The 60,000-nt window shown below is 45.5% G+C and overlaps 4 protein-coding genes across 5 annotated transcripts in view; 2 read left to right on the top strand and 2 right to left on the bottom strand.

The window, feature by feature from the left end:
- The first annotated feature begins 15,796 nt into the window (after positions 1-15,796).
- On the top strand, positions 15,797-17,905 carry LOC146644467 (uncharacterized). The gene is made up of 5 exons (XM_085395715.1): positions 15,797-15,929; positions 16,179-16,291; positions 16,397-16,573; positions 16,816-17,739; positions 17,848-17,905. The coding sequence occupies exons 1-5, from the start codon at positions 15,921-15,923 to the stop codon at positions 17,903-17,905; spliced, it is 1,281 nt and encodes a 426-aa protein (XP_085251841.1). The 5' UTR covers positions 15,797-15,920.
- Positions 17,906-19,978: 2,073 nt separating this feature from the next.
- Positions 19,979-28,317, bottom strand: stx12 (syntaxin 12). 2 transcript variants are annotated; one of them, XM_085395713.1, is made up of 10 exons: positions 28,177-28,317; positions 27,582-27,711; positions 26,382-26,451; positions 26,101-26,200; positions 23,342-23,479; positions 22,063-22,106; positions 21,762-21,867; positions 21,613-21,685; positions 20,824-20,906; positions 19,979-20,743 (listed from the first exon to the last, which is right to left on the bottom strand). In XM_085395713.1, exons 2-10 carry the CDS (start codon positions 27,676-27,678, stop codon positions 20,651-20,653), a joined length of 804 nt encoding a protein of 267 aa, XP_085251839.1. In that variant the 5' UTR covers positions 27,679-27,711; positions 28,177-28,317; the 3' UTR covers positions 19,979-20,650. The 2 variants fall into 2 exon arrangements, with proteins under 2 accessions (XP_085251839.1, XP_085251840.1); XM_085395714.1 differs by having other exon boundaries at positions 28,149-28,268.
- Positions 28,318-39,295: 10,978 nt separating this feature from the next.
- Positions 39,296-57,763, top strand: LOC146644465 (immunoglobulin superfamily DCC subclass member 3). The gene is made up of 14 exons (XM_085395352.1): positions 39,296-39,631; positions 45,555-45,860; positions 47,805-47,949; positions 48,255-48,385; positions 49,003-49,140; positions 49,237-49,395; positions 51,247-51,412; positions 52,095-52,345; positions 52,425-52,589; positions 52,711-52,899; positions 53,145-53,258; positions 53,676-53,802; positions 53,937-54,045; positions 54,609-57,763. Exons 1-14 carry the CDS (start codon positions 39,583-39,585, stop codon positions 54,669-54,671), a joined length of 2,112 nt encoding a protein of 703 aa, XP_085251478.1. The 5' UTR covers positions 39,296-39,582; the 3' UTR covers positions 54,672-57,763.
- A 1,283-nt stretch (positions 57,764-59,046) lies between these two features.
- Positions 59,047-60,000, bottom strand: part of vps45 (vacuolar protein sorting 45 homolog) — a 17,485-nt gene continuing 16,531 nt past the window's right edge. The window contains exon 15 of the mRNA XM_085395353.1: positions 59,047-59,808. Coding sequence (XP_085251479.1) covers positions 59,721-59,808 — 88 coding nt within the window. The 3' untranslated portion in view covers positions 59,047-59,720. The remainder of the gene's footprint in view (positions 59,809-60,000) is intronic.

Genomic DNA, 60,000 nt, shown 5'->3' with positions numbered 1-60,000 from the left:
GGTGAGCTTCCTTTTGTTTCATCTTGATGCATTCTCAATCATCCAGGGAAACAAATCTCCAAAAGTCACCAACTTGGAGTGTTTCAGTTTGCCATCTTAGGGAGAAATCAACACACATGGGTGTATGTCCTTTGTTGCTGAGATTTATTGATAAAAACAGTACAAAAAATCAACCATTTGTACACATTTTTACAAATAATTATAAAAAGTGAGTGAGTACATTTCAACATTTTCAGCAATCACTCACAATCCTGGCACTGCCATGGTATCTGTAGTCTGCATTTACCTTGGCTTGGCTTCCTGATCAATGCTCCACTACCAAAAGGAAGCCAAGCCCTGCCACCCTTTACAACAAAACAAGGTGTGATCACATTGATGCCACAATGGACGACTGATCAATGCTCCACTACCAAAAGGAAGCCAAGCCCTGCCACCCTTTACAACAAAACAAGGTGTGATCACATTGATGCCACAATGGACGACTGATCAATGCTCCACTACCAAAAGGAAGCCAAGCCCTGCCACCCTTTACAACAAAACAAGGTGTGATCACATTGATGCCACAATGGACGACTGATCAATGCTCCACTACCAAAAGGAAGCCAAGCCCTGCCACCCTTTACAACAAAACAAGGTGTGATCACATTGATGCCACAATGGACGACTGATCAATGCTCCACTACCAAAAGGAAGCCAAGCCCTGCCACCCTTTACAACAAAACAAGGTGTGATCACATTGATGCCACAATGGACGACTGATCAATGCTCCACTACCAAAAGGAAGCCAAGCCCTGCCACCCTTTACAACAAAACAAGGTGTGATCACATTGATGCCACAATGGACGACTGATCAATGCTCCACTACCAAAAGGAAGCCAAGCCCTGCCACCCTTTACAACAAAACAAGGTGTGATCACATTGATGCCACAATGGACGACTGATCAATGCTCCACTACCAAAAGGAAGCCAAGCCCTGCCACCCTTTACAACAAAACAAGGTGTGATCACAGGGCTTGGCTTCCTTTTGGTAGTGGACAATTGATCAGGAAGCCAAGCCAAGGTAAATGCAGACTACAGATACCATGGCAGTGCCAGGATTGTGAGTGATTGCTGAAAATGTTGAAATGTACTCACTCACTTTTTATAATTATTTGTAAAAATGGTTGATTTTTTGTACTGTTTTTATCAATAAATCTCAGCAACAAAGGACATACACCCATGTGTGTTGATTTCTCCCTAAGATGGCAAACTGAAACACTCCAAGTTGGTGACTTTTGGAGATTTGTTTCCCTGGATGATTGAGAATGCATCAAGATGAAACAAAAGGAAGCTCACCGCTTTTAGCAGCTCCCCCACCCCCTCATCCACACACCCCCACTCCCCTCCCTCCAGAATTCCCAGGTAACAACCCAATTTACATATGAATGACTAGCCAATTTAGCTTCCACTTGCCTGAAGCTAAAGCTTAGCTAAAAGCCTACCAGCCATTTGGCTGGTGGCGGGTTTTAAAGGTAGAAAGGTAGAAGCCTGGGCCTTCCTAGTGTTAAACTGCTTCCTCACATCTGCTTCATGAATATGAAGAGTTGTGGTGGGAGGAGGTGGTGTGAAATCCTCTTTTGTGTGGGGTGAGGGGGCGGGTGTTGTAGGTGAACGGTTTGAAGGTGGTGATGGCTCTATGGAGGGGGGAGAGGTGGGGGAATGAGTGTCCAAAGTGTCTCTATTGTTGGGGCCGTTGGAGGTGTGAAGGCTGCCTGATGGCTCGTCAAAACGGCAGTAGAAGTCGTTAAGGGTGTTGGCTAAGAGCAAGTCATCAGTGGAGTGGGGGGTTTTAGGCTTGTAGTTGGTGATATTCCTAAAACCTTTCCACACAGAGGCCGAGTCATTCTCTGAGATCTGCTGCTGCATCTTCTCAGAGTGCTGATGTTTAGCAATGTCCACTTCTTTAGTGAACCTGTACTTGGCCTCTCTGTAGCAGTCCCTGTCTCCGCTTCTGAACGCCTTTCTCTTTTCCAGCCACAGCTTTTTGAGTTTAGGAGTAAACCAGGGTTTGTCATTGTTATAACTCACCCTGGTGCGTGATGGCACAATGCTGTCCTCACAGAAGTGGATATAGGAGGTGACAGTGTCCGTAAACTCGTCCAAGCTGTTAGAAGCAGCCTTCAATGTGTCCCAGTCTGTGGTCTCCAATGAGATTCCTGTAGGAAAATAATTCTAGAGTTAAAATGTTTCAGTCGGTTTAATACTTGTTTCAGTTTAGCTAACGTCCGTATCCCCCTAACGTTCCAGGTCGTAATGTTAACGTTCAAAATGTTTTCTTTAGTTGTCCTCTCCATAAAATATTGTCAGACTGTTTACTTAAATAAACAAAGTAAAGGAAAAATTGAAGAAGCAGGTTTGCACTTCCATCCACACACTCACACATACCAGATACAGAACCTGTAAACAATTTCTGATTGAACATTTGCATTTCCTTGTTGGAAATGTCTCCCCCCTCCCTCGAACAAATTATTTGGAGGGTGTTAATCCACATCAGTGAGGAGGAACTAGTCAACGCGACCTCTCCAAAACCCCGTAAATCAGACAGTGCACACTAACCATATAATGATACTGATTTTTTTCATTATAAAGTAAAGTTTACCCTTGGTAGGACAAAAAAATAATGACTTAGTTAAGGTTTAGCTGTTGATGTATAACCCAAAACGATTTAGATTAAATTTAGAACGAATATACCCTTAAACGCCCAGTTATGTTAACACAAGGAAGGCATTGATATCAATAAACAGTTTGACAACCGGGTGAAATCCCCGTCGGATCTGAGCCGTCGCCGCAGACAGATCCTGTGCAAATGTGATCTTGGCCCCTTCATGTGTAATTTGTTGTTTTCTTGCTTCCCGATATACCAGTTCCTTCTCTTGGAATTTTAAGAAGCGAACAAGCACCGCTCTGCTCTGGTTTGGTTTCCCGGAGCGTGCGATGCACTCGCTCCAGTGTGAATGACTTGTCGGGCGCTAGCCCCAGCCACTTAGGTAGCATGATGTTAATAAAGTCGAAGAGTGGTTGTTCCCCTCTGCTCCCTCTTTTATGCCGAAGATGCGCAGGTTCTTTCGTCGTCCCCGGTTTTCCAAGTCATCTGTTTTGGCTTCGTTTCTGTTTTTTCAAGTGTGCTTTCTACTTCGGCAATGCGGGCTTCGGCCTCCTCAATATGAGCCCCTTGGTTCAATATGTCTTGCTTTACCTCCGACACTTTACCCTCCAGTGCAGTCGCAGCATTTGCCATCCCTGTCAGTCTTGTATCAATGCTGTCCAACTTGGCTCCAAAATCCGTCTGGCTATGCCATGTCAGTCTGTGTCGGACGTTGATGGTGTAGCGCCTGTCTTGCGTCTTCGGGTAAAGATTTCACGCTGTTTCACAGATGAACCTTTTGACACTAGCTGCACAGGGGCTCAGAGGAAAGCACTCCAAGGGATCATTAACACCGCCCAAAAGATCACTGGCTGCCCTCTCCCCACACTGGAAGTTCTACACAACGCCCACTGTTTTAAAAAGGCCCAAAACATCATAAAAGACACCTCACATCCTGGCCACTCCCTGTTCGAACTGTTGCCCTCAGGCAGACGGTACAGGGCAATCAGAGCAAGGACTAATAGACTCAAACACAGCTGTTATCCAACTGCAATAACACATCTGAATACTACAAAAAAATGTCCATCACGCCACTCTTGTGTTAATCTATGCACGGTCTGAAGCATGTGTGTGGGAATGTATGTGAATGTTTTACTGTTATATCTTATTAGTATTTTAAGTATTCTATCTATTTTATTTATTGAATTTTATTGTTTTATTTATATTTTGATATTGCTAGGGATGATGCAATGATCGGGGACCATTCTTAATTTCGTTGTTCTCATGACAATGACAATAAAGTTTCTGATTCTGATTCTGATTCTGCTGTATATTCCAAACCACACTAACAGCGTATACAAGGGTTTTTTATGGAAAGTTTATACACTGTTTTGGGAGCAACCCCACTATGCTTAAGGCTTGGCAGGCAGGATGAGGACCCAGACGCAGGACTCGAACAAAAGGTAGAACTGACAAAGTGAAAACACAAAACCTTAAACTGGAAACTCAGAAACACCTGCTAACCTCATTACAGTGGCTGCCAACTGTATATTTGCTCCAATCCAAAGCAGCCCATCTTGGTTTTGGCTCTAGTGCCTCTGCTGTGATGAGGGTGGGGTTCTACCCCCTGGCTGGGTAATAAATTACATTTCCTCTGTGTGAACAAAGTGGTGCTGAACAAGCTTCTGCTCTCCCTCCCTCACATCTGTGCTACGTGCTGTCTAGCTGAGCATGTGCTCTTTAATTACCTCCCAACTCTTCTGCTCAGTTACCTCTGTGCTCGCACAACAACAGCTACAACCTGGTCAGAGGGGAGCACAGAGGGGTACGGGTAACAAATCTATGAAGCGCCTTGAGGCGACTTTTGTTGTGATTTGGCGCTATATTAATAAAATTGAATTGAATTGAATTGAATTGTGATCCAGAGTCATCTTAATGGCCAGCGCATTCTGGTACACAGTCATACGGGGACAACACTGTGTGATTTACGTATCCAAATTTCAAATGAACAAGGAAAAATGGTCAAAGCCTGATTTGTATGAACTTTACTTATTTTCCTTTTGTGTGACATTTTTAAATTGACAGAGCTCAGTAACAATTTGAAAACATCTTTGTAAACCCTGTCATCTGCGATGTTTCAGACATGGCCGGTGTGTCGCTGGGGAGCCAACTAAGTGCCCTGCTGATGATTTAGGTGCCTCAGGCGAGCGGTTCTCATTTTTAAACAAAGAGTAGTTCTCTGTTGGCAGGGATTGCCCTGACGGCTGCTTGCTCCATTCTTAGATAACCAGACTGTCGTTGTCATTGTCATTACCATCAGACTACAACATATCATCCTCGTCTCAGCAGGCTGACGCGTCGAATATCTGTCGTGACAACTGCCTGAGACTTGCTCCGATTAAACCCTCTGCCATCTTCCCTCCCCTGGATCAGCATGCAGACATGATGATAATCCATCCATAGTCAGAGACCACCTGTTCATCCATTTGTCATCCTCTCCTCTCTGCTGCACTCTGCTGGACACATGGCAGCTTTGAAACACCAACAACAGCATAGCCACTACACCTTATGTAGAAGAGAGACTCTGAAGGGCAAAGCTCTTAAAATTGAACAGCGGGGTTATATTTCATGCATGTATATACATGACAAGATTGTCAGTGCAGATGCATGAAAGTAGAATTTGAATTGTGTAGCTGGCTGAGGTGGAACATGATAGCTGCCTGCCTCCATTTGCCAAGAGTCTGCAAATCACCTGATTTCACTTCAGGAGCAGTTTCACTGCAGATGGAAGCAAATCCTTTTAATCTGAACATGAAGCACAGACGTAGACATGTTTTCAAACAGGCATCTCTGGTAGTGTGGTTATGACAATTCAACGGTGCTGCTCAGCTCAAGTGTGGCAATCACTGCTTTCAGTGAACCCAGAGGCTCAACAGCGCACAGTAACATAAAGACACACAACAGCCCTGCAAAAACAAAACACACTGAGGCGGCAAAGCACACACTGCTCACAGTGACACAGCTTTGGAAGCACCTTTTTAAAAATTTTGCCTGTCCTGTCTGCAGAAATCAGAATTATTGTCTGAAGAATAGTGCAGATATTGGTCCACATGATTGTCATTTATTCGATTATTACATTTTTTAATTTTAAGTTATTACAATCAGACCGGACAGGACGGGAGACGGGAGAGAGAAAGAAGAAGGAAATAGAAGTTGGCAAGAGAGTTAAGAGAAGGAGAGGGAGAGAAAAACAGAGGAGAAGAGGGATAAAGAGAGAAGACCCTGAAAATCTGCTTCAACACCTGCTTAAAAAAACAGCAAAAAGAAAACAAGACAGCAGGGAAACCACGGCAACAACCAACATAAGCACGAGTAACAGCAAATAATAAATATTGATGCCTCTTTCCTACAGGCTTGTTGGTGTGGTGGAGCCTCTACACGTGCATGAACACGTTCTACAGAGAACACTAACACTATGCTTCACCACTGCGCTGCTATAAGAAACTATGGACCCTGCTCACTATCTGAGCCTCAACTAGGTAATACCGGTCCACTGGTCCACTGTGAGCGACCATCTTTGAACAGAGGCGGGGTTTACGACACCAACTCTCTGCCATCTATAATCCAGTTTTGAGATCCTTCCCAGACGCCTTAACGCCCACTCACATCCTGGGCCATCTGACCTCAGGAATTCGCATGACAAGGTGGGGCCAGGTTTCACAATGAACACACCCGAAACTCTGGCTGTTTGGGACCCACACCCAGTTTCACACCTTGGCTCAGGTGATTAGAGGATCATCAGGGGGTCCTTTTGTCCCTCTGTGGGGGGTCACTCCCACTAGGTTTATATCTGGGACTCTCCACCATTTGACCTTAGAACTGAAGAAGCTTCTCGGATGAGAGGTGAAACGTCTTCAAGCAACTTAAAGAAGTCCAGACGCTTTTCTTTGCAAGCTCCTTTGACTACGATGACCTGGATGACTGAGAACCTTCACAGACATAATACCGGTATAATGTTGGGCAACAATAAGAAAATAAAATATTGCAATAGAATATGGGTAAAACGCGCATGTGCAGTGCCTTTGCTTTCATACACACATGCCGAAAAAGCATGGCAGCGACGGATGAGAAGGGTGAAAGCGGATTGAGTGAAACGGATGAACCAGAACTGGTTTGTAAAAATGCTGAAACCTCAGTGATGCGGAACTGGTTTGGTGTTTGTCCGTCAGATACATGACAAAGCACATGTTTTTGTAGGACATGCAAGCGGCCGTCGTTATTGCCGTATTTGTCGGACTAAGATGCTCTTAAATCTGGGAGTAATCTGGGTCCTAAACTCCGTATACTTCAGGTCCCAAAGTCAAACAAACACTGCAGCATCACTGAGAGTTAAAAACTGTCTAAATTCTTTCATCTTTAATAAAATGATCAGCATTGCTGCTTTACCAGGTGTAACTATGAAGTTTAACTTCCAGGCATCCATGAAAACAAAAGTTATTACATTTAACGGAGTTAGAAGTTAGAAGAGAGTTTAGTTTCCACCTAAGCATGACATAGCACGTTCTGACTGAGAGATTTCTGAAACATTCAAACGTACAGCTCTGCTATCACTTCCAACATAAATGAGGACAGGAAACTAAACAGCAGTGACGTTTGTAGGGTTACTGAAGTTGGGCTAGCTGGTATATAATGATGTGCTACGTGCTAAGTAACTAAGTAACTAATTACTTTTGAAAAAGTAATCAGTTACTAATTACTGATTACTACCTGAAAAAAGTAATCCCGTTACTTCACTGATTACTTATTTTCAAAAGTAATTAATTACTTAGTTACTTAGTTACTTTTTAAAAACACGATTTACAACCTGAATAGGTGATAAAGTGATAGATCTTTCAGCCCAATTCTACTTTTTCTGCATAATCCATCATACAAAATGTAATCAAATGGAACTGTCTCTTTTTAAAACTTTTATAGTTTTATTAATTTTAATCTTTTAACTTTATGCATCAAGCAAAAATTTAATTATATGCAACATTCTCTGACTGGAAGAAATTAGTTTAACATTTAAACCTATTTTCTGCACATTCCAGCACATAAAATAAAATATTTTTTGTGTTTACACTCAGTCTTTCAAATAGATGCAAGTAAAACACAGCAGAAAATAAATAAAGTCAAAGACTCAGCGGTCCTGTTGCTCTATTTTCACCTGTAAAGCAGGAGTGGTCAGGCAGAGGTTTACCCTGGTGCAGGTGTGCCGCAGCGGTCAGTGGAAGGATACGGCAGCTTCTCTGTGAGTTTCACATTCCAGCGGCAGCGTATTTGGTGCTTGCTCTGACATTTAGGGGTTTTTTGCTGTAAAAAGAAGTTTTCTTCCCACGCAGTGAGCTGCGGACGATAATGTTTTTGTCACTTTTTACGGAATCAAACTTAAAGTAAGGTCAGTACTTCCACGCTTTAAACACTGCACGCTCATACTCTCTCCTGCACTCGTTATATTATCCATTGTTGATCTTCACACAGCTGTTACCACGAACGTTGCACTCGCTTACGTCACTGTCATGAGACACTCGCAAAAATATCAGTTTTAGTAACGCAGTAACGCAGCGTGCTTACGGGAAAGTAACAGTAATCTAATTACCTTTTTTGTAATAGTAATCCCTTACTTTACTCGTTACTCGAAAAAAGTAATCGGATTACGCGTTACTGCCCATTTCTGCTAACTACACAGCTATGTTAGCATAACAAACACAGTGAAGCTGGAGGATGAACGCTAACTTTTTTCCACTGGATAAAAGTTTTTCTTGATTTGTTTGTTTTGCCTGTCCCGTTTGGCTCTTTTGCCATCAAAATTATTGTCTTAAGGCAAAGAAAGATGCCCAAAGGATTTACTTTACCAAATTGACCATCCCAGCCTTGCCGTAATGGTCCATTTGATTCACCTTTTATTGCTTATTTCATTTATTTTCACTTGCTAAATACGGGACAGACTTGACTGGGGAAAAGAAAGAGGGAAAGAAAAACGGGGAAGAGGAACGGTGATAAAGGGTGTAGTTTGTGGGTGTGATCACCCGTGTGTACACCTGTGAGCATGGACGTGCTTGTTTTTAAAAGGTTCCTTCATGTAATGATCTGCTAGAGGGTGTGGGGGGGCCACAGCCCCGTCCTCCAGGGCGTGAAGCAGGTATGGAGGAGATCAAAACTCCAGACATCCAGAGGCCCCCAGAACACAAGAGACCAAGGAAGACCAACAGAGGGGCAGCCGCGCCACTGTCCCAGAAAGAGCTGAGGAGAGTCCCAGATGAGGGCTCACTCAGCAGCCGCGGAGCAGAAGCCAGGGGGGGGTTGCAGTGACGCGCCCGTGAGCTCCGCCGGCAGCCAGCTGTGCCTGAGTGACCGAGCCCCAGGCCGAGAGGCCGGGGGCACCCCACCCCTGAAGGAGCCCGAGCGAGCCCCAGGCTCCAGGCCCCGATAAGCGGCCACCAAGGAGTGAGCCGGTGTGTACCTGGGTGCCCATCCCCGGACACAAAGAACCACCAACGCACCGATGTCTGAGGGCATCTGCCACTAGCAGGGGAAGTGGTGGTGGGGGGAGATAGGCCTCCAAACCTTGGAGGGCCTGAGATGTCCCCAGAGAGGTGGCGCCTGACACCCAACCTGACATATAGACACAGACATACAGGCACACACAGATACAAACATCCATTCCCACCCTCATGCTCTCATATGCACTTACTCCACACTCAACCAACGTGGAGACAGACATAAAGAGACGCTGTACACACGATCACACTCCCCAAGCGTACTCTACAAACCGGGTCTAGGTATCCTTGCCCCTGGAGGGGGGAACTGCACCCAGACCCAGGTGGTGTTACCCTTTTCCCTGCGGTGGGGAGAAGCAGACCGCCCCGACTCCGCAGCAGCAGGGAGGCCCCACACCCCAGACCCCAATTGGAGGGCCAACTCCTCCTCCTAGCCCCCCCGCTCCAGCAGGTCGCAGAGAATGGGGGTGAGAGAAGACTCCAAACCTCCCTCCACCCGCTCATTGTAGTGTTGATGCATGTGTGTTCTAAGGTGCAATTAAAACCCAGGAGGGCATGGAGCTACCTGCCAGAGAGCAGCAGGTAAGCGCCTAGTCCCTCCTGCTAGCCCTCAATGTCTACGTGTATTTAACATTGAGAGGTGGGCAACGACGCCAGGGGTGGGGTGTACACCCTGATGGTAATTTGTACTCCGTGTATCGTGCCCACCCCCAACATCCTATATGTATGTGTAATGAGAGTGTGAGTAATGTGAATGTCTAAGTTGTGGGATAAAATTGAGGCACAAGAAGCAAGAAGGGGACAGAGGGGGGGTAGCCTCCTCTGCACCCTGGTGACATACCCCTACTCCAAGGCCCTGCATGTGTGGGTAATTGTGGTGGAGCGGGAAGAGGGAGGCAGCTGGAGATGGGGAGGGAAGGAAGGGAGGGGCAAGTGACCCCTCCCTGGGGCCAGCTCCCCCGCTGACCCCAGTAGGCACCCCGATACTCTGCAACCCGCCAGGGAAAGGGGGCCCAGGCCCATCTGGACCAGGGCCCAGTTCAGCAGCGCTGCCCGGCCCCACAGAGACCGGGACAGCCCACCCGACCCCACCACAGAGAAAACTGCACCCACCCCGTCATCCACTCATCTTCCAGACTGCACAAGACAATAGACGCCCAGGCTGAGATCTTCCTCCACCTCTCCTGTATCTCCCCCTCCTGCAGAGTCAGTTCCTGGAGAGAGGAGAACTCCTGCAAGATTTAACAGCCTCCCCCACCAGTTGAAGAGCCCCCCAGGTGGCTCGATGCACTGGCGGCACACTGTGCCGGGGCTGTGCCCCCATACACCCACAACCCTGGTGACACACCAACCAGGACCCAAGGCCCAGCCAGGGCCCCAGCCCAGAGACGGAGCACCCCCGGAACCCCCAGAACCCCACGCCCCTCCCGGACCCACCCAGGGGCAGCCAGGCTACCACGTGAGTAACCCACGTCCGTCAGCACAGACCCTCCCCTAGCCCCGCTGCACGCAGCCACGAGGAAACCGTCACCTGAGAGCCAACAGAGCCCCTAATTGGACATGACCGCTACCCCGGGTTGAGCCCCCCAAGAAAGATGCCTCCGGGGAACCCCCCGACGCCCTAAGCCTGTCCCTACCCCCACACCAATCACAACAGCGAAGTTGGGACCAAACTATGACCCCCCCACCCCCACTAGGTGATGGAGCTGATCAAAGGAGCCCAGAGCTATTGATCTGATGTGGTGGCAGAGGCTGTATCAAGACTAATGTAATCTAATAGATAATTTCTATATTGGTTAGAATTAAGATTATTTTTATTTTTCCAGTTCATGAGGACTGTTTTCTTGGCTATGCATAGGGCAGTGAAGATCATATGGGCTATATTCTTTTCTGAAGTGACATTATTTAAGCTGCCCAACAAACACACTAAGGGGGAAGCTGGAATGTTACATTTCAGATTTCGATAAAAGTTAACGTGAAGGTTCCTCATGGTTAGAGACAAATGCAATCGCATGGCAGGATGCTGTAAACGGACCAAACTTCAGTCAGGAGAACAACTGAGATAATCCATCCACAATACAAGGTTAGTCATTACAGTTTTTTACAGCCACTAGGACACATTTCTCAATACTTAGGTCACTTTTGCAAAACACTTCACACAATCCTCCTAACTGACCGTCAGCTTGGCAAAGCAGTTCATTTCACATTCAAAATGCACTACAACTACCAAAACACTTCATTCAGGTCTCAAATAAACTCATTCTTCCAGAACACTAGCAAAGGTTGACAGCCGACAAACACACTTTGTCACCCACAAAACAATGACCTAAAAAACACTAACAACATGTAGCATTACACAGTGTTTTCTTGTGTAAAACAATTTGTATACACACCATCCACTGATACACATACAATAGTAATGCTAATCTACTCGGTCTTCTCCATTTCTGGCTGGGTCCATGTTTACATCACAAAACAAACCTATTCAGCAGTCGTCTCCTTTTGTAATGAAATTGAAGGAGTAACACCTGTGTAGATGTTCATCTACAATGAGAATCAGCTGTGGCTGGTTAAACTGCATTTTTAGATTTAAAATATGTTTCAATAAAATATTGCTGTTGCATTTTGCTGTCTTTTCAAGTTTTGCATTGTGTTATTGTTTTGGCCATAAGTTTAACAGTTTTGAAAACAGTATGTAAGCACATGCAAAATGTCCTGTACGTACAAAGATTTTTGGCAGTTGTTGTGTCTGAGTGAGAAAATAATTCATGAAATTTGAGAGATGTAGTCATTGAATGCATTTTGTGCCAAAACAATGATAACTGGTCCTCAGTTTAGCCCACATAGACTTCGTTTTGCAAAAGTGACCTAAGTATTGAGAAATGTGTCCTAACGTCTGTAAAAAACTGTAAATATATAAAGCAACATATGGAATTATGTAGCAAAGAAAAAAAAAGATAGATAAGATAAGATCAGATAGATCTTTATTGTCACTGTTACCAGAATAATGAAACACAGTTTGGCATCTCTCCATTTGCAGCTGTAGGTTTTTACACTCAACATTCTCTGGATAGGAGAATGAGATTATAACGTTATATACAGAAACAAAGTGTCTGCAGGTACAGTCTAAGGAGGAGGATCAGTGCAGTATAAGGTGCGACGTCAGTGGTATTACACATTGAGTAAGGGGTAGGAATGCCTGTTGCTACTGTACAACTATATAAATAGAGGTAAGAATGTTGGTTGTATTAAACTATAATGAATACTGTTTATAAATAAGTACAGTGTAAGTGTCCATGAGTGTTAACAGCACAGTTAACCTTCATTCAGGGTGGAGGTAGGGCATGTCTGACAGCCTGTGGGTGGAAGCTTCTACTGAGTCTGTTTGTCTTTGACCTGATGGACCTGTAGCGTTTACCAGAGGGAAGGGGGGGATAAAAGTGAGTGTCCAGGGATTGAGGGGTCCATGATGATAATGCTGGCTTTCCACTGAAGTCTGCCAGTATAAATGTCTCTGAGGGGTGTTAGTGAGGTGCCAATTGCCCGCTCTCACGCCTTCACCACCTGCTGCAGTTTCCTCTTGTCTTCCACAGTGCAGCAGCTGAACCAGGGTGTGCAACAGTAGGTCAGAAGGCTCTCGATGGTGGAGCAGTAGAAGTTTATTAGCAGTCTCTGGGGTTAATTGGGCCTGACGCAGCTTCCTGAGGAAGTACATCGCAAGTATACTCTACATATGTTATTTTTATGTCCTCAAAGAGCCGCCCTTTGCTTTGTTATTACCAGCAGACAGGTAGTGGTGTCTGAAGGGCAGACACAAGGCTGCGAGCAGCCCCGTGCCACTGTCTGGAAGGAAAAAAACAACATAGCATGCAATCATTATTATTGTAGAGTCTTCATCTTACAAGAGAAAGGGGCAACTGTTGTTGGGATATATATATATATGTAATTAAGAATAAAATTAAGTTGAAAAAGAATTGTTATAAAATCATTTAAAACAAGTTATACAGGGGGATACGCAAGATAGCATCTGTGGGCAATTAACCAACCAACCAAAACCACCTGCTGATCAACGCCGGGAAAACGAAGGAGTTGGTGGTGGACTTCCGGAGACGCAGACCCACCACACTGACACCGGTGAACATCCAGGGAGTGGACATTGAGATAGTGGACTCTTATAGGTACCTGGGTGTTCACCTGAATAATAAACTGGACTGCAGCCACAACACTGATGCTCTTTACAGGAAGGGTCAGAGCAGACTCTACCTGCTGAGGCGGCTGAGGTCATTTGGAGTCCAGGGAGCGCTTTTAAAGACCTTCTATGACTCTGTGGTGGCATTTTTTACAGTGTGGTATGTTGGAGCAGCAGTTTATCAGCAGCTGAGAGGAAGAGGTTGGATAAACTCATCAGGAAGGCCAGCTCTGTTCTGGGATGCACCCTGGACCCAGTGCAGGTGGTGGGAGACAGAAGGACTCTGGCCAAAATAACATCTGTGATGGACAGAGTCTCCCAGCCCATGCATGTATGTTGCTGCAGAGCTGCTTCAGTGACAGACTGCTGCATCCTCGATGCATGAAGGAGCGTTTCTGCAGGTCCTTCCTCCCTGCAGCTGTCAGACTGCACAATCTGAACTGCTCCCAACAAACACAGATGTTTACATCAATGCTGTAACTGCAATAAGTTAGTTAATTAACCAATTCGCACTACAACCTGGTTTGCCTCTTACCTGTAATTATTTTTATTTAATTTAATAACTGTACAGTACTCTCTGTTTATAGTAACCATTGTCCTTAATGTAAATATGTAAGAAAAATTGTGTATGTTTCTGTTCCGTGTCCTGTGTACTGTTTGTTTGTATATTTGTCTTTTTGGCTGCTGTTACAACCAAATTTCCCAGGGCAGCTGTGGCTACAACCGTAGCTGCCTCCACCAGTGTGTGAATGTGAGAGCGAATGAATAGTGGCATTGTAAAGCGCTTTGGGTGCCTTGAAAAGCGCTATATAAATCCTATCCATTATTATTATTATTATTATTATTGACCAATCAGCTGAAAGGAAGAAAAATGGGGTCAAAATTCGTACTTGTAACTTGAAACTTGAGTGCAGAGTTTCACATGTATTGTTTGGCTAAGTCCACACACAAATCTTTTTTACACACACAAATCCTGATTTACAAGTACAAACTATTTATGACCACAATTTGAGCCTATAAACATGAGCAGAGACACAAACATGAGAGGGATTGTCAGTGTTAGTTCACTGACAGACTCACAAACTAATGTGCACACTTATGTCTGCACTTTGGTTTTGTTAAATACGAACACAATGACAGCAGAAGTGCTGCCACGTGTGGCCTCACATGAGATGACAGAGCCAGCAGTGGTTCACAGCTCGTTTGAGACCCCTGAGCTGGGGTGAGGGAGAGCAGACAGATGGCAGAGCTCCAGTGCTTTATTTGTACTGCCTCCTAGTGGACGACAAGAAGAACGACTGAACGAACAAATATAGAAAGGATTCATGGACATTATTGTAAAAAGTTGAACACTTAAAAGGAAATTCTGTTACTAAGACTTCATAAAAAATATTTATAATGATCGATTTTATATGTGGAGGACACAGACAGTCATAGTTTTCCATCAGACGGAGGGACTCATCTATTCTCTACAGCAGCGGTCCCTAACCCCCGGGCCACGGCCCGGTACCAAACGACACACAGACCGGTACCGGGCCGTGAGAGTTGAGGCTAATAATTAACTCGGTTTCCCTGGGTCTTTGCCGTGTTGTAGTTGTGTGTCTTATTTTGAAAGAAAGGTTTACACGTTACCATAGCGACCAGAGCGCATTATGGAGGATGTTACTCTCAGTCTTGACTGGCTAATAAAGTTACACCATTACACAGTTAATTCGCGTTTATTGTTATATTCACAAAATACCACCGTTTTTGTCGTATCATTTTATTTTGTTGCATTTATCCGCCACACCGTGAAAATACTGTCTGACGTTAAACCGGCCAGTGGAGCAGCGAAGGTTGGGGACCGCTGCTCTACAGCCGTAATCAATCCCGGCCCTTTCAGTTGTAATGAGGCTTGCTGTTTACGCTTCAGTGCCAGGCAGTCAGCAACAAGGTGATCCTTTAATAACAGTATTCACCATCATGTGGACGTGAGGGGGTCTCACGACCAGACTCAAGCCTCGCACGGCGCAACTCGACATTAACGTCACCTTGTGTTCATTTACGAACATTATTCATCTCTCGGGTAAGGATGCTTAAAATCCTCCAATAGCATTAGCTCACGAGGTGACTCATAATCATCATTAACTGTCTAATTAGTGGCCTGAGCTGTAAAGCAGGGCTGGGAGAGCTGCGTTCACATGTTGGTGCCATACTCTGCGCCCTTCTCTAAACAAACGCTTCTTATAGCAAAGACACTGTCCTTCATTTCAGCTAAACTTCCACTCGAAGACGTTCAAACGATGCCTGGAGCGCAAAAGACCGCAGTACTGCCAGGTGGGCGTGTCTCAGTAGCTATGCCATGAAAACTACACAGAAAAGCCGCACGTGAAGTCAACGCGAAGCATGCGCATGCGCCACGGCCAAAGGCGCTGAACGTTCGAACCGACGTCACGTCAGGTCCCCTGATGGTCAAAAGTACACAACTATCCAGATCTAGTGTGAGGACGGAGAGTGAAAGATTGGAAAAAGTGATCATTTGTGCAAAGCTGTCGCCAAAACGTGAATTCACGGACGAGATTGTGGAAACATGAACGTGGTAGGACTCTGAAAAATTGATCAGACCACCTCTCATCAATATTTTAGACATTTTGAAAATGCAATAATTGCAATGATTATATGTGAGAAGCTTAGTGGTACTGGTGGACTAACTGTTACAGAAGCATCCAAAATGAGCACCAATACTGTTTGTGCAGCTGTGACAAAAACCTTACATTGGCTGCTGGTCTAATTCTTGTTATTTTGGATGTGTAACGCCTGCTCCCTGACATCTGTCTGTTCTTTCTAGATCCCATTAGATGAACGTGCTGAACCGAGGTGCAGTCATCTCAGCGTGCCTCTGTTCAGATTTGGAGACATTGAACGATGCCTCAGAAACTATTTAGACGATTTATCGCTCAGGTAAGTCACAAGCTCAAAGTCAGCGAGACAGTTACCAGCATACACAGACATATTCACTGGTTACAGGTTTGTTTCGCTCAACCATTCTCAATGTTTTTCTTTCAGACAGTGGACGGCATTAGCCACCGATGACGTCTCCTCGGATGTCGTCGATCTGCTGACCGAGATGTGCCGAGCACTCATAGGGCACATTAGCACCGTAGTGTATAAAGTCATACGCCGACAGGTTTCATGCTGCCCACATAACCATGATCGTGGAGACAAAGAAAGCTCCGCTGACCGGTAAATCTAAAGCTTGCTTTATCAAACAGTTTCATTCAGTCTTTCTTCTTCTTAGACGTTTTACATGAGATGGTTCATCGGGTAATCCTGGTGACGGAGGGGTTTTTCAGAGGACACAGCATTGCTTCGTTTACATCACGTGTGAAGTCGTCCATGTGGTTTCTTTTAATGACGCCTGTAGATTTGGACAAAGCAGTGATAGTGTGGGAAGATGACTACGTTTCTCTTCTCTCCCTTTTCAGGATGAAGGTTGAACCTCTGCTTGATGGGTGCAGTGACTGCAGGGTGACAGAGGATGATATTCAGGCCAGCCTCAGAAACATCTTTCATTACTGCTTCGGTTGGGTCTTGGGTTTTGGGCAACGGCGGTCTTGTGACTCAGACAAACTACTGACTTTATTTTCAGTGTCGATTGCAAAGAACGTAAACTCAGCCCTGAGTCGTATCACAGGGTCCACGTCCTTGCAATCAGATAGATCCACATCCCCAACAAACTTTGTTGGGATGGTTCACAGTGTAGCGAACATTTTAAAGGACTTTACAAAGACCTTAGCTCCCCCTTTTGTAGATGGTGAGAGTCGCAGCTACAGCATTGTTGACTCGCCAAACTCTGAGGAAGATGACGACTTTAAACCAGAGTCTGCAGAGACTTTTAAAAGCACACAGACTCCAGCTTGTGTAGGTGAGGGAGATGTGGGTAGCGAGGGCAACAGTGATGCATTTCAAATCACTGATGTCCAAAATCTTGACCGTGAGAGTTCAGAGAGTGAAGAAAAATGTAGCGACGCCCCGCAGTGCTCGTCTGGGGCGCTTCCTGCGCCCGCAGAGACCGATACCTTTCTCACTTTGTGTCTTGCAAATTTAGTCGCTCACGTTTCTGAGAAAACACAAACAACTGCTGTAAAGCTGAATTTTCAGCAGATAGTGACTGATATAAGAGAGAAGATTGGGGGAGACTTGACTCCTCTAAAAACTGTAAAAAACTTGTACATCATAATGTACAAAGACCTGTGTCGCATATTTGGATCCAAATACGTGCTTCAGTTTGTGATGGAAAAGGGTGACGCGACTTTTGTAGCAGCCGTTGTGGAGCTATTAAAAGCAGAGCTAAAAGCATCGAGCGGCTCCGGTCACGCGCTGAGACGTTTAGAAAGTAACAAAAGCGTTTCTCCAGCCAGTGAGAACAAAACGCAACAATCTGCCAGTGAGGACAACGCACAAAATGGATCCACAGGTTCCCAGAAAGACAGGCCGAGAAACTGTGTCGTTAGGGCCCTCGCTTCTTTTTGTAGATCTTTGAGGAGGCTGTTCAGAAACAGAGTGACAGAGTGATTATCTTCATAATTACTCACAGAATTTGCTTCTTAATTTGGAAATAAAATGAGCAGAAAATGAAACAAATGTGTTTGTCAGATCATTTAATTGTTAAATGTGTATAATGGTTTGTAGTCTCATCAGTCACAATGTAGAGACAATCGCACAAACTCGATTTAGTCAGAGCACTTTGAGTTGGTTTTGTCATTGTAGGTTAAATGTAGATATTTATTCTAGATATTGGGCACAAAGGCGTCCTCAGCTCTGTAACAGAGAGGTGTTGGCTCAGTGTGAAGATGTCCTGATGACATCAGTACTTTTGATTCTAGCCTGACTGATCAAGTTCCAGTTAAAGGGTTTTGACTGTCTTGAGAGACGGCACATTGTAGACAGAGACATATTCCTAACTGTAAAACTCAAGAAACAGTCTGAGGCTACGTTCACTCTGCAGGCCTTGATGCTCAATTCTGATCTTTTGATCAAACGCGCTCTAGTGTGAACGCTCAGAGCGGCCGCGTGCACAAAAGAAGACGTCACACACGACGCTCTGTTTAGACCCAGAGCAACAGGATGTGTGACTGATGGCCTTAATGTAAAGACTTCAGACTTCACGTTTCCCAGTTTTGCTTTAAGTTATAAAGTTTTGTTATTTACATTTGTCCTAATAATGATCCTTACTGCTGTTTCAGAGGAGCGCTGCTTCTAGCTGCAGATTTCTGTCAGAATCTGCAGATTATACAGGACAAAGAAAATGTTCACGTTTCTCCAACGCTGTCTTCCCAGCAGTTTCACTGGATAGAAGCGTTCACCATGTCGGGCGCTGATAGTCGGCGTCTGTCTTGTGTCGGTGACGTAAAAGACGGATTTAATGCGACCTGACCATCAAACAGCAGTCGCTTTCTAAAACATCAGATATGTATCGGATTCAGCACCACATACCAAAGTGACCCAGATCGGATTTGAAGATATCGGATTTGTGCCGTTCACACCGTCACACCATGATGGGATAGATGGTCGCAGAGGGTCAGAGAAGTCGGATTTGATGCGCTTTCCCCTGCAGTTTGAACGCAGCCTAATTTGTGATCATCTATCGCCCACCTGGGCCTTACACAAAGCTTCTGTCTCTCAGACTTTTTATCTGATCGAGTGCTCAGCTCAGATAAAATCATTACTGTGGCTGATTTTAACATTGAAGATTGTTATCATCTTCAATGCCCTGTACCAACATAGAGCAGCTACCTGAACACTACGAGGTCGATTATCTTGTTAATAATTTTGCCTCCTCACTACGTATGACTGTAGCTCCTGTGAAAACTAAGGCCTCAGATCAGAAGTATTTAACTCCGTGGTATAATTCTCAAACTCAAGCTACTTTCAGCACCATCGATGTTCATTTAGACTCTTTTTCTCCAGTTGATCTGAGTTAACTTCAATAATTACTTCCTCCAAACCATCAACGTGTCTTTCAGACCCCATTCCTACAAAACTGCTCAAAGAAGTCCTGCCATTAATTAATGCTTCAGTCTCTAATAATCAGCTATGTACCACAGGCCTTCAAGCTGAAGCGTATCCCAGCTGTCATTGGGCAAGAGGTGGGGTACACTCTGGACAGGTCACCAGTCTGATGCCAGGCTACCACACAGGCAAACAACACCCATATTCACACCAATGGGCAATTTACAATGACCAATTAACTTAACCCCATTAACTGCATGTTTTTGGACTGTGGGAGGAAGCTGGAGTACCTGGAAAAAACCCACTCAAACACTGGGAGAACATGCAAACTCAGAAAAGCTCCGGCCAGATTGTGCAGTCAAATTTAGCTACCGGGGACCCAGCAGTCTTCGATTCACTCTGAGAGCAGCGTGCAGATGATTTGGAGAACTTGAGGAAACGAAAGGATTCAAATGATCACCTCTTGCATTTCCAGACCCATTTATCAGTTTTCAGTGATGATGCTGACAGAGTAACCAGACTCAAAGTCGGAATGATTTCCTTCACTAACTAAAGAGCAACTTTCCTTTTCCAACAGCTGTAAATCAAGTAAAGCTGATGTGTACAATCACAGAGGGAAACATACCACAGAACAGCAAATGTTTAAGACATTTATTATCATACTGTCAGGGTTCATAGAAATCAACTTAAAACACTTGATCTGAAGGAGCGATTATTTACCATTCTTGATGTTTGAACTAATGCAGAGTTGAATTCGACTTCTAATATTTTCAACTTTGCTTTTACAACATGTACGATTTAACCATCGCTGGCATTACCAGTACGTTGTGCCTGTGAAGACAAGGAACCACAGCAGGATACAGTTCTCCACACACTAGACATCAGAAAGGGCCACAACATGTTTATGGACAACAACAAAAACCCTAAATATCTTCAGTTACCCAGACGAGCTTGTGTGCATGTCTTTAAAATAATTTCCAACAATATTTTTGACATTTGCAAAACAGTGAGAGCTAGTGTTAGTGCAGTTAATAAGAAGAAATGTATCAGTGACGCTAATTTAGGAATCTCAAGTCTGGAATCGCTCCCCTGCACCAACCCAGTCCTCGTCCCCTAAATCACCTCTTACAGTTTTAAAGGAACACAAAGGCTTGCTTACTTCAGATAACTACAATTCCCACATCGACAAGCCCTTTGTAGACGTGCTGCACTGTTCTTGGTGCAGGGATGAGCCTTTTCTTACTCTTCTTTTGATTCCAAGCAGGTGGGAGGGGACTGAAACGATTACATTGGCTGCTTGACATCGGCTCATTTGGACGCCTGCCAGATGATGACGGCGAGTATGACGAGCACGATGACGCAGCCCATAACCAGGATGCAGATCTTCTTCCGGGACTTTTGCTGCGATAAAGACGGGACAGCAGGGTTATGGTGAGGGTCTGCGCTGAATGACGCCACAGAGTGGTGACCGACACACCCACCTGATAGTAAGCAGCTCTCTGCAGCTGCTCTGTTCCTCGTTCTACGTGAACTTCAGCATTCTCCACGTTGGCCTCGATGCTATCTGCAGGGAGACAAAAACAAAAATACACCACGGTCAGCTGGGAGCTGCCCTGGACATGTGCTGCCTGCAAAGACACGATTTTTAGTTTGGTTAACTGGTTTCTTCAAACTGGGAAGGGAAACAAAAATCTAACATTGAGATTTGAGCTCAGGTGGATCCTGCTTCTGCTGATTTGACTCGAGTCCACTGGTGGTTGACTCGGTTGGTTGGACATGACTTGGAGTGTCATGTCTACTGTGTGTCTACTGTCCTATTGCTGACAGCGCACGTCAGAGCGCAGACCAAGCCAAAACGCCCGGGGAAGGTCTGCAGACCTCAGGTTTCTATGGAGGCGCAGATCTGGGGAAGGGTCCCAGTGAGGTGCTTCAACATAGTCCTGAACAGAGGCCGTGGACACCTGTGTGCACGCTACTTTGGGTTTTTGTTTGTAATGCAAGTGGAACATTTTCAAGTGGAATTTACTTTATGGGTTATTGTGTGTAAAGATGTGAGGTGGAAACTGATGTTGGAATGAGGCTGTGACACCATGTGCTGTGAATGTTTTGTGTATGTTGGTCAGAGAGGACGGAGCTGCAGGCTGAGCATTCTGGGCGGAGCTGAAAAGGGAGCGAGTGTCGGTTTTTAAGGAGGACAGATTATTGATATAGCAACTAATTAATGGTCACTTCACAGTGATGGGAACGACAACGTTCCTGTTACTACTTACCAATCATCTCTCCCTGGTCATGAATCATCACAGCCAGGTCCTTGAAGATCTGGTTTACATCCATGATATCAGACTGTAAAGACACAGAGATTAGCTGAGCGCTGACGGCAGCGTGCTGGATGTGGATTATAGAGCGAGCCGAGCATCACCTCCAGCTGTCTGATGTTGGTTTCTCTCTCCTTGATGAGCTCCAGGTCCTCCTCCGTGATGACCGCTTCCTCCGTCTGCGTGGTCATCTGACCCCACTCATCTTGGCTTCACATAACATAACAACATTTCAGTGATCACGTGACCAGCTGAACAATGTGTGTAAAGATTAGAATTGGACAGATTTATTCTTTCTCCTCCATCTTCAGGCAGACTCCAAATGGTCTTTCTTTTTAAGTGACACTGCAGGTCTTCATGACACACTTGCAACAGATGTCAACCATAAACAAACAGGTCACTTACTTATCAAAGGACACAAGCTTTTCATCCCGAGAGCCGTCGTCAGCCTAAAAGAGAAGGAAAAATTCAGCACCGTCAATGCCAGGGTTGTTTTTCCCTCTTTTGTTTGAAGATAAACGACCAAAAGTCTGAATGCAGAGACAAACTTCAGGCTAGCAGAGAAACATCTGATGTAGAGGATACGTTTTGTGCTGTTTTTCAAGTCATTTCAACTCATTTTCTGGTCGTTTTTGGAAGGTCGGTGGTTCCTGACTCCTTCAATCATAATTGATTATATTGATCTCTCTCATTTTCCTTATATCAAGTTTTTTTATTAGTCATTTACACTCTGCAGCCAAACCCAAAAGTTTGATTCTGGAAGTTTTCAGTGGAAGAAACGTTTCAACATCATCATCATCAGGTGACGTCTTCAGTCTCAGCTGACTGCAGGTTTCAATCTTATAAACAGGACATCTGCACAATGACTGAAACCAGCCCACTGAAGGAACAATGGGCTGGGAGGTCAGTTCCTTAATCTTAATTATGCAAACTCTCATTGATCAACAACCTCTGATCAGTGGCCATGAGTCCCATTCACAGAGAGTTGGGGAATGGCTGCAATCACAGCATTGTAAGATGGTGACAGATGCACCCTTAGGCCCCTCCTCCATTCAGAGATGGTCTTTCCCTTTACACGTAAATGGCCTCCTTGACTCCGCCCTCAAACCAGCGTTCCTCCCTGTCCAGGATGTTACATCCTCATCATTGAAAGAGTCCACTGGCCTGTAGGTGTGCATAGACTGCAGAGTCCTGGCCTGACGACGTGGCTCTTGGAGGAGCCTGAACCAAAGTTCAGACCATGCCATCCAAATGTTGCAACATCCCAGCATGCTGCTCTGTCTGGGTATCCTGTCAGTCACCTGCTTGTGGTAAGGCAGCTCTAATATCCTTTGTGGCGTGATGAATAACAAAGTTCAGCAAAGCAGTGGAGCTACAGCTACAAACTGAGGCTAAACATGAATGCATGGAAAACTATCAGCCACAGTTGCAACTGACCCATTATTCCCACTGCGTGTACCGTGTTCCCATATTTGCAGAGCTGTCTGTAAGGCCACGTTTGTGATATTGGCTGGATTCACTTGTTCTCAGACAGTCTAGAGTCTTACAGCATTCATATGATTCATAAAGTGGATGCACTGCAACACTTCTCCAGAACCATCAGGTCACATGTTTGTAAATCGAGGTAGCGGGTATTTATTCTGATGATAACTGAAACTTAAAATGACGGCTGTGTCACACTTACCGACAGGCGAGACCCAGCTCTCGCTCGGGCCACCGACTCCTTCTCCTTCTCGGCCGCGCGCCTCTGGACTGCTTGGAAGTTATTGAGAGCGGCTGAGAAATCATTCATCAGCCGGTCCCTCTGGATTTTTTGTTGTCTCTGGACACAGCGGAGCCGAGGCACACAGAGGGCAAGAACCCAGTTAGAAAGACATCATCATGATAACGACAAACATTCCTGGCTTCAGGAAATATTTCAGTTTTGCCGTGACTGTAAACTCTCTCTGAGGACTCTGAGGTGACTTTACTGACTTTCATTTAAAGCTAAAATGTATCAGGAAATTAATTTCACAATTCAAACAAACTACTAGCAGAATAAACAGATGATAAAGCAGATATCTGAAGCACCACGTGCAGCGCAGCAGACGGTAGAAGACTGGAAATATAAGCAGTAAAATATCCTGATTTTGAAAGCAAAACTATGTCAGCTGTACTTGTGCCATTTGTTAAGCCAACAAGTTTGTTGTGTGCACAACATCAACATGATCAAATTACTGGAACTGAGATTTCAAAACTCTGCAGCTGTTTCAAAGTCATTTTTACATCACCACACATGAAATGTCAACGAATGATGACATACTGTACACACTGTGTGTGTGTGTGTGTGTGTGTGTGTGTGTGCGTGTGTGTGTGCGCGCGTGCGTGCGTACGTGCGTGCGTGCGGGCTGCCACAAACGGTTATTTTGATAGTCGACTAATCAGATCATCATCCATTGGACGTACAGGTAAGCTTATTGCACCAGCAGCATCTGCTCTTATATAACTATCATTAGCTTACAGCTTTAAGTGTTTCAGGTGCAAACTAAAAATAAAGACAAGATGATAGTTTATTAAAGTTTAATGAAGTTTGCAGATTGTTTCGGTGAAGTTTAATAAACTCCTTGCTATCTAAAATATAACAGGACACCGGAGTAAACTCTGAGCATCTCACACTTCTGATAATCAGCTGTCTGCTTGATGTTTATTCAGCTGTGTAAAAACTTTAATCTCAGCCAAACCGATTTACTCAGGAACAAATAAAACACTGAAAAAAGCCAAACAATAACATTTTAAGTTATCTAAGTGACTCATATATCATGTTTAACCTGAGTAGCGAAAGACGCGATTTGCTGGGAGTCCGGTGTTCTCACGGCTCTAGTGAGCCTAGCCCCCGGCTAGCTATCGAGCTAGTGGGTAACAGACGTCTCCGAAAACGTCGGAGCGCTTTTGAAAATATGCGGTGTCTTGATAAACTGAGCAGATATTTGAGGTTTACACAGCTACATTCTCGCCTGAAAATATGTTAAACGTTTATTTTGTGACCCAGAAAGAAAAATAAGAGTAACATTAAAACTAGCTGCCGCCATTGTTGGAAACTGAGCTTGTCACTACCCGATCCGTACCCCGCATGCGCAAAAGGTGTCTACTGCCGGTCGTAGCGTTTTACGATAGTTATGGGTCAGAGTATCTGTTAAGATGTTAAGAATAACAAGTATATCTTAAAATGTTTGCAATAATGAAGCATTTCAGTACAATGTAGACAAAAACGAGAAATAAAAAGAAAGTTACGGATCAGGACTCCCCGATCCGTACCGCGCATGTGCAGACGTTTTCTTCTTCTTCTGTTCGTTTAATGGCAGTTTACTCCCCAGTGTACGAGGATACTGCCACCTGCTGACCGAGCGAATGAACCCTATTGTAAACTGAATTGGCGTCATTACAAACGTGTGTTAAATCTGATTTAGCGAAAGTCGAGTGTGTTTATGCTCGTCTGTGAGGAGAGGATTGTTGGAATAGTGATGATGATGTGCGCTATCACTGTCAATTGTCAGTAAACACTTAATCCGGCTGATGAATCTTCACGTGACACATTGCTAAGTCAATATTATTAACTCTGTAGTCAGGCGCCATTCTTCTTATTTTACGGCGCTGTTGTTCAATCGGGGGACGCTCTCTGTTGAGGAGAAAAGCGTGAATTTGTCCATTGTTTAAATGTCCCGGGCAGTCGAAAAGGAGGCAGAGCTGTTGAGAAATGCTAGGAGCTAACTGGGCGCTAACCGTACCATTCAAATATATTGAATGTTGGCAAAGAGAGGAAGTGACGTAAGATTTGCGCATGCGGGGTACGGATCGGGTTTCCGGTACGGATCAGGTAGTGACGGGGCTGGGCTGCGCTATGAATTCTGGGACACAGCTTCTTCTTCGGGGTTTAACGGCAGCCGGCATCCTTGTACATGCAGTGCTGCCATCTTCTGTTTCAGTCCGTTATTACACTCTTAAATCCTGCTACTTATTCCTGCGTCTTTCAGGATCTTACAAAGCTTCAAACGATGCGTCGACTATTAAATCAGTCGTCGACGATTTTGATAGTCGACGTAATCGTGACTAGTCGACTAATCGTGGCAGCCGTAGTGTGCGTGTGTCCTGAGCAACAATACTGGAGTTTTTCCCTGTATGCTGACTGAAGTTCCAATTAAACCAAGTGTATCTGTCAGCATCACTCAGCCTTTGCTGTACGAACAGGCTCCAAAGTCACACTTTCAAACTTAGTGTGCATATTTATCTCACAGTTTGACATCCTCCACTGTTAGGTGGCTGTAGCTCAGGAGGAGCAGCAGTGGGAGCCTATGAATGAGTGTGAACTTTGGATGGTGAATGAGGCATATTGTAGTGCTGTGACTGTAAGCTATAGAAGTATCAGTACAGTGCTAGTTTCATTAGGACATGTAAACGAGTACTTACTTGCTCTGAAGGCGATGAGGGCAGAGGGATTGATCCCAGCTCTTTCAGGTGTTTGTTGGTTTCTTTTGCCAGTTGGTTGGTGTAGTGTTGCGTCTGCTGCCTGTGAACACCAATAGTTCAAACAGCAGGTCATCTTGACCATAAGACCTTCTAATAATTACACAAACATTTCATATGGGACAGTTTAACAGAGTCGCTACAGCGTGGCAGCGCTGGCTCTGAGAAAATGAAGGTGACTGAAAGTGTGTTTGTTTAGCAGAGGAGATGATATCGGTACATACAGCCGATCCTGCAGTTCACTGGTGTCCTGTCTGGTCCCCAGCTGGTTCACCATGGTCTTTATCTGAGCCGCTGTCATGGGAACACAATGATAGCGCTCAGTTTTGGAAGAAAAACATACAAATGACACAAGAAAGAAGCTGCGCTTTGTTCCTGGTAGTTATACAGAGATGATGTCATCTGTAGTCATCACAGTTTGATGCTGCTGCTTAATGTTCACATTTGTGTCAGACATCATCATCATCAGTGTGACCTGAAACAGAAGCTGAGGGATTTCAGAACACAAACATAAGCAATAATATAAGGAAGAGAAAAGTACCCAGTGATGATCTGGCTGTTGTGTTCAATCGCTTGTACAGTTTTTCGGATGTATTTGGGTGACACTGCTTAAAGCCTCTCACAGCAAATAAAGGACACGCCTTAATTTGTGAAATTGTTCGTTTTTTGCTCGTGTGCAGACTTTGTGGGGAGGTCCGGTCAATTTAATCAATGCAATACTTTTGTAAATCTTTCCCAAAATATTACAATCAACATGCAGTAGGACATTGTGGGCATGAACATGTATTCCTGGGATTTTCAATGAAAATCCTGCTGCAGCTTTCACATGACTCAGTCCACACCTTGTCAAAGGCAACAGGAAGTGTCGAGGAAGGTGCCACTGTTTCAATTAAGTTATAATATGTTTACACAGTGGTAATAAAGAAAAAAAGCCAAGCCTCGAACACTTGTGCCCAAGGAATGAAGCTGGATGAGAGAATAAAGTGTGTGAGGTCGCAGGAGGTAAACAAGCTCAACACAAATCCAGCTTTTGTGTCATTCCTTCTCACAACATAAATATTGTGTCATGTTATAGTTTGGATGTCCTAACAGTGTTACATGCACTAATAGAAACTTCTGCTGCACAGTATTGTGGAAAAAGCTGAAGTGAAAGCCACCATAGTAAACCAATAAAACAACAAACAACTGTAACAAACGTGAGCTGTAAGAACAAGAAGATTTTTAGTCTAAAAACAAGTTGGCATTTAAAAAGCCTGGAGCAGGGGTGACACACATGTGTACACGGACACACAGCTGGAAGTCTCTATGCTTTTTTACTACTAGTTAAACACCCCCCACCTCAGAAACACCCATGTTCTTATATGGGCCCCTTTCTCTGTCACAGCCACGTCACACTGCCTTTTCAAAGGAAGTGAAGCACTTACTGTTCTGTGTGATCTTCTGGATGTTGGAGCTGCATGTCTGTATCAAGGTGCCGAAGTCCCGTGGGACCGAGCGGCTCTCTGCTTTACCGTAGGACATGTTTGTGATGGAGCCTTGGACCTTACGCTTTGGCTGCAGAGAAACAGAGAGGGATCAAACCGAGTCGGTCTCACTGTATGACAGCTCCTCGGTGAGGTTCTGGGGTTTGTACAGTTGCATGTCTCAAAGTCCGGGTACAGTGACGGCAGACCGGAACTGAAAATAACGCCACTTAGTCGGAACCACAGCTGTTAGCTTGCTAATGAGTTAGCTAGTTTATCCGGGCGTGTGCCAGCCGGTACGCAGCCATATTTGGGAACTTAAGCTCTTATTAATTTGGTGTGTTCCTAAATCACCAAACCACCGAGTTCATCGGGCTTGTTCTGTTTATCTCCCGGGTGTTACAGGCTGCTGGGCGGGCTCGGCTCCTAGCTTCGGGACACTAATCTGTCAGCTGGCGGTTGTTTCCGGTAACACGGTGTGATTATCATAAACAAGACAAAAAACAACATGGCGTCACTGAGGCTTACCGTGGAAAAGAAACCAGCCCATACTTACTTATGAAGCTGTCTCAACGAACACATAGGCTGGTAAAGCTTCTCGTCCTGTAGTAAATAGCCTGCTCTTCCTGGTCCGTGATATCACTGCGTCACTTCTTCTTCTTCTTGGAGGTTGCAAACAGCGAAATGGTGCAATAGCGCCACCAACTGGTGTGGAGTGTGGACCAAACTCCCTCATCAAGCAAATTAGTCTGTCTTAAGTACAGAATGGTGGACTTTTGCCACCTCTGCTAAACCATCCATCATAGTAGGGCTCACTACAAATACACCCTCCACCCACTCCACCTGCCTGCACTCTGTTTGCTGTTCACTCTCTGTCTGTTGCTGTGGATGGTTGACCTGAGGTATTTAAACCACCTTCACTCCCTCTCACCCACACATTCCTCTTCTCTCCAGAATAAACAGTTATCTGTTCCACTTAAATGTTTCCCATCACCAAACATATCTTAATGTCAGACAAATATAATCAATCAATCAATCAAAGCTTTATTCGTCACATGCAGGTTGCCCTGCAGTGAAATGGGACCCCCCCCCCGACCTTACACATATAGCACAAACATTACATGGGGATACAGGTCGGAGATTGGTAGAATCAGAGAAAAACATTGAAATGTACACTACAGTGGGGAAAGTACAAGAGGAAAAAAGAGACCCCTACTCATGCTGTGCTTCCATGGTAGGACAGCATGAGAACAGGAAACAAAAAAACTCCTTTGCACAAAAAAGCACATAAATGTCCACAGCACAACATTGTGAAGACATGACAAGCCACAGGGGTGGGTGGGGGGTGAGGAGTAATCCGAAGAAACACAGCAGCCAGTGGTGGTGGTCAGAGGGCCCGGTGGCGCCAGTGTCCGGCAGCCTCGCCTCTGTCAGTGCGCCCCAGGGTGGCTGTGGCTACAATGTAGCTGCCATCACCAGTGTGTGAATGTATGCGTGAATGGGTGGATGACTGGATATGTAAAGCGCTTTGGGGTCCTTAGGGACTAGTAAAGCGCTATATAAATACAGGCCATTTATTTACCATTTAGCAGCCACCCTGCACAGCGCTACCATTCCAGCGCGGCACACAGACCCGCTGTGTTCCCTCGCCGGAAACAAGCATCGAAGGCGTTGGAAAGGGAGGGGGGATGAGTGAGTGCCTATCAGTGTAAGTGTATGTGTGTACGTGTCCATAGTTCAGCGGAGACAGTGTCCTTCGCTCTATCAGGCTATAAGTAGAGTAAATACAGCACACTGGTTTTAAATGCTGACCTACCATAATTTCTCATGAAAGGAACAAACACCAGGCCTCACTTGCCTCAGTTTAGGTGTTTGTTGACGATCGTGGCTCAAGTTTTGGGAGTTCATCTTGTAATCGGAAGGTTGCCGGTTCGAGCCCCGGCTCTGACAGTCTCGGTCGTTGTGTCCTTGGGCAAGACACTTCACCCGTTGCCTACTGGTGGTGGTCAGAGGGCCCGGTGGCGCCAGTGTCCGGCAGCCTCGCCTCTGTCAGTGGGCAGCTGTGGCTACAATGTAGCTGCCATCACCAGTGTGTGAATGTGTGTGTGGATGTAGTGTAAAGCGCTTTGGGCCTTTTACCATTTGTTTCATGTTTTAACGAATTCAGCTGAATTCAGTTCAGTTTTATTTATATTTATATAATCTCAACAGCATGATGAAATGCAGAGTGGTGTATAAACACGTGAAAACGGTGAGCGAAGAAGAAACACTCATGGAAAGCCCTAATGACCTATTTTAACATAGCTAAGGAATATTTCAATGTAGCCCTCCTGAATCCAAACTGGAAGCTGGTTCCACAGAAGAGGGGCCTGAAAACTGAAGGCTCTGCCTCCCATTCTACTTTTAAATACTCTAGGAACAACAAGTAGGCCTGCAGAGCGAGAGCGAAGTGCTCTAATAGGGTGATATGGTACTACAAGGTCATTAAGATAAGATGGGGCCTGATTATTTAAGACCTTGTATGTGAGGAGCAGGATTTTGAATCCTGGATTTAACAGGAAGCCAAAACAGGAGAAATCAGGAGTCCCACTGCAGCTGATCAGATGAAGGTATTTCAAAGACATCTTGACAATAATGAATTACAGTCCAAACAGGCCAAAGTAATGTTGTGCAGATCATATATCTGGTGAAATATCATATTTAATTGTGTTACGTGTGACAAGCATGTAAAACAAAAGAAATCAGGAGGCGGGCAGATGCTTTGTCACCATGAGTGGCCCTCAAACACTTCCTGTCTGCTGTCCAATCACGTCCAACTAAACAGCTCATTTGATCTTTCTTTCATTTGGCTACTAGTCTTTGCTTTTTAAGCGCACCTTGGAGTTTGACCCTGGAGTGATGAAATGTTTCTGTGGAACCGTCCTGCTGCTCCTTTTACATCTTTTCTTTCACCTTTGGGGGCCCGACGTCCAGCATCCAACAAACTGTTAGTTTTCTAACTGATTTTCTTGTGTTCCTTCTGAAAGCACACACTAAAACATCAACATTTACACACAATGTGAATTTCCATCCACCCACTTCTGGTTATCCAATACACACCCTGGATATACCCAGTCTGGACCAATGCACAGAGACAGACGACCATTCACACTCATGGGCACTTTAGAAGCACCAATGAACCGAACACCTAGCACAGAGTACTGCAGCAATTCAGGAGGAAAAATGATGCGACGAGCTAAGTTTGGGGCAAGAATGCAGCACAGAGTGAAACTGCTGTGGACAAAGTGAAACACAAGAGCAAGAAAGACCAAGACAAAGGAATAGAGGACAACTGTAGGAGCTGTGAGCCATGAAGACAGCAGTAGGAAGTTTTTATGTAAAAATCCTACAGTAGCCTGTCACAGCTTCAGCCTGAGACTGCGTGTCACTAGTATAGTCTTACAGTTTTTTTACAGCCGCTAGGACACATGTCTCAATACTTAGGTCACTTTTGCAAAACTCTTCACACAATCCTCCTAACTGACCGTCAGCTTGGCAAAGCAGTTCATTTCACATTCAAAATGCACTACAACTACCAAAACACTTCATTCAGGTCTCAAATAAACTCATTCTTCCAGAACACTAGCAAAGGTTGACAGCCGACAAACACACTTTGTCACCCACAAAACAATGACCTAAAAAACACTAACAACATGTAGCATTACACAGTGTTTCCTTGTGTAAAACAAGGACACATCTCTGTTTATAATTTCAATATATGTTACTGGAATGAATCAGACATCATGCAGAATTCGTTAATATTTGTTTATGTATTTTTAGTTTTTTGCACTAAGTAATCCCAAAATACAAGAATTTGTATACACACCATCCACTGATACACATACAATAGTAATGCTAATCTACTCGGTCTCCTCCATTTGGCCACAGGTTCTCATCCACATCACATCTAATGTCATCTAGGGCAACACACCTAGGAAAGAATCTCCTGGCATGCCTGATCCATCCCTGGCAATCTTCTGCTGATATCTCCAGGCATCCAGCATTCGTTGCATCCAGGAGGGACATTTGATCATGTGGATGATGGTCGTAAACCTTTCACCGCCATGAGGAAAAGAATTCCTCTATGGGGTTGAGGAATGGAGAGTAAGGTGGGAGGAAAAGAGACTCCATTCTGGGATGGGCTGCAAACCACTCGGTGACTGCACGGGAGTGATGAAATGCCACATTGTCCCATACAGTTATAAATGTTGGCCGATTCCTTCTCTCCGCATCCCTTTCCTCACCTAGCACAACCCTTCCATAGAGATCATGCAGGAACGCAAGGAGCCGTTCAGTGTTGTATGGCCCAATCAGTGGTCTGTGTAGCAGCAGTCCATCAGTGGATGTTGCTGCGCACATTGTGATGTTGGCACCCCTCTGGCCCGGGACATTCACTGTGGCTCTCTTCCCAATCACATTCCTCCCTCGTCGCTGTGCTTTGGCCAAGTTGAAACCTGCCTCATCCACAAAGAAGAAAATGTGGTGTGTTTGCCTGCCTTCAATCTCCATGACTCTCTAACATAAATCCACAGGGCAACATAAGCTGTTACAGTAGTAAATTTGTATAATTGTCTTTGTGTGTTTGGTTTTGTTCAAAAACAGATCTGTATTCTGATCTTACCTGGACATACTGGTTCCTGAGTTGCTTGACATGTTCAGAGTTCCTCTCAAAAGGCACAGTGTGCAACTGCTTCATCCTGACCTGATGTTTTTCAGGACTCTAGAAATTGTTGTTATGCTCACACTGTGAATATTTGCGAAGGTAACGTTGTCTGCCAAGACTCTGTGTCTAATTTCATTGAGTTTTATCCCATTGTTTCTGATGACCATATCAACAATGGCAGTTTCCTGCACATCAGTGAACATCCGTCCTCTCCCTCCTGTGTGAGGTAACCGTTGAGTCCTAAGCAGGAATGCAACAACAATTACACAAAAGCTTATTTACTTCTGAAATGTGCAAATGCCCCTGCAGAATTCAAGTTACCTGTTGGTTTGCCGGAAAACTCTAACAATAGATGCCACTGTAGAGCGTTGCAGATTTGGCTGCACTCTCTGACCAGCCTCTCTCATTGAGTGACCATGATTTACTACATGATCAGTTACAGTAGCTCTGATCTCATCTGAGACTACAGCTCTTGATCTTCCTCTTATTCTTCTTCCACCACGCATACGTATTCCTCGCCCCCTCCCAGCCGCTCTTCTTCCTCTTTCAGCCACTTCTCCATTTCTGGCTGGGTCCATGTTCACATCACAAAACAAACCTATTCAGCAGTCGTCTCCTTTTGTAATGGAATTGAAGGAGTAACACCTGTGTAGATGTTCATCTACAATGAGAATCAGCTGTGGCTGGTTAAACTGCATTTTTAGATTTAAAATATGTTTCAATAAAATATTGTTGTTGCATTTTGCTGTCTTATTCAGTTTTGCATTGTGTTATTGTTTTGGCCATAAGTTTAACAGTTTTGAAAACAGTATGTAAGCACATGCAAAATGTCCTGTCCGTACAAAGATTTTTGGCAGTTGTTGTGTCTGAGTGAGAAGATAATTCATGAAATTTGAGAGATGTAGTCATTGAATGCATTTTGTGCCAAAACAATGATAACTGGTCCTCAGTTTAGCCCACATAGACTTCTGTTGTGCTCACTGTGTGAGGAGGTTTGCAAACGTGACCTAAGTATTGAGAAATGTGTCCTAGCGTCTGTAAAAAACTGTAAATGACCCTGTCATTGGTTGACCCAGTGACTGCAAGCTGCAGAAATCATGTTTCCATTGCCGTACTAACAGCTGCTGTGAATTATGGACAAACATCTTCACTTTGGTCTTGTCTGTCCAAAGCAAACATGCTGTCCTGTTGTTTTTAGAGACGAGAGGTTGTTGTCCTAGAAATCCACCCGAACAAATCTTATTCATTCTCTTTCTCTAAACGTATCTAATCTTGTGTCTAAGCATGAATGTTAACACACTAGAGTCTGACCATTTTATCAGTCTGATTTTGGGGTGAATTTGATGGGACAACTATCCCTGGGAAGACAATAGCAAATAAATCTCCAGACTAGAGAGACAGAGACAAAGATACTGTTGCATTGGTCCCTATGGCAGCTTCAATGCTTAAAGCCATGTAAATATCTTAAAGAGACATTCTCTTTTTAAATATTTCAGCAGAACAGTGTGAAAGTGTACACTGCATCTATGAAAGCAGCATGTGTGTGTGTGTATATATATATATATATATATATATATATACACACACACACACACACACACACACATATACACACACATACAGACACACACACACACACACACACACACACACACACACACACACACACACACACACACACACACACACACACACACACACGAAAAAGGGAGAAAAAACAACAAGTCATTTACATAAGCACAATATATTTTGTATTTTATTTTCATCACTTTTACACAATTAATCAAGCCGGTCATTAACATTGGGCCATAAATTTTCATCAACATCACAGTGGATGTCTTCGTTGTTCAGGCACCGTGGGAAAAATCTCCTGGCATGACGAATTCAGGCTTGACATTGCTCAGCAGTTATATCACCACAAGCTTCACAAATGGCTTGAAGAAGGGAGACATGCTCATGGGGATGGCGATCATACACCTTCCACCTCCATGTAGAGAAGAATTCCTCAATTGGGTTGAGGAAAGGGGAATATGGTGGAAGATAGAGTGTCATGAAGCGAGGATGTGTTTGAAACCATTCCTGAACCAGCTGTGCATGGTGGAAGCTGACATTGTCCCACACAGCAACACAGACAATGTCTTCTCCCTGACAGGCCTGCTCCAGTTCATTTAAAAAAAACTATCAAGTGTTCAGTGTTGTATGACCCTAGAACTGGTCTACAGCCTACCACACCATCTTCAGATATAGCTGCACCCATTGAGATGTTTCCTCCACGTTGTCCAGGGACTTGGATGGTAGCCCTTTGTCCAATAAGGTTACGTCCTCTGTGTCTAGTTTTTGCCAGATTGAAACCGGCCTCATCAACAAAAATATACTTGTGATGATTCACAGCAGCGTCCAGCTCCATCACCCTCTAAAATGATAATTTAGTTAGTTTTTTTTACAACTAATAGTTGTCAGTACTGTTACAGTAATTGCATGCCAGTTTAGTGTTGTACCTGAATATATTCTGAACGCAGTTGTTTCACCCGGACATTGTTCCTCTCAAAAGGAACCAAGTAAATTTGTTTCATGGAAACCTGGTGCTTCTTCAAAAGCCGGGCAATCGTTGGAAGGCTAATTGATGGCACATTGGCAAAGGTGTCATTGTTGTTCTCAATAGCCTGTTTGATTTCAGACAGCCGTATGTCATTCCCTGACCATTTCCACCACAGCCAACACCTGCTGGTCAGTCAAAACACGTGGGCGACCACCACCAGGTTGTCTCCTGTTAATTCTGAGGACAATCATATACTGTCAATATTGAAGTATTACAAATTACATTACTGTAAACTGACAATTACATGTTGTTCATCTATACAATAGAGTACTATATTTTAGAAGTGAAGTTGCTATAGCAGACATACCGGTTTTCTTGGCGAAAAGTTCTGATGATAGAGCTGACAGTTGACCTTTGTAAATTAGGCTGTACCAACCTGGCAGCCTCAGCCATGGTAAGGCCTCTGTTAACCACATGGTCAACAATGATGGCCCGGACTTCATTAGAGATGATGGTGCGTTGTCTTCTGCCTACATTTCTCTGAAGACCACCTCTCTGTCGAGGAGCACCACCACCTCTTTCTCCTTGTCTGTGTCCACCTCTCTGTCGGGGAGCACCACCACCTCTTTCTCCTTGTCTGTGTCCACCTCTCTGTCGGGGAGCACCACCACCTCTTTTTCCTTGTCTGTGTCCACCTCTCTGTCGAAGAGCACCACCACCTCTTTCTCCTTGTCTGTGTCCACCTCTCTGTCGGGGAGCACCACCACCTCTTTCTCCTTGTCTGTGTCCACCTCTCTGTCGAGGAGCACCACCACCTCTTTCTCCTTGTCTGTGTCCACCTCTCTGTCAAGGAGCAGCACCACCATCTCTTTCTCCTTGTCTGTGTCCACCTCTCTGTCGAGGAGCACCACCACCTCTTTCTCTTTGTCTGTGTCCACCTCTCTGTCGAGGAGCAGCACCACCACCTCTTTCTCCTTGTCTGTGTCCACCTCTCTGTCGAGGAGCACCACCACCTCTTTCTCTTTGTCTGTGTCCACCTCTCTGTCGAGGAGCACCACCACCTCTTTCTCCTTGTCTGTGTCCACCTCTCTGTCGGGGAGCACCACCACCTCTTTCTCTTTGTCTGTGTCCACCTCTCTGTCGAGGAGCACCACCACCTCTTTCTCCTTGTCTGTGTCCACCTCTCTGTCGAGGAGCAGCACCACCACCTCTTTCTCCTTGTCTGTGTCCACCTCTCTGTCGAGGAGCAGCACCACCACCTCTTTCTCCAGGTCTGTGTCCACCTCTCTGTCGAGGAGCACCACCACCTCTTTCTCCTTGTCTGTGTCCACCTCTCTGTCGAGGAGCACCACCACCTCTTTCTCCTTGTCTGTGTCCACCTCTCTGTCGAGGAGCACCACCACCTCTTTCTCCTTGTCTGTGTCCACCTCTCTGTCGAGGAGCACCACCACCTCTTTCTCCTTGTCTGTGTCCACCTCTCTGTCGAGGAGCACCACCACCTCTTTCTCCTTGTCTGTGTCCACCTCTCTGTCGGGGAGCACCACCACCTCTTTCTCTTTGTCTGTGTCCACCTCTCTGTCGAAGAGCACCACCACCTCTTTCTCCTTGTCTGTGTCCACCTCTCTGTCGAAGAGCACCACCACCTCTTTCTCCTTGTCTGTGTCCACCTCTCTGTCGAGGAGCACCACCACCTCTTTCTCCTTGTCTGTGTCCACCTCTCTGTCGGGGAGCACCACCACCTCTTTTTCCTTGTCTGTGTCCACCTCTCTGTCGAAGAGCACCACCACCTCTTTCTCCTTGTCTGTGTCCACCTCTCTGTCGGGGAGCACCACCACCTCTTTCTCCTTGTCTGTGTCCACCTCTCTGTCGAGGAGCACCACCACCTCTTTCTCCTTGTCTGTGTCCACCTCTCTGTCAAGGAGCAGCACCACCACCTCTTTCTCCTTGTCTGTGTCCACCTCTCTGTCGAGGAGCACCACCACCTCTTTCTCTTTGTCTGTGTCCACCTCTCTGTCGAGGAGCACCACCACCTCTTTCTCCTTGTCTGTGTCCACCTCTCTGTCGGGGAGCACCACCACCTCTTTCTCTTTGTCTGTGTCCACCTCTCTGTCGAGGAGCACCACCACCTCTTTCTCCTTGTCTGTGTCCACCTCTCTGTCGAGGAGCAGCACCACCACCTCTTTCTCCTTGTCTGTGTCCACCTCTCTATCGGGGAGCACCACCACCTCTTTCTCCTTGTCTGTGTCCACCTCTCTGTCGAGGAGCACCACCACCTCTTTCTCCAGGTCTGTGTCCACCTCTCTGTCGAGGAGCACCACCACCTCTTTCTCCTTGTCTGTGTCCACCTCTCTGTCGAGGAGCACCACCACCTCTTTCTCCTTGTCTGTGTCCACCTCTCTGTCGAGGAGCACCACCACCTCTTTCTCCTTGTCTGTGTCCACCTCTCTGTCGAGGAGCACCACCACCTCTTTCTCCTTGTCTGTGTCCACCTCTCTGTCGAGGAGCACCACCACCTCTTTCTCCTTGTCTGTGTCCACCTCTCTGTCGGGGAGCACCACCACCTCTTTCTCCTTGTCTGTGTCCACCTCTCTGTCGAAGAGCACCACCACCTCTTTCTCCTTGTCTGTGTCCACCTCTCTGTCGAGGAGCACCACCACCTCTTTCTCCTTGTCTGTGTCCACCTCTCTGTCGAGGAGCACCACCACCTCTTTCTCCTTGTCTGTGTCCACCTCTCTGTCGAGGAGCACCACCACCTCTTTCTCCTTGTCTGTGTCCACCTCTCTGTCGAGGAGCAGCACCACCATCTCTTTCTCCTTGTCTGTGTCCACCTCTCTGTCGGGGAGCACCACCACCTCTTTCTCCTTGTCTGTGTCCACCTCTCTGTCGAAGAGCACCACCACCTCTTTCTCCTTGTCTGTGTCCACCTCTCTGTCGAGGAGCACCACCACCTCTTTCTCCTTGTCTGTGTCCACCTCTCTGTCGAGGAGCACCACCACCTCTTTCTCCTTGTCTGTGTCCACCTCTCTGTCGAGGAGCACCACCACCTCTTTCTCCTTGTCTGTGTCCACCTCTCTGTCGAGGAGCAGCACCACCATCTCTTTCTCCTTGTCTGTGTCCACCTCTCTGTCGAGAAGCACCACCACCTCTTTCTCCTTGTCTGTGTCCACCTCTCTGTCGAGGAGCACCACCACCTCTTTCTCTTTGTCTGTGTCCACCTCTCTGTCGAGGAGCAGCACCACCACCTCTTTCTCCTTGTCTGTGTCCACCTCTCTGTCGAGGAGCACCACCACCTCTTTCTCTTTGTCTGTGTCCACCTCTCTGTCGGGGAGCACCACCACCTCTTTCTCCTTGTCTGTGTCCACCTCTCTGTCGGGGAGCACCACCACCTCTTTCTCCTTGTCTGTGTCCACCTCTCTGTCGAGGAGCACCACCACCTCTTTCTCTTTGTCTGTGTCCACCTCTCTGTCGAGGAGCAGCACCACCACCTCTTCGATGAAGGTTTCCTCTCCCTACGAGTCTATCCTGCTCCATATTTGGACAGTGCAAAGTCTCAAACACAGTTCTACTTATATGGTAACTAATTGTGATCATCGGGGGAAACAATTAGCAATTAGTATTTCTAGATTGAAAGCTCTTGCAGCAATGTGTAACTTACAAATGACCAGAGAACAATCAGTCAAGTTGAAAATCCATGGACATAATGGATGATTAATTGATCGAACATTAAGATCAGTTGAATTAAATGATAGACAAATGTATTAAACTGAATAATAAGAGATGCAAATCAAAAATTTGATAGTGATAACATTATGAAAGGCAGTAACTGTGAACAAAACATTTATTTAGATGAAACACTTATTTTGTGTAGTGAAAAGGATATTTTGTCATAATGTGTATTGTACTGACACAATTGAAAATATGCTGAAATGTTTGACAAACGTGCACTTTTGATGATCTGTTGTGATATAAGTACTAAGAGTTTTGAAAATGTACCAATTGCTTGTGAAAACTGCGCCAAACCAATTAAAAAAAACTGTAAAGGTCGAAGTAACAACTGTCACATTTCACCTAATATGTTTGTAGCCTGACTCGAGCAAAGCTCAGCCAATTAAAAAAGTCGTGTGCTAAAAGTTTCCAGTCTGCACAAACATGTTCGTCATGGGAACAATATTTCCTGTGAATCCTGTGAGTATTTTCGACTCGATTCTTTATGTCCGGTGGAAGTATCCCAGGATCACAACTCCAGCCAGCCTGCGAGGGGTTTCCGGCTCAGGCCACAGCTGGTCCATCAGGCAGCGGCCAACCAGAAGAGCTCTCTGTAAACGATTATCAATCACGGCTCCCGGGCTGAGCTACCACCCTTCTGTTGTTCTGGGGCTGTGATTGGTTGGTAGGACGCAAACCTGCCACAAACCTCGGTGTCAGTGTCCATTCACTGACAACAATGAAGCAGAATAACTAATGAGCTCTGTCCACGCTGAGGTCTCTTCCTCACCCGATGCTCAGAGTAGCTTTGAACATGAACCTTGTGGAGGCTGAATGCTGAGAAGGACAGAAGAAGAGCAATGATCTGACACAGAACGTGTCCGTTTATGCTACCAAAGAGCACACGGAGCAGGAGAGCACAGAAGGAACTGGCTGTCCGCTTGACTTTTTCCTCTTTTGGATTTTGGGGTTTCGCGGGGTGAGAAGCTTTAACAGCGAGGACGCTGGAGACCAGAATGAAACTAGTGACCTTCCTCAGCTGGCTCACAGCCTTCTACAGTTTCAGTGAGTAGACCTCTCTTCACCTGCACTGGCACATAGTCACACATTATGGTGTGATTGCTGCTCTATGAGTTTGTACACTGATATTAGTTCAGTTTCATGGTGATTAATGGGCAGAACATTTTGTCATTTGATAAACAAGTATGCTCATCGGTAAGTGCTGCTGTTAGTTTGTCCTTAAGTTTCATAAAGACCTGCACAGGCTGCAGGTGGACACGAGAGTCACACGGTGTGGAAACAGACCGGTGGATTATCCCACTCAAAGCTGGTGAGTGTGGAAGTGACTCAATGCAAAAGATCGACAGCATTTTATAAAACATCACAATATTAATATCCTTTATAATAAATACAGTAAATATCTGTATTGTTGTGGAACACGAGCCTGTCAGACGATAATAAACCGATGATATAACTAAACTTGTTTCAGATTTGATGTAAATTATCCCACTTTTCCTCCAATCAACACATTTTCAATGCTGATGGTTCAGCGTTGAATGGATATCAGTTTGGGTGGTGTGGTGGGGGTGGGGTTAATGGGGTTCGTCTCCACTCTGCAGAGTAATTTGGGTGTGATTATTAATATTCCACTAACAAACATCAGCTCTTTCTATTCACAGCACACACATGTCACACATCTGTTTTTCTACACATTCAAATAAAACTGAAAATCTAAAAGAAAAAATGAAGTTTTCATTGATATTTAGTCGTGATGCAGAAACCTGCAGAGCTGGAGGCAGAAAAAGGTTGTTTTTGGGGAAAGCACAGCAGGTTCAAAGCAGTTTGATTTCTGTCCTTAACTCAGACACAGAACGAGCTGAGAGTCAGTGACCTCTGACCCTGTGGAGGGGGTCGGCTTTCTGGGTCACCAGAGCAGTCTGTGAGGGGGTGGGGGTGCAGAAGGACAATAGCCTTCCAGAAGTGCTCAGTCTTCACTGACCTCACCCCTACACCTTCATCTCCATAACACTGCAGCAGTCTGCGCTCACATTGAGCCTTTATTAAAGATATGTGACTATAAGGTAATCCTCCTCCGCCCTCCACCCCCTCACGCTCCCACTGGTTTAATCCACAACAATGGGTGTGCGGTGGCTCTGTTTCCTGAAGTGAAACATACAAATGCTAACATCTCAATCTCTGGAGAGCTCAGGCTAAGTTTACAGCACCGCAGCGTGCCCTGCCACCGTGCACGGACGCCTTCGTGGGCCCAGTTAGTCTCATTTACTGGTTGGCTTGTTTTGCATATTTCTATGCAGTACAGTAGCACAGCTGTGCCACTTAGTCTCAGAGACAGCAGATGAAAGGCTGCAAAGTCGTCTTTCAGCTTCAGCATCGCCGTGTGAGAAGCTGCTTGTAACGAGCACACAAACTCTTTCTACCAGCAGGTCGTGTGTCTGTGCATCATGACATGAAACAGCGTCATTGCAGCTTCAGTTGAAAGCCTGACATTGGGCCATAATGAGGTTTTAAAAAGCTTTGTCCCTCGTCTCTGTCGCGCTGCTCCTGGATCAGATCTGCTGCTGATGTTTTCAGCTCAGACGATGGACTTGACACGTACCTCTTGTTATACAGTTAATCCTCCCTTTCACAGTAAAATATCTCTTCCTGTCTAAAACACAATCATTTTGGAAGATATCCACAGATGTGAATGAAGCTGCTGAAGCTGAAACACGTCACTGCATTTCTGTTTGTGTCGAGTTTATAACACGAAGCAGGACAACCAGGAGATTCAGCTTCCTGCGTATTTCAAGTCTCCTGATTTCAAATCAAAGAATGCATTTATTTTGTAGAGGTGCATCATCATCATCATCGTGTTCAGTCTGATGAGCACTGTTGTGTTGGAGTAAACAAAGCTTACTGCAGCCTTCATGTGTGAACACAAAGCTTATCAAATGTGACTACAAGCTGAAGCTTATTGATTGACTTCCTATTAAAAATCGAGCCCTTGGATGCAGAGGCCTCAGGATTAGGCTACACATAGGTAACCTCAGCAGGTTAATTTAATCTGGTGCTAACTTTGAAATCCACTGTACGGTTTAGACACTTTTCATGTCACATAAGCGTACACTGAGTGGAGTTTAAGGACTCCACTGAGGTTATATGAGAACATTTAGATTCACGACGTCGACGCCGATCCTCACTCGGTTAAATGTTGTGAGGCTGTTCTGCTGAACTGTGGATTGCTCTGTGATCGTACTCTAGCTGTCTCCTCTGCTCGTCTTCTGGTGTTGCTGAGTTTGGTAAATTATATGCCCTCAAAGCTCTTACTGCACCATGTGTCATTCACACAGACTCGCCCTCTGACTCAGTGATGGACTCCACCAACATCTCTTTTGGCCTCACATTTTAAACAACATTGGAAAACCACAGTTTAAATACAAACTCAAGGCTTTGAATGCAGTTGTATTTATATAGTGCCAAATCACAACAACAGCTGGAGTGCACTGTAGATTTTATGTCTGCTTCACTGTGATGAAGGAAAAAGGCCTCAGCATGTTCATGTTTAGCATCTGAGGGGAACAGTTCCTAAAAACCCTGCAGTCACATCTAGTAAAATCCATGTTGTCAGTGTTTGGAGGCAAAACTTTGATTGTGTGTTTGTACTATAAATTAGGGGCTTTGGGGGGCTGGTGAGAGACGTGTGAAGTTCAGGGGCAGCAGTCTTGTTAAACAATAGCAGCAGAAGGCCGGGTGGGTCGCTCAGGCTGGGGTACCAACCCCCCAACCCTCATCTACATATCCATCCTCCGCACCTCTGACTCTCGCGGCCCTTGAAGGGCTTGAGGTCACAAGTATGGGGTGCTAGTGTGGGGGTTGCTGGACAACCTCCTCCCTTAAAAAATCTCATTAAGTTCACAGATTGAACTCAGCAGTCTGTGATGCTGCGACCTCAGTTTGACTGCAGCCTTCATCTTATAATTATTAAAGTCTTTGTAGTTCATCGTCCTGCTTCTGTGGTGTCGGCCGCTCAGGGCACAGAGCTCACCTCATATGAATCCTCTGGTTCAGTCAGCTCAGTGCTTCATGTCTCTTTGTGATGATGTAAGCGTGTTTACTTTTCTTTGTTTTGTTCAGTTTATGTTCATAATGTAAACGATATACAGAAGGTCGTGTAGGAAATGCTATTAAAAGGCCGTTTGGCTCCACGTGACTTGGTTTACGTATCGAGGAGTGAAAAAAAAGAGTTATTGAATCCTGTTTCACTTCCTTCTCGACAGATGATCAGGTGATATTTATCCAGCTTCTTGCTGATATGAAGCTCAATAACAACAATGGACATGTTTCTAATAACAGTTTATACAAAATATTACTGTATTTGATATTCTGTCACGTCCACACGGACAAAGACCTCATGTTAACTGTACAGTGTGAAACAATGTGACACAAAGGTGACATTAAGGGGGCTGGATGATGCCTGTGGGGGGGCATGCTCACCTCAGACTGAGGCTGTTCTGGTATAAAGGAGAGACCAGTCTGCTGGACAAACACAGGACACTATTTACCATCATATTCATAAAGAGCTGCTGGTGATGGTGCACACTGCTGGTGCACACCGGACCACACGAAGTTAGACAGCTGCTGATGAGTCGCTGATGACTCGGATGCTTCAAAGGTTACAAACAGCACATGGAGGTGTCACCACCTCAGTGGGTTTGTTCCAAAACGCTTCACTGTCTCTGTGACGACAGCACAGAGACTGCATGTGGAAACGCTGTGGTCTATGACTCACTGACTGTGAACAAACGAACAGACAACGTTCGGAGACTTTTCTCCCACAGATGAGATCAAAACTCAGCTTTGACCAAAGTGTGAGACTCAGGCGTCTTCTGGTCGAGGCTCAGATAAAGTTTAGTCCTGTCACAGTGGGTCGTGGTATCTGAAGGCTGACCCCACACTGATCACTTTCATACACATGTTCTCAGGTGCTGTTGGCACTCCTCATTGGTCTTCTGTGACAGGCCTTCAGCAGTCTGATTAAGACATAGCTTATAATACTTACTATTAGATATCACAGCCTCAGACACTGTGTTCAATAATTAAACCCACAGAAGGTGCGAGCCCCCACTAGGCCTGAGAGATGTGGATCTCAGAGGGGCTGTTACCCCCCCGAGACAGCTGACCCGAAGAGCCACAGTCGTATCTGCTAAGAGCATCTGCTGAGGGAGAGATTTCTCATTAGCATGAGGGTGGACGCTCGTTTCTGGATTCAGCACATCAGTCAGAGCAGCGACAGAGATCATGAGGACGGGCAGCAGCTCCGTGGAAGGTTTAAAATCTGACTCTGATAAAACCTGAACGCCAGTAACATCACAGGGTTGTTCATGTGCAGAGGAACTGCAGCAAACATGTCCACTTTATATGTAATATTACCAAACTATGTTATGATACAGTCTATGACATGTTTGTGCTTCAGTGAACAGGACCCGAGGTCATGACTGAGTGACTGAGTGACCTGGGACAGAGTCAGTCATGTTAGCAACAGCACGTTAATGCTCCCACTGCAGGTTACATTCAAGCACGCTGACGTGACGCAAACACGATCCCACAGTGGACGCACAGTCTGAGCTTGGACACTGGGAACTTTTCGTCTTCTGTTTTAGTGATGTCGAGTTTCTGTTGTGACTCATCCTCACTACAAGGTGCAGATGCTGGACGTTACACGTTGAATAAACGAGTAAAGACTTGAGTTCTGCAGCTTCTTCTTTTTGACATATCTGCTGAATGATGATAGACAGGAAGAGCTTTCTGTGTTGCGTGCAAGTGCACTTATATGTTACCTGTGTTAGATGAAAACTCAAAATCTGTGAGAATATAAACGTACACTGACAAATTAAACACACTGAACTGCAATTAAATACCAAAACAGACTAAAGTTCAAATTCAGGCTGCTGTGTGGGCTGTCACTGTGGCCGGTTGTATTGCATGTTTAGTCCAGCCGGTTACGAGAATCCTCGGTGACAATGATGAGATATGTTGCAAGTTCAAGTGCAGTTAATGCTAATGCTTCACAGCCGGACAGAGGGCGGCCAATGCAAGGGTTCAATGTTCTGAAGGCTGAAAGAAAACAACAAAGACTGAGGTTTCCCGAGGTCACCGCAGAGACGGGACACGGCGAGGAAGGAGATCTGGGAGCATGGGAAAGTCACCTCAGACACAGATATGAATGACAGTCGATGGGTGGAGGGGAGCATAAGAAGGGCAGATGGTGCCCTGGTTGTGTGTTGGCCAACAAGAAGAAATAACTGGGGGTTGGGTGCAAATAAGCATGGTTACAATGCCATTGTCTCTACTGGGCCCTGCTTCAATGGAGGGTCTCCCAACTTGACCCCAGCGACCCCACCAGTGTTCTCCTCCACAGCTCAGTGGCATTCAGCCTCCACTGTGACTGCAATAAAATCATCACAGGCCACAAATCCTCATCTGTCATCTATCGAGTTAGAGCTGTGTGTGTGATCATTTGGATATTATTCAGCTATAATTCGAGTCAGGAAGTGGTGACAGCCTCTGTTTCAGATAGTTTACAATAGGACACCATCAGACCTCCAGTTCTCCTCCAGCCAGCCTGCATCCAGAGGCAGTTACATTGTTTTGATAGTAAGTAGAGATGACTGGGAAAGACGCTGCTTTACAGCCATACAGCAGGTGATCACCTGCTCACACACGGAGCTAAACCAGCATCCAGATAGTTTCACTTTATGTTTACTTTATTTTCTTTTATGCTTCCTGTTACAATGTCATAAAAATGCACTACAGTGAGCCCACCTCAGAGGACCGTCTGTATAAATATAAATAAGATGTTTTGGCCCCTCTAAAACTTCCCAGCACATCCACAAAGGATATGTATTGGGTTGGAAATTATAGTTAAAATACATTTTATTTACAGAATAAATAAATGACAGTAAAAGCTTTGTCTTTCCTCTGTCTGCAGGCGGCTGCTGGGCCTCTGAGCTTTCTTTCTTGGTAGAACCCACGGACGTGATTGCGGTGAGGGATCGGCCACTCATGCTGGACTGTCAGGTCCAGGGTGAGGAACCCATCGCAATTACGTGGCGCAAGAACGGAGCGCCCGTACCCAGTACCCCACGGGTCCGAGTGAAAGAGAATGGCACGCTGCTAATAAAGAGCTTCCAGAAACGCAGAGAGGGCAGCGATGCAGACATGGGCGAGTACGACTGCGCTGCACAGAACCGTTACGGCCTGCTCGTCAGCCGCAAGGCCAAAGTCCACCTCGCATGTAAGTGACAAGAATGTTATAACCTCCACATACTTCAGCAACACACACAGCTTTAGCAGCTGAGATGTTAGGAAAACACATTTAGGTGCAGGAAGGTGGTGCTGGGTGGTCTGAGCATGCTCACTGAGGAGGAGCATTCTGATCTGGCGGGTTAAACAAAGCAACCCAGATTTAGGTTTTTAAGACCACTAATGTTGTGTTACACAGCAATGTTGATGTGTTTGATAAGATGCTGAGACACCCAACGTCACATTAGATTTCCCAGCTGTTGCAGTGCTGGTTTAATGTATCTTAGTTAAAGCGAAGCAGTCAGAGAAGGAAAGAAAACCCAAGAATTTCAGTGTGAACGTCGGAGGCTCTGCTGCAGTCAGTGCACTTTGACCTTTCTCTGTCAAAGGTACTTTGACTTTTTTTGTCCCATATGCACACACTCACACACACACTCACACACACACACACACACACACACACACACTCACACACACACACACACTCACACACACACACACACTCACACTCACACACACACACACACACACACACACACACACACACACTCACGCTCACACACACTCACACACACACTCACACACACACACACACACACACACACACTCACACACACACACACACACTCACACACACACACTCACACACACACACTCACACACACACTCACACACACACACACACACACACACACACTCACGCTCACACACACTCACGCTCACACACACTCACACACACACTCACACACACACACACACACACACACACACTCACACACACACACACACACACACACTCACACACACACACTCACGCTCACACACACTCACACACACACTCACACACACACACACACACACACACACACTCACACACACACACACACACACACACACACTCACACACACACACTCACACTCACACACACTCACACACACACTCACACTCACACACTCACACACACACACACACACACACACTCACACACACACACTCACGCTCACACACACTCACACACACACTCACACACACACACACACACACACACACACTCACACACACACACACACACACACACACACTCACACACACACACTCACACTCACACACACTCACACACACACTCACACACACACACACACTCACACACACACACTCACGCTCACACACACACACACACACACTCACACACACACACACACACACACACACACTCACACACACACACACACACTCACACACACTCACACACACACACTCACACTCACACACACTCACACACACACTCACACACACACACACACACACACACACTCACACTCACACACACACACACACACACTCACACACACACACTCACACTCACACACACTCACACACACACTCACACACACACACACACACACACACACACACACTCACACACACACACACTCACACACACGCACACACACACACACACACACACACACACACACACATCGTGCATCAGTGTACACTCCTCCTCCTGGAGCTCACGCCTTTGTTCTAACCAGTAAACACAGAGTTTATGGTTAAACCAGCAGAATTATAGCTTATTATCTTGAGGTGGTCTTGCTTTAATGCAAGGAGTTGCCATGGTGATGCTATCTCATTTACAGGGCATATCTATTGAATTCCGCCTTATTGGTTATGGCCCCATTTCAAAGCAGCCCAGCATGGTTGTGTGTGGGCACCAAATTTATATTACTCACAGGAACATGGTTAGCATACAAGCTGCATGTGAAAAGGTCAGTCTTACAGTAAGAAAGGCTGAAAAACCATTAAATAGATCATAAAGCTATTTCTAATCACAGACACAGTCCACACATGTCCTGCTGCCTGACTCCCCACAGACTTTAGAGATGTTCAACAGTTGTGTGCACTGTTTTTCTCTTTGTGTGATTGGCTCTCCAGCTCTTCCTAAGTTCCACACACACCCTGCATCAATGTCTGTGGACGAGGGAGGAGTCGCTCGATTCCAGTGTCAGATCAATGGAGTACCTGAAGCCAGAATCACATGGGAAAAAGACCGAGTGCTGCTCAACACCACTGACAGCAGGTAAACTCAGACTCAACACACACCAACACATGTATCGTGGACTGTGATATGTGGTGTAAAGGACCACATGTAACTGCTCTGGTAGCTTTTCTGTTAGCCTGAGTCACATTACATCTAATGTTCATGTGTAAGCAGAATTCATTGGAAAGATAAATGACGTTCCTTCTAAGAAGAAAGACGGGGAGCTTTTTTCTTCCTTTCACCTCTTTTGTAATTTGACAGAATAGGAAATTGTATAGGACAAGACAGTAATTAATAATGATGTTTAGTGCCTCAGCTTCACTCAGCTTCTCTTACCTGTCCAGGTACACTCTCCTACCAATGGGCATCCTCCAGGTGACAGGTGTGAGAAAGGCGGATGCAGGGGTTTTCCGCTGTGTTGCCACCAACATCGCCAACACTCGTTACAGCCACGAAGCCACGCTCAATGTTACTGGTAGGTGGACTCGTGATCCCCTTCAGTGTACAAGCTGTTACAGTACGGCTGGGATATGAGCGGCGGGGGTTAGCGCCTGCATGAGCACAGTCCAAGAGTACATGATCACATCTTTGATCTGTAACCAGAGACTGTAGAACTCCAATCACACGAGTGTCCATGTAACTGTCACCACAACCTGAGTCGTTCCCAGCAACAGCCCTCAGCCCAAACACGACGTTGTTTCTAATGTTTCTAATGTTTCTAATGCTACATTTCATAACATCTGAGGTGTGCAGGGCGCTTCCACTGTTAACAGTGCTGCAGGGTTTATGCAGTGATGTCAAAGCTGCAAGTTTAGAGCCACAAGGACAATCCCACATCTATGTAAGTACTTACTGACCGCTCCACGTGGCTGTGATGGTAGGGACCTTACCGTATATCACATATACACTGCCTGTGATACTTCCACATGAATCTGCTGATTGGCTACGTCAACAGTCACTGGGAGTAAAACCAGTGCATTATATACTAAACACAGCTGTATACTACGTGCTGTGTATTACACTCACACTATACACTCCTCGTCCCGACGTCATTGGTTCCATACTCTCTTTTTGTGTCTCCTCACCTTCCAGGTGGGACTCCAAGAACCTACAAGGAGCCCGTGATCCTGTCAGGACCTCAGAATCTGACCATCACGGTCCATCAGACCGCCATCTTGGAGTGTATCGCCACAGGAAACCCAAGGCCCATTGTTTCCTGGAGCAGGCTAGGTAGCCCTGTAGCATCCCAGCAGAATGTGAAAAAAAGATTGACAAGCCACAAAGGTTTGATTTCATGAACTATTTCTGTGTCCGTGTGTCCATCAGACGGGCGCTCCATTGGGGTGGAGGGCATCCAGGTTCTCGGGACAGGGAACCTGATGATCTCAGACGTATCCCTGCAGCACTCTGGTGTGTATGTGTGCGCTGCCAACCGGCCCGGCACCAGGATGAGGCGCACTGCACTCGGACGCCTCGTGGTACAAGGTGAGGATGTACGGGGACCGCTGACGTGCTCTTTAGCACCCACCCCTCAGTACTGACCGCTGACTGTCCAACACTTCTTCACTGTGCCTGTCAGGTGTCTGTGTAGTAGGTAGTCTGTGTCCAGTACAGATAGATTTATGATCGGCATTTAGAAAGTAGTTTACATGTTACACTTACATGACAGGTAATGTGGATAAATGCTCAGACCTGTGGTCACACTTATTGTTAACCAGCTGTAAGATATGTGAGCTAAGATGTGTTCAGTTAGCACGGCTCCTGTCCCTGCGTGGGGGGGGGTCTGTGCCCCCGGCTCTTCGGTGGGGGAGGGACTGAGCGAGGCCGACTGACTTGCAGTTGGGGGTGGACGTGCTTTCATCCATCACCCTGCACGTGTCCATATTCTGAGTCTAATGATGCTCATTAGCTGTTCTCAGTCACAGGCTGCTGAAAATGAAACTTTGGGAAAATAAAAGTCAATCAGTAGAATTAAGTAAAAAACTGAATTCAGTTATTTTCGGATCAATTAAGTTGTTTAATTAAAAAAAACCCCAAATTAACACACAATGAAAACTTGATGGTTTGTATTCTCAGAAAGGTTTAAACATGCCGTGAAGCCTCGTCTTTAACAAGTATCATTTTCAAACACCAGTGTTTGTATTCACGTCCTTTTTGTCTCTCAAATTTTAAAATATAGTGTGTTAAATATTCACTGTGCTACTACTGGAGCCAGTTTGAGCTGCTCTGTCTGCTCCACATCGCTCTAAATCATTTATCAATACATCATCTCTGATGTATTCATTCATTTATTTAGTTTGTAATTCAGTTTGTTCTGTTTCCACTAAAATCACTTTTGGAAAACGTCTGCAGTGTTTGTGATAGTGGAGTCAGCTGAGGAGTTTAAATGTGTGAATCTTTCCATCGTCCGGCTGAAATCAGCTGTTGTTCTGTGGCCAGGATGCAGGGACAAAGACCACATATGGGGAAACAAAACGTGCAGGACAACAATACAGGGGGCAGGTGGGGGTTGCAAGGGGGAGGGAATGACCTGCGATCTTTGACCCATGACCTAGACCGGAGTAATAAGGACACATGTCTCTGAAAACAGTTGGATGGAGGAGTAGGCGTGGAGGGCAGAGAGGCAGAAGGAGACAGAATAAGTCATTTACAAGCAGAGCAGCAGTAAAAAATACGCCCATAATTCTTCCACTAACCTTAACATTTTTCAATAAAATGTGTCCCTGTGCGTTATGTTCCTCATTACTTGGAAGCATAATTAACAATGTAGAAGGCATAAAGTATCAGGACAGCAACAACAGCAAGGTGTGATGTTTTAGTGCACATACATCAGGTTTGCTGTTAACAGGAGGGAACGGGACACCACACAAGTGGCCAACGCGTGAAAAACAATAAGCAAACAGTAAATCTGTTAATACAGCTGTGCAGGTGGTTGATAAAGTTTATTCAGTATAACTGGGCATGTAAGGCATGCCCCCCCCACACACACAGGGACAGGGTGATACCTGAACCGTCACAGCACCGTCCGCTTCTCTAAAGGGTGTCTCAGGCCGTCCTTCACATGTTTTGGTTTCCGTCACGCTAACATCTCCCCACGAACACTTCCCTTTGGTTTTGTGTGCTTTTGCAGCATTTTTCTGTGCGGTGCATTAAGGCTAATAAAATAAGAGCCAGATTGTAATGAAGCAGAATGATCTTTAAACGCTCTTCAGCCTGGCAGATGCTCCTCTGCAGTCCGATGTGCATTCATACAGTGGACGGGATGTGCTTCAGGTTTACGCTGTGATTCTGTTTTGCTGTCTGCTCTCGGTCTCACCTCCGTCTGTTCCACCTCAGCTCCTCCTGAGTTCCTGCAGTGGCCACAGTCTGTATCCAAACCAGCAGGGGGCAGTGCTGTGTTCACCTGTGTGGCGCAGGGTGTCCCTGAGCCTCATCTCATTTGGCTGAAGAATGGCAAGGTCCTGATGCCTGGACACAACATCAAGCTTACCAATAACAACAGGTATGTGAGTCAGGGAGTGCAAAAACGCCATCTGTGATATACTTCAACCTTTTTAGCTTTAACACTTGACCCACAGAGTGACAGCGCTGTGTCCAGAGCGTCTGACCCCGAAGTCTTCATGTGATCGGTGTGTGTCGGTCACAGTGAGATCGACCAAGCAGGTCACATAAAGATACAGAGCACGTGCCGTCTCCACGCAGAGACATTCAAACCAAAAACATCTCCTTCTGTGAGGCGACAGTGCCGTCCTCGCTCACCGAGCTCAGCCCCGTCACAGTGTGTCAGAAACATCACAGGAGACTACAACATTTTCCATAAACACCACTGATTCCAGGAGTAAAATCCCAACGTAATCCTCTGTGATTGTTGACTGGAACCTTTTGACGTGCAGTCCTTCAGGCTCATCTGCATCCTCATCTAAATGTATTTTAAAGCATTTTTCCAGGACACAGAATCATTACTCAAAGTTGTGTTTCTCACAGTGTTAGCAGTCATGTGGTCACTCTGCAATGGAGAAGATACAAGAGATATAGTAGTACAGTAATACTGACAGGTGAGAGCAGCTAGATGCAGAGCAGATGGAGCTGCAGTACGTTTAACACTTGCTTTCACTGCTGAACCATCACATTTCCCACGCAGTGAAGTAACAGCAGCTTACTCGTTGGGTATGTTGTCCTTACAGCACTCTGGCTTTGACCCGTATCGGCTCGGAAGACGAGGCTATCTACCAGTGCATTGCCGAGAACAGTGCCGGTACCAACCAGGCCAGCGCCCGCCTGGCCGTGGCGCAGGGTAAGGATCTGCCCGATGCCCCAGGAGGCTTCACGGCCAAAGCCGTGTCCACGCACACCCTGCAGATCAGCTGGGACCAGCCGCCCACCAACGTCACTGAGAGCATCATCGGCTACGTGCTGCACATCCGCAAGATAGGAGGTGAGTGTGAGCACACACACACATGCTGCCATTAACTTATGATCTTAAGTCTCATAATGTGTGTGTGTGTGTTATTTAGAGGCTGACAGTCTGGAGCTGCAGGAAGCCATCAGTAAAGGCAACTTTCAGCACGACGTTACCAACCTGGAGCCAGCCACCACCTACTCTCTTTACCTGAAGGCCTACTCGCCCATGGGAGCCAGTCAGCAGTCCCATACTGTGACTGTGACTACTTTAGGGGGCGGTAAGACCACCAAACAGTGAGACCAGCAGGGATCAGTCTTCCAAACTGGTTTTTATCATTTCTTTAGCACAGTGAGTAATGCCTTTTTCCAGTTGACCACTGTCCTTTTGCCTCCATGCAGTGCCTGCTCCACCTACCTACTTCACCAAGGTGTTAAATTCCAGCGCCGTACAGGTCCTCTGGGAACTTCCCACTAAGGCCGGTATGGTTGAGGGCTTCAGGCTGTCGTACCGCAGGGTCCCCCACGCTGAGTACCAGAGCCCGATTCAGCTGCCCTGTTACGTTAATGCCCACACCATGTCGAGCCTGGGTAAGTGTGCACATAGACACACTGTAACCACAGTACTGCAAACTAACCACTTCACCAGTAAGACTTTTCACTAACACACGACTCAGCAACAGCCAGATCCAACATTAAATGAAACTCTGAGCAGTCCTCACCTTTGAAAATGTCCGGCCCTGTCTGTCTTACATCTGTGTCCATCATCAGTCCCTTTATTCCCTCTGTTCAGTTTTATACAACGTTGTGTTTGAGCTCGTCTGAATCTGTTTTAGAACCGGGTGCAGTGTATGAAATCAAACTGGTTGCCTATAATGGGAACGGAGAGAGTGACTGCTCCAAGAGGCTGGTGTCACTCGCAGAGGAGGGCGCGAGAGACCAAAGCACCGGTGAGTGTCGGCACACGTCTGCGACTCCAGCAACAAACAGCTCCTGCAGACACTGCAAACGATTATCAGTAAATGAAAATCGATTTGTGGAAACACACTGAAAAAAGCGGGTTTGGTGAGAGATTTGAATGGTAGAAAGAGCTTTAATAACTAATGACACCACTAACCCTGCAGCACTAATTCATGGATGTGTACAAACTACAACAAAATAAACGTGTAATATGACAAATCTTCATGAGAATACAAGCACGATGCACCACGAGGAAAAAATGAGGATTTATGATTTATGACAGGTTAAGTTGAAAAACATGTGAGCTCACGGTGCTGTCAAAGAGCGCAGTGATAGTGAGGCAGAACCTGGCTCTGCTGTGTTTCAGCCACGAGGACGTTCATCAGTAATATTTGGTTTGTTTCCAGGAGGAGACCGTCTGTGTCAGTGCAGGGACGGAGAGGCCTCGCTGGGCAGCATTGTCATCGGCATCCATATCGGCACCGCCTGCATCATCTTCTGTGTTCTCTTCCTCATGTTTGGATACCGTCGCAAGTATGCATCCATGCACTGTGCACGTTCTCTTGTTCTTCTTTGGCTCATTTTATAAATAGAGTTCATCCCTGTTAACTGATGATCACATGTAGCTCAGTGCAGCATACGCACTCACAGCTGGGCCTGGTTTGCAGTCTGTTTTGCAGTAAAGGGACTCAGGACAGCTGGTCTCCATCGAGGATCCAACCAGTGCACACTGGCATCCCTAAAGATGGAGAGGCCCTCCCCAGAGGAGAATCTCAGGTACACGCTTTATCTTACCTCATGCATAATAATAATAATAAGACACATTTAAAGGTGCTCACATGTTAGTGCTTTTAACTCCATCATCCACCACAGACGGCTGAGTCAGGTTAACTACCAAACTCAGCTGACATGAAGAGGAGTTGTTTGTCCCTCTTCAAAGTCACGAGGTTTCCTAATAAAGTGTAAAGTTCGTGAGACAGCTGTGGAACCGTGACTGCAGACTAGATCAGCTGCCACTGTGAAGCTTTCACACTGACTGCAGCTGGTTTGGTTCATCCTTACACAGAATGGAAACACATGGATCCAGTTAAAAAATAGCATCTGCTCAATAGCTTTTCTCATTCTACTTAAAACGTTTGGAGAAAAGCTTCTTGTGCAAAAAGAGTTACAAACATTAAACAGAAGGTTTAGCCAGACTTTGTTGAATGATTCTAGCTCTCAAAGAGAAAACCTGACTTGTTTGTGCAGCCTCACAGCGATGCAGTGCACATGCATGCTTCTGATCTGTGACGTGTCCTCTTCTGTCCCCTTCCTGTTGTGCTCTTCTGTCCTGTGAGCAGGTGGTCTGCCAGGTTATCATTGATCAACATTCGTCAGGTTTGCACGCTTCAGGCACTGGCTAACACTGGTCAGTGATGTCATAACAGCCACACCCCTGCCCTGTCCTCCAGCAGTCAGCTATTCACTAGGAACCTCCCACCAAAGAGCACCACCTTTGGTTTGTTAGGCTCAGTCATACCATTAGTGTCCCCAGACCTGCTGCTAATAACCTGAGAGTAGCCACTCCCTCCCTCAAACCAAAGCTTATTGCCTTTATTGCCTGTGCACGTGCCTGTGCACGTGAAGAAAGCCTTTGAAAACCGTTGTCACCACAGATTGTGTCCTGTCTCGCACCACAAACATTTCTGTCACTTTTTCAGTGGAAGGCGTAAACCAAAATATTCTACCTCTCAGATCGCCACTGATAAACTGACACGTGATGATGTGGACTTTAAACCTCGCATGAAGCCAAAAACTCGACCCTGACGGAGACGGTCTCGTCACTCTGTGGTGACAAACTCTTGACTTTGCCTTTTATTCCTCTACAGTAAGGAAAAGAAGAAACATAGCGGCCTTTGTGAACACCTTCCAGAGGTGACGGTGTGATGAGAAACTATTTTCTATTACAAGCCATTAGGAAGAGTCGTGTGAACCAGTTAACTCAGCTCCTTCCACCCAAAGCTGCTCACTTCCAAAGAAAGCTACCTCACTCTGATGGGAACATCTTTTCTATAGTTAGCCCGAGCCTGCTAATGCTAGCCTACCTCATCCAAAAGTAAAGGCTTCTGGTCAGTGAGCACACCTGACCGGTGTGAGTCACAGACCGAACTGTGCAGGAGCATGTGGAGCTCTGCAGCATCAGTCTCAGCCTCCATCAAGCCTCAGCTTCTTATGCTTTTGGTGGAATTTCTCCATTTTTGTGACATCAGAAGATGTTCGTGCTTTTCCTCCAAAGACATATTTGGAAGTATGTCATGGACAACATGATGAAACAACCCAGGCGTCCTCTTTTTCTCTCCACCGAGCAAAACGGGAAGCTTGTCTTTGTTAATCTGCATAACTGAATCCAAAAAATGATGAGGCCACGCTGCCAAGCTGACATTCTAGATGCCAAATTGGTCAACTGGGACTTCAGTGACTCCGACGTTCACTGTGCCACATGCCCGGATGCACAGACGAGCGCCACGTTTCACACTGGCCGCCTATCCAAAAAGTTTTTATGAAAACCAAGATGAATGAAACCCAAAGATATAAAGATTTCATGGTTTTCTTTGTGTTCATTTCAAACTTACTATAGAATATAGGTTTACTTTGAGTTTTGGATTGTTCCTCGTGGAAGTGGGACACCTGTGCTTTAAACATCGTTTGTTTTCTTGCTTTTGTTCGAGTCTCTCCAGGCGGAGTGACACAGATTTCACTGATTCTAACTTTTAAATGTCTCTATATGAAGATGTAAGATATGTTGAATAATTTTGTATGTCCATGAGGAATACTGATTGTTTTTTAGCTGAGTTTTTGCCAAATATGTTGAAGAAATATGTGACAAATAGCACAAATATGTAAAAGCCAGCAGCGGTTGAACCTCGAGGGCAGACGCAGTGTGAAGAAATGCTTTCAGCTCATAAGTCTTCTTCTTTCTCGGTTCAGAAGAATATCAGCAGCCACAGAAGAAAACTGTGATTTTGTGTTGTTCTTACTTACAGTTTGGCTCTTTGCATGAAATTATTTAATTGTAGGCTGTGTCATGAAACCCACACGAGTTTCTTACTGTGTCAAAATGAACACGCATATCGTAGGACGATCAATGTCCTGCAAGCAAACATTATCACTTTTTTCCTTTTGCATTGCAATCCCAGTGATTCGAGAACGACTGGGAAAATCCAGCTTTGACTCTGACACGTTAACGATAATGGTTTCCCTCCCTCGAGGTTCACCAGTCGACCCCATGAGTGTCAAAGGTTTGCTCACACCACCAGAAGAAATAAGGCTTTTCTCTTCATTTCCATTGTTGCAGATGAAAGCTGTGAAACAAATGTGATACCAAAAAAGTGTTTTTGTAGTATGAAGTGTGTAGTGCCATTTGAAAGGAACATGTTAGCTTCTTTTGTTCTTCCTGCTGTGACAGGAAACGGTGCCAAAACGAATGTTTGATTATTATTAATATTATTGTTATTAGAGTCAACGACCTTTCAGATGTTTTCTCCCTCTGATACATGTGAGAGTGACGTGGAAACGTTTGTTAGACATTACTTTGAGATAGCCTTCGAGCAAGTGTTGTGAGCTTTCTGTTGTTTGAGGCATTAAACTCACACATGGCCCAAAGGCAGCGACTAGAAGGAAAAAGGTCAAAAAGGCAGAAAAATGTAGAGAAGTAGAGACTGGCTGCTAGAACCAGGGAGAAACAATGCTTTAATAATTCTAAGTGCTTCAGCGTCCCCAAACCTTTGTATTCTACTCTTATATTTTTACAAAGAGCTTTAACCTGGTGAGGGCCTGTCCTCCGGTCAACATGAAAGGTGTGGAAATGCAGAGCAGACAGGCAGCAGGTGGACACCATGCTGTGACTTTCACATGTGTTCTTCAGTGATTCTGAGCCTATTAAACACTCGCTCACTTTCACAGCTACACAGAATAAACTGTCCTAGTGACACAATAACAGAAGAACACAGAGACACAATACATTTGACTGTATTTAATCCTGTATTCTGCTCCGTGTCAGTACTACCTGTGGCTCACCCGGGCCAAAGCATACAGAGCTTTGTTATCCAGCGATTTGTCTGATCTGACCCTGTGATCAATAATTACATTATTTATTTAGCCCAGCCTGTCCGTGTGGCGAATCCATCACTGGTACAATATGGAACCAAACACTAACTGCTTTATTTCTCACCTGTGATGTGCTTGTACAGAAATATCTTCAGAAACATGCACAATACACACAAAGAGAAAACCTTTGGAGCACAAACTGTTGCAAACGGTACTGTTTGTGTTTTGGAGGGCAGAAGGATTTTATTTAGGTTCTTAGTTCAAACTCAGGAGTGTTTCAGAGAAAAGCCTCCGACTGAAAGAAGCATGTTGGTGACCTCCAGCTGTCTGAGCTCTGTGCTTTACACCACCCTTTCTCTTTGCTCCATCAAATTCAATGCCTAAAACCAAATAAATAAATTTAGCTCCAGTCATGTGTCCTGCTTATTGTTTAGTGGTGAAAAGGGAAAGCCCACCTCTGAATGGAGGAGGGGCCTAAGGGTGCATCTGTCACCATCGTACATGCTCTGTGTGTGTGTGTGCTCTCTGTGACCGGGACTCCTGGTTGTTGATGACAGTTTGCATATCAATGATCATAAACTGACCCCACCTCCCATTGTTCCTTCAGTGGGCTGTTATTGTGCAAATGTCCTGTTTATAAGGTTTGACACCTGCAGTCAGCTGAGACTGAAGACGTCACCTGATGATGACCACACTGAAAACGTCCAGATGAACAGAATCAACCTTTTGGGAAACACAAAAATAATATTTAATATTTATTTGATTTAGTGTGTGAGTGAGAGAAATATTTTTCATGAAACAAAAAGAGCACAGCCCACGGAGCCCAGCAGAGCCCAGCAGGGAGTTTTACACCTGTTTGCTTGAATGAAGGTAAACCCTTCTGCACTCGCCTCCACTGGCTGCCGGGCCACCATAACCCAGCCTGCACAGGTTTGTTACAGGTGTGCAGTCCACCTATCCACACAGCATAAAGGCTATAATCAGACTCTCAGAGGTTCACTTGTTTCACCCACACACATCAACCCACACTGAACACAGTTATACTGTAGTGAAGGTGCATTTGGATCTCATTAAAGGCTTTTCTTGCAAAATGGGAGCCAAAAGCTCCCCGAGACTCAGATCTTTCCTAAATGCTCCAAACACTTCAGCCTGTTGTGTCTCTGTGCAGTGGGTTAAAAACAAATATCACAGTGACAACAAGTAAACAAAAAACTCTAAATTCTCTGCACCTGCCAGTAAGACGGCATAAACAGTTTGGACAGATTCAGGATATTCAAGGATTATAGCCACTTCCAGAAGAGTCCATGTTCTCATGTTCTCGTACCGATGGACTTGCATCAGTCTGCAAAGCTGGACACCAGAGCATGGCAAAGATCGGGTTAGCCTGAAACTGAACAACCTTTATTTTGTTTCCACAAAGTGCTTTTCCAATGTTTTCCTTATTCATGTGTCCTATTTGATAGTAGAGAGATTTGTGCTGTAGGTCACAGGCTCTGTTTTTACTGCTACAGCTCCTGGGTGCGTCCTGGCCTCCTTCCACCTAACCTAGGAGGCATCCTGGTGCCTGAACCACCTCATCAGGCTCCTTGTGTTTGGTGTGGCAGTGCTCAGAGTCTCTCCAGAACCACTGAGATCTGTCCTCTAAGGAGACACTGAAGATCCATGTCCAACGTCATCTTAACAGAGACACCGTTTGTGTGAACATTTTTATTTATTAGTGCTTTGAAACTTGAAACAACCACAGTCAGCCACACAGACACTTTAAAGGGACGTTCCACAAAATGTAAGTCCAGCAGCAGCGTTACTGACTGATGGTCCAATGAGGTTCGTCTGACATTTACAGCAAAGGTAAGCAGTGGGGCTACGATCAGGGCTTTTGAAGGTGAAACACTGTATGAGAGCAAAGCTGTAAGTGAATGTGTTTGCAGGCAGTCTCTGAGCACTCGTCTCACAGCCGGCTGCAGACCAGCGATGTTAGTCCAGGTCAGACGATAGCTTGTAGTCTGTTATATGAATTGTCTGCCTCTCATTTTGCCTACTGTGAGTGGCTCTGAGGGGCCACAGTGGTCGTTTCAGTAACAGTGTGAGGCTGAGGACAAGCCAGACGTCCTGGATTCTGTATTTTAACACACAGGAAGAGGAAAACATTTGAAATCTTTTCATTTTAAAAGACAATATCTACACTAAAGCGGAGTCCAGTCTGAGCCGTGCTGTGCAGCGGCTCTGCTGTCAGTTACAGTTATTGATCAGAGGTGTTTCTAATGTCACAGGGACGGTCTGATGATGTTTCAAACAAACAGACGGAGGGAACGATGCTGCTCATCACACAAGAGCTGGAGGAGAGGAAGAAGAGCGAGTCTCTGTGCTTAGCGCCTGCTGCTATGGAAACCACCTCCGTGTGCTCGGTTGCTGCTGCTGCTGGGACCTGTCGCCGACATCACTTCCTCCAGAAAACTGATGGACAAAGACAGAAAGATACAGATGGAGGTAAAGACAGCTGAAGTGGAGAAAATCATAAAAAGTGAAAACATTGGTTTTTTAGGATAATGCTGACGATGGCGTCACTTTTGGCGAGCTCTTGTTTCCCCACAGACGTTTGGATTGCTGTGAAAAAAACAACGAAACGTTCTCTGTGGGAAGTAGATT

Source organism: Rhamphochromis longiceps, linkage group LG22 (assembly GCF_057381845.1).
Source record: "Rhamphochromis longiceps isolate RC_006_pf linkage group LG22, R_longiceps_female_GT1.1, whole genome shotgun sequence".
In the NCBI taxonomy this organism is placed as follows: domain Eukaryota; kingdom Metazoa; phylum Chordata; class Actinopteri; order Cichliformes; family Cichlidae; genus Rhamphochromis; species Rhamphochromis longiceps.
This window is presented reverse-complemented; position numbering and strand designations above follow the sequence as displayed.

Bases quoted from the DNA above. Each gene is read 5' to 3' on its own strand.
- LOC146644467 (XM_085395715.1), top strand. The intron at 16,574-16,815 runs GTAAATCTAAAG...CTCCCTTTTCAG, and splicing joins AAAGAAAGCTCCGCTGACCG to GATGAAGGTTGAACCTCTGC. The intron at 17,740-17,847 runs TTCTCCAGCCAG...TGTCGTTAGGGC, and splicing joins TTAGAAAGTAACAAAAGCGT to CCTCGCTTCTTTTTGTAGAT.
- stx12 (XM_085395713.1), bottom strand. From the start codon at position 27,678: ATGTCCTACGGTAAAGCAGAGAGCCGCTCGGTCCCACGGGACTTCGGC. The intron at 23,480-26,100 runs GTAAGTACTCGT...CGCTGTGTCCAG, and splicing joins CCTCATCGCCTTCAGAGCAA to AGACAACAAAAAATCCAGAG. The intron at 21,868-22,062 runs GTAAGTGACCTG...TGTTATGTGAAG, and splicing joins AAGCTTGTGTCCTTTGATAA to CCAAGATGAGTGGGGTCAGA.
- LOC146644465 (XM_085395352.1), top strand. From the start codon at position 39,583: ATGAAACTAGTGACCTTCCTCAGCTGGCTCACAGCCTTCTACAGTTTC. The intron at 52,346-52,424 runs GTGAGTGTGAGC...TGTGTTATTTAG, and splicing joins GCACATCCGCAAGATAGGAG to AGGCTGACAGTCTGGAGCTG. The intron at 53,259-53,675 runs GTGAGTGTCGGC...GTTTGTTTCCAG, and splicing joins CGCGAGAGACCAAAGCACCG to GAGGAGACCGTCTGTGTCAG.